Source organism: Gymnoscopelus braueri (genome assembly GCF_963280865.1).
Source record: "Gymnoscopelus braueri genome assembly, chromosome: 17".
NCBI classification, from domain to species: Eukaryota; Metazoa; Chordata; class Actinopteri; order Myctophiformes; family Myctophidae; genus Gymnoscopelus; species Gymnoscopelus braueri.
Genome location: NC_137617.1, coordinates 36,690,458 through 36,762,089, shown reverse-complemented (window position 1 = coordinate 36,762,089; position 71,632 = coordinate 36,690,458). Strand labels below are relative to the sequence as shown.

General features: G+C 40.5%; 5 protein-coding genes across 6 annotated transcripts; 4 read left to right on the top strand and 1 right to left on the bottom strand.

The window, feature by feature from the left end:
- Positions 1-16,251: 16,251 nt before the first annotated feature.
- fbxl15 (F-box and leucine-rich repeat protein 15) lies at positions 16,252-23,310 on the bottom strand. The gene is made up of 5 exons (XM_080454364.1): positions 23,171-23,310; positions 19,969-20,128; positions 18,843-19,345; positions 18,069-18,271; positions 16,252-17,937 (listed from the first exon to the last, which is right to left on the bottom strand). Exons 1-4 carry the CDS (start codon positions 23,197-23,199, stop codon positions 18,082-18,084), a joined length of 882 nt encoding a protein of 293 aa, XP_080310490.1. The 5' UTR covers positions 23,200-23,310; the 3' UTR covers positions 16,252-17,937; positions 18,069-18,081.
- Positions 23,311-24,564: 1,254 nt separating this feature from the next.
- On the top strand, positions 24,565-26,032 carry gpx9 (glutathione peroxidase 9; the record flags this gene model as incomplete). The annotated part of the gene is made up of 5 exons (XM_080454970.1): positions 24,565-24,696; positions 24,832-24,925; positions 25,504-25,634; positions 25,755-25,885; positions 25,975-26,032. 5 exons carry the CDS (start codon positions 24,565-24,567, stop codon positions 26,030-26,032), a joined length of 546 nt encoding a protein of 181 aa, XP_080311096.1.
- Positions 26,033-27,270: 1,238 nt separating this feature from the next.
- On the top strand, positions 27,271-31,489 carry ndufb8 (NADH:ubiquinone oxidoreductase subunit B8). Its single transcript, XM_080454365.1, has 5 exons — positions 27,271-27,398; positions 27,991-28,117; positions 29,228-29,327; positions 30,107-30,262; positions 31,327-31,489. The coding sequence occupies exons 1-5, from the start codon at positions 27,305-27,307 to the stop codon at positions 31,420-31,422; spliced, it is 573 nt and encodes a 190-aa protein (XP_080310491.1). The 5' UTR covers positions 27,271-27,304; the 3' UTR covers positions 31,423-31,489.
- A 1,297-nt stretch (positions 31,490-32,786) lies between these two features.
- On the top strand, positions 32,787-56,835 carry sec31b (SEC31 homolog B, COPII coat complex component). 2 transcript variants are annotated; one of them, XM_080455995.1, is made up of 27 exons: positions 32,787-32,885; positions 34,387-34,497; positions 35,019-35,142; positions 35,730-35,922; positions 36,205-36,300; positions 38,437-38,577; positions 39,418-39,560; positions 39,675-39,774; positions 39,873-40,034; positions 40,258-40,410; positions 40,842-41,075; positions 41,784-41,858; positions 41,990-42,082; positions 42,343-42,460; positions 43,188-43,366; positions 44,138-44,264; positions 44,480-44,625; positions 45,334-45,507; positions 47,239-47,391; positions 48,651-48,843; positions 49,537-49,947; positions 50,535-50,573; positions 51,473-51,531; positions 53,572-53,700; positions 54,524-54,643; positions 54,971-55,042; positions 55,607-56,835. In XM_080455995.1, exons 2-27 carry the CDS (start codon positions 34,419-34,421, stop codon positions 55,784-55,786), a joined length of 3,693 nt encoding a protein of 1,230 aa, XP_080312121.1. In that variant the 5' UTR covers positions 32,787-32,885; positions 34,387-34,418; the 3' UTR covers positions 55,787-56,835. The 2 variants fall into 2 exon arrangements, with proteins under 2 accessions (XP_080312121.1, XP_080312122.1); XM_080455996.1 differs by lacking the exon at positions 50,535-50,573.
- Positions 56,836-66,189: 9,354 nt separating this feature from the next.
- LOC308105115 (nucleolar and spindle-associated protein 1-like) lies at positions 66,190-69,895 on the top strand (the record flags this gene model as incomplete). The annotated part of the gene is made up of 10 exons (XM_080455747.1): positions 66,190-66,255; positions 66,718-66,786; positions 67,395-67,572; positions 67,871-67,960; positions 68,085-68,176; positions 68,351-68,499; positions 68,773-68,858; positions 69,291-69,404; positions 69,493-69,598; positions 69,763-69,895. The coding sequence occupies 10 exons, from the start codon at positions 66,190-66,192 to the stop codon at positions 69,893-69,895; spliced, it is 1,083 nt and encodes a 360-aa protein (XP_080311873.1).
- Between the last annotated feature and the right edge of the window lie 1,737 nt (positions 69,896-71,632).

Genomic DNA, 71,632 nt, shown 5'->3' with positions numbered 1-71,632 from the left:
TCTGGTGTACAATACATGTAAGACTGGTTTATTCTTAAGTTGCGTGCCAGTGTCGCGCACCTGAAATAGCAGATCTACAAGCTCACACAACGCGTGGCAGCGTGACATGTTGTGAACTTGTAGATACTGTAGGTGTGCGACACTGGTGCACAACTAAGTAAAAATCAGGCATTATCCCATTAAGACCGGAAAGCATCTGCGTCATTTTAGATTTAAGCGTTGGCTATTCAAAAATAGCAGATATACAAGCAGCACTGCGAGCTTTTACATTTGCTATTTTTGAAAAAAGAAATTGAAATCTTGAAAGTGTGAGAACTACTGATTTAGAAGGCATTTGTAGAGACGGCCACAAGTCTTAATGAGTTCACCCATTCAATCCGGGAATGCATCTGTGTCATTTTAGATTTCTTTGAGCTTGTATATCTACTATTTTTGAATAGCCATAGCGTGACACAGAGTGCCGCGCTATGAGCTTGTAGATCTGCAAAAAAATTTTGTGCAAATCTTTGAATATACATGTTTTTTTTTTAAGTGAATTTTTTTTACTCCAATATTTGCTACTGGGGGTCCCTGGAACAAAATATTTTGAGATGGGGGTCCGCGGACAAATACATATCATTTTGGGGGTCCTTGACATGGAAAGAAGTTGGAGCACCACTGATATAGCAACCAAACAACAACAATGACATGTATTTGGCCACAGACCCCCCCCCCCCTATCTCAAAATATTTAGTTCCAGGGACCCCCCAGAAGCAAAGATTTGAGTTAAAATGTTTGCTTTAAAAGAATAGATATTCAAATATTTGCAAACATTTTAAAGATTTTTCTAAAATAGCAGATCTACAAGCTCATAGCTGCCGCACTAAGAGCTTGTATATCTGCTATTTTTGAACAGCCAAAGAAGTCTTAAAATGACACAGATGCGTTCCCGGATTGAATGAGTTATAGGGGGGGGGGGGGGCACCCCAACGGCTCCGGCCCCTTAGAGAATAGAAGGGGCCATATGGCATCCATCTCTAGAGCTGCCAGGATCCGCTGGAGGCTGCTGCCTCATCCCGGACTATGAGAAAGGATCGGTGGGTGCCAAGCGGCCTTGGTCCCCAGTGGACATTAGTGGGCCGTGGCAGATAAGGACCTAGCCATCATAGACCAGTGGTTTTCAAAGTGTGGGGGGACCCGCAGAAAGCAGCGGAAAATGAAAGAATAACTAAATTAATGAATAAATAACGAAATAAATATCTAAATAAAAATATATTATTACATTTTTTGTATTTGCTTTTTTTTATTTGTTTATTAGGATATCCATTAGTTGATACATACCATCAGCTACCCTTCCTGTTGGTCCACACATATTGGAGTTAAAAATGTTCACTTTAAAAAAACATGCATATTCAAAGATTTGCACATAATTGTCAACATTTTTCAAAAATAGCAGATCTACAAGCTCACAGTGCAGCACTCGGTGCCGCGCTATGAGCTTGTATATCTGCTATTTTTGAATAGCCAAAGAAATCTAAAATGACACAATGTAATATGTTGAAAGATACGCAGTACATTTCAATTCAAATTAAATTCATAAGATTATTGTGGTCATGTCATTATTGTCAGACATTGTCCAAAAAAAGCAGATCTGCAAGATCTTTTGCTATTTTCATCATTTTTGTGGGGCCATTTTGCAACAGGCGGCCGCAGCCAGAGGCTATGGCTGGCTATTTGGGGTCCTTGGTATAGAAAGGTTTGGAAACCTCTATCCTAGACAGCCAGGTCCATGAGCCGAAAAACTGATAATATTAAGGGTCTTTCTTTCTCCCCTCCACCCGATGCCACCTCACTACTCCATAATACTGTATACCACTGTTCCCCCAAAACCCTTATTGTCTTTGCTGTGATTTTATTTTATTTTTTAGTGCAATAAACAATGTATCATTCATTATTGTAAATTAACCAACTAAACTCCATTTTATACTTTAATATAAAGTAGTATAAAGTATACTTTAAAAAAGTATGTCAAAAAACAAATCTAGAAGCATCGCGACATGTGAGGTGGTTGTACATCGGCTATTTTTACATTTTAATATAATATATATATTTGTTTATATACATATTCTATTTGAAAGATTTTGCCTATAATGACCAAAATAGGGACGAAAGTGGTTGAAAGTGGTTAAAGGGATATTTCACTTTCAAAAAAACTTTTGGTGATTTTATCGTCTACTCAGGCTTTTGTGAGCCCCCAGATAGTTTTTAAGTTGCTTGATTCAGTATTTAGATATTAGATATTAATTTGATCAGACACGCCCCCTTCCTATACAAACCCATTGTAACTTCAAACTCCATTTTAAACATGTAAGATTCATCAAAAACACCCGTCCTTGGTTCTGGTGACTCATACCGACCCCCTAATACGCGAGGGGGCCGTGTTTTTTCAATTACTTTTTTCATTTATTTTAAATATTTTTTTGGGAAAATGAAAAAAATAAAATACAATAAAAAAATTAAATAAGAAAAATGAAATAAAATCTCTGAAAAACACGGCCCCCTCACGCATTAGGAGAGCAGGGTGAGTCACCAGAACCAAGGACGGGTGTTTTTGATGAATCTAACATGGTTAAAATGGAGTTTGAAGTTACAATGGGTTTGTATAGGAAGGGGGCGTGTCTGATAAAATGAATATCAAATATCTAAATACTGAATCGAGCAACTTAAAAACTATCTGGGGGGCTCACAAAGGCTTGAGTAGATGATAAAATCACCAAAAGTTTTTTTGAAAGTGAAATATCCCTTTAATGCACCGACTAATTTTATTTCAAACTTTTGTTCAGAGGCTTCTCTCTTCGTAAAATAGCCTACTTTCATAACAAGGCATTACTTTATTCCAAGAGGGAGAGACACTACAGAAAGGAGGTCAGAGAGAGTGGATGATAAGCGACTTGAGACCCGTTTCTACCTCAGGACAATTGCAATCCTATCATTATGCATGCAAACTGGTTGTGGAAACCAGGGTATATACACCCTTTGTTTAGAAGGCTCCACACGAAACATCAACCTGCAGCAGTAAAGGTACGTGGCAAGTGATTTGATGGGTTTCGGTGTCAGGTTTGGAGTTAAAAGTTTAGACTGGTGATATTTTGGGCTTTAATGCCAAGTGGGAAATGGGATGTTTTTGTAAAAGGACATTTGGGAGATTTAACCATCTATCTCTTCTAGATTAATTATCATCTTCACTGCAGAATGTATTAGGGCTTGCTTGGTGATATGGATGAAATGAAATATCACAATATTTTTTACCAAATACATCGATATCGATATTGTGACAATAACATCATATTGTCATCATTTATTATATATACTGTATAATGTATATTATACAGTATACATATATTTTCTTCAAAAATTGCAAGAATAGCCGATCTACAAGCTCACAACATGTCGCATCACGACGTGTTGTGAGCTTGTAGATTGGCTATTTTCACTATTGTTGAACATTCTCAAAACATTTTGAAAGCATAAAAGATGGCTTAAGTAATTAAAACCAGGAGAAGACAACATATGCCATGTCACGATATTATAATATGCAAAATCCCAGACAACATAAAGACATACTGCCCGGCCCTAATATTTATCAAGAATAGTTTTCAGCAGCTGAAAGTTCCAACGAGGGACATCACTAGGTACATTCAGTAGTTATCTTTATTCTCACCAAACAAGACCAGAAAGGTGGCTCAATACACAATACAATACAATAAAATGTTATTGTCTTTTCAAACACTAGTAGCCAAAGAAGTCAACAATAAAGGTCCACACCGGCGAATATGCGAATTTACGCAAAATTCGGACTCGTTCCGAATAATTAAAAGCCGCTTTTTCGCTTCGCGAAACTGATGTGGACGCTTGCATTGACTTTATAAGGTTTTAAAAAAAAACGTATTTATTCGCATGAAGAATTCGCCCCGGTGTGTAAGGACCTTAACACTGCACACAATTTACAGTGAGGCTATTTCCTCTCACACATAATTAGTGTAAGAAGCAGAGGCCAATAAAATACATATTTTAACCACATGAACCCTATAGCGTCCCTGTTCTGGGTTGAACATTGGGTGAAAATAGCTAATCTACAAGCTCGCAACACACAGAGCATGTGAGCTTGTATTGTGGATCGGATATTTTTGGCAAAGAGATTTGGTGAAGACTAGAGGGAAGAAAGGCGGGGACCAAGTATAGACCCTTTGGGGACTCTAAGTATAGGGTTTAAGTGGTTAATGTACAGTATATTTCTGTACACAGCAGGGGGTTGAATGCTCGTTGATGTGTGGGTTGAAAATCTAATGGGGTCTGAAACTGTATACTTTAATATCTGAACCACTGGAATATAATGAGGTGCTTGATGATGAGTGGCAATGCAAATAACAAGGGCTGCATTATGCTGCTGTATAACCTTCTAAAAACACTGTGAAACTGATATACTGAGTAAAGGACAATGAATTCAAAACGTAAGGTCATCTGATACCATCTGAATAAGTCATAAAACCAAATAAGAATCCTTAGAAAATATCAGGAGAATTATGCAATTCACAAGGTTGTGACAGCAAGATAAGTCTACCCCCCCCCCCCCCCCCATCTTGTAAAAAAAAAGAGGGAAAAAGAAGATGAAGATATAAAATAATAATACTCAGCCGCAAGCTGAACAAAGTCTCTACTTCGGGTGTGACCATGCAATTGATGCTACTGTGCTTCCATGAGTGGTTATCAGTGTTGCCAGGTCTGTTTATTATAAGCGACTTTGGGCTTCTGTAAAGTCTCTTTGGGCTTGCTTCCACATTTTTTGATTACTGTCTAAACCAGTGGTTCTCGAACAATTTAAGGACCCCCAAATTAATGTGTATTTGTCCACGGAGCCCTATCTGAAATTATAATTTGTACCAAATTTGTGTTGTTAAAATGTTTAAAAAATATTAAAAATGTTGCTATTTTCAAATAGCTGACGTACGTATAGGTTTGAAGTGCTCATGTGGCCTATAGTCGTGCTCATGTGGCCTATAGACTGGGTTTGTGCTAGATTATCCCCGCCCAACACAGTAAAAAAAAAAGTTTTATGGGTCCTTTTTACACTTTCATAGTTTGCCACTTACTATACAGTATACCGTATATACTGAGTTGACGGTGATCCCACAGGGGGTTAAACTTGGTCCTCTCTTATTTCCCTCTACACTAAATCTCATTGCCTCACAATGCGCTGCGTTATGAGCTTGTAGACTGGCTATTTCTAGTCTCGCGGTCTAGAGCATGGAAGCTCTGAAAATGATCGGAGGATAAAGCAGACTCCCCGCTTCCGTTTCGTCTTTACAGTCACGCAAATGTGTCCTAATATATAATATATATATATATATATATAATATAAGATATTTTAAAATACATTTTCGTGAACGGAAATGACGTACAGATGACAGCTTCCGTTCTCGGATTTCGGGAGGTGTAGTTCCAGACTATGTTTGATTGATTGATTGAATTACTATTAGTCAGACAATCTAAACATCACAAGGTACAGCCAGGCTAAAAGGACGACACAAAAAAGTCCTGGGGACTGAGCATTCTGAGATTGTGGAATAGTTGTCTGGCTACGTGAGACTAGGCTATTTCTGGTGAATGTTTGCCTATTTTCGCCGAATGTTCGCCTATTATGGCATGGCCCAGAATAGGGACGCTAGTGATGAGCGGGTCAGGATTTCAGTCAGGATTTCAGAGGCAATTATGCGGGCTGCGGGTGAGCGGCCACACGCAAAAAAAAAATATATATATATTTTGAACAACATGCTTGTTTATTTAGCCCATGACAATGTTGTGCTACTGTAGACATTTAAAGCGACTTTGGGTACTTAAAAGAGCGCTATATAAATCTGAGCTATTATGAATGTGATTATCTTTTTTTTCCCACCGCAGGTCGCGGGACGGGTTGAGCCATAGATTTATATATGGGTTCGCGGGGCGGGTTGAGGCGGGTTGGGTTCTGTGGCTGGGCGAGGCGGGTTGGGTTCTGTGGCTGGGCGGGGCGGGGCGGGTCATGAAAAAACCTGACCCGCACATCACTAGACGCCAGGGTTCATAATGGTTAAACTAAAGACCTCTACACACTGTACGATATTTGACCCGATTTCACTATCGGGGATATTTTTGGTGTTCGCCGACAAAACCACCGATCTCAGTTAAGATCGGGCATCCCTCGGCGAGGTGTTGATCGCGCAGTGTGTAAGGTACTCCGAGAAGAAACACCCCGATAAAGTACGGTCGGCGAGGGGTTCCCGATAACTTTTAGATTTCAAACTTGTTGGATAATTGGGGCTATCGGGCCCGATCTAGTGCACGCTACAGCCAATGAGAGCACATTACAGCCACGCACCGTGGCTAGTCCTCCCGCATAGAACCGCAATATTACCGTCCAGACAGTCCAGTCCTGTATTAGTTAAACATGATATGATGAGCCTTTCACGTTTTCGTGAGACGTTTGGAATAAAAACAAATGTATGTATTGGGTCGGGATCACATCGTGGTGAAATATCTTGCAATCAGTGAACCCCTGTCGCCGACCAATCAATCGTGCGAGATTCACAACGATATATTTAGCCCGATTTCAAGAGAGAAACTCGTGCTATGTGAAATGCTTAACGATCTGTTCACTCACCGACCATTTCAAATATCATACAGTGTGTAGGTCTTAATACTCTGGGTTTTACTATGTAGCCACCTGAAAACTTTTCCAGACGACCAAAGAGGGGAATTTAGGCACATAGGATGGGTCACAACCTCCCTCCTCTGCTCAACAGAGGCTGGTAGGCTAATGAAGAAACAACAAATTGGGCCCGCGCTAATTTGGAGTGGCATTTCCTGGCCCCTCTTGGCCCATAGAGATGTGTTTCATTTTCGCTTATCAGTGCTTCAGTCATGCAGCTTTCCGCATGGACGCCTCTGTCTCCCCCTTTCTTCACTGTGCTAATGGAAACTTCGTTAATGTCATTAATCTACAGGCTGAGACATGTACTAAACACATATTTGGATGTTTGTCCACCCTTTCATGCGAAATAATACTAAGAGCTTTCTTCATGTTAGGGGTTTTACACACTTTCAGGCCTGGCATTACAATTTAGGGCATGTGATAGGCTAACATTTTCCCAATTTTGTATTTTTTTTCAAAAATAGCCAAACACGCGTTACGTCCTACCGGGGAAACCCCCCCCCCCCCCCTTGAGCATGAGCTCAATTCGGGGCTCTCCCCAGGCTGGCAGAGGGAGAGTAGCGCCCAGGATTACAAGCTTAGGCATTGGCACTGGGTGAAAAATAGGGTAACAAATCGTGGGATAAAAATTATAAAAAATTTAAAAAATGAAATAGCCAAACTAGCAGATCTACAAATTCACAACACGTTGTGATGCGTTCTTATCTTGTAAATTGGCTATTTTCGCTATTTGTTGTACAACAATGTACATACTTGAAATGGTTAAACAGACTAACGTAAAAGACACTGTACTCAACAAATGAACCATGCCTATAATAGGCCTATAAAAGCCTATAATAATGCATGCAAGTAGCCTACCTTATTTCAAGGTCCAATCCTGGATTTGTATTTTAACCATTTCAACCAGGGAGTGAGTTACCAAAATAAATACAGACTGGCATCTTTTCCATGGCTGGATACACTCTCATTATACCACTACTGAAATTCTTTACTGGTCTGACAAAAGCAGGGAACTCTTGCCTTAACACAGGAACTGATGATAGTGCCACACACTGTAGGCTACTACTTTTTATAACAAAACCTACAAACATTCAAAGTCAAATTACCATTTTTACAATGATGGGAACTGTTTACTGCTGTGCTGGTGGCACATGAGTGACAATGGTTGCATCTGGATCTTGTTTGTATTCAGAGAAAGTCTGTTGCATTATTTCTTGCTACCAGAAGGGGAGACAAATCAACATTTCCCAGATTTCAGATTTAACCTGCAAATTTGCCGTTTTACAATTTAGCCATTACATTTGACAAAGAGACAGTTTTATAGTGACTTGAATATTTTTTGGTGCTGCAGTTGTAATTTGAAAAAAATAAAAAAATATCTTTTGTGACTTATTATGTTTAGTAAAAGCTAAACAAGGGAAAGCAGAAATATTTGTATTATGCGTTAATTCATTCTATAAAAAGATATATATATATATAGGTCAAAATGCCAAATAATAAAGGAAATCAATGTAGCCACAAACAATACAGAGTGTAAATGTAGACAACCAAGGGAAGATCTTTCAGTGTCCGCTCAACATAACAAGATGTGATCTGTGATTACAGCTGAACTCTGATCTCTACTTGCTGGAGGACAAAAGTTCAACTCGTACATACTCACAATTTAGCAGGTCAGATTACTTGTATTGAGGGCAAAATGCTGCTGTCAGGATGAATCCTCATCATTTTCATTGTTTACTCATTCTCCTAAAGTTATTATGTTTATATTGCTGGGAAATTGAGCATGCCTGTGGCTGACATCCTTTGCCCCCATCATGGGTGCTCAAAGGAGGGAGAGGCCATTATAACCATGCTGGGCATGTCGTAATGAGCGAACATAGCAGATCTACAACATTGTGTCGTAATGCAACGTGATCTTGTAGATCGGCTATAAAGATATCTGCTGTAGAGGGGGAAAAGGAGGGGACTAAAGTAAAGACCCCCGGGGTAGCCCCAGTCAATGAGGTATATAGGGTTTAAGTGGTAAACCACATGGACTCTGGTGTCTCTATTTTGGGTTATATATTGGGTTATGGGTCATTATAGATAATATAAAAGCGAACTAAAGAAAATGGCTCACATTTTTTCAAGATTTTTAAAAAATAGTTCAAAAGTTGTATAAAATGGAGCATAAGTTAAGGTCAGTCAGAGGTGGAAAAAGTACTCACATTTCTTACTTAAGTAAAAGTATCAATACTGCAATGTAGAAATACTCTGTTACTCTGTTAAGTAAAAGTTTGAAATTAAAATTTGACTTGAGTAAAAGTACAAAAGTATTGGCATCAAAATGTACTTAAAGTACCAAAAGTAGAAAGTACTCATGCAGAATGTCCCATTTCACAAGTTTTCAAATGTATAAAAATCTTTTGAAAATAGCAGATCGGCTATTTTCAAATGGCCGAAATGTATATAGGGCTGAAGTGGGTAATGTATGTTTTGTAATAATAATAAAAAACCTACAAAGCAACTAGTAACTAAAGTTTTAAAATAATTGTAGCGCAGTAAAAGTATAATATTTGCCTCTGAGATGTAGTTGAGTAGAAGTAAAAGTACAGAAAATTGAAAATACTCACGTAAAGTAAAAAATACCTCAAAATTGTACTTAAGTACAGTACTTGAGTAAATGCACTGAGGTCAGTGCATAAGGTGTGCAATGGAAAGAGCTTTAAAAGTTGATACTGTGCGTATTATATTGTGTTTCCTTCACACAGTGGATTGTGGTCCAGTGCACAGACAGACAGCATCTTGCTGCTGTTCCCCCTAAGAGGCAGCTATAATGTGCTTTTTGCAAAAACACTATCACGCTAATGTCAACTGCCACTCCACTGCACACAGTCAAATCCTCTGTGTTAATTTATCTCTGAGAGTGTACAAATAGGACCAAATGGACCCGTGAGGGTCCAGGATTATACCGTGCAGAACCGACAACGGAGCTACAGTAACAGTCAGGCAAAATGTTAAATTGCTGGATCAGCAAAAGTAGTCTATAGGAGACTTATAGAATTTAGACCTACAGTATAATAAAAGTATACCAAATATACGAAATATTTGACATGTCACACAAAATCTAGGGCAAATATTAGCCTATAATAAATAAATCAACGACAACAATATAGTTTTGCTGACCTTCACGGTAACATATGGGGCTCTTTCTAAGAGAGAGCTGGGACAATGCATTCACCATTCAAGCAGTGAATAGCTCTTGTCTGTCACACTTGTCATAAAACTCCATTCACTGCAAAGGAAAGAAGAAAAAGCTCCTAATGAAGAGAGATGGGCATGCATTTTTTTGTGGCCCGCTCGCAAGCGGGGCCAAATGCCAGCAGGCTAAGCCCAGAGCTGGCTATGTCCATGTGTTGGCTGTCCAGTCTAGGGCTAGGAACGGAGTAATTAGCGAGGTGCTTATGGGTCCGATATCCTAAGAAAGCTTCAAATGTCAACTTAATTGGGTATTCAGAAGATGCCTTGTGTGACAGGGTTGAGATGAATTTATACTTTTGTCACACGATGGTGTCGCTCGCTGAAAAATAACAGATTTTTCAGCCACCGTGTCACATTGCATCATACCTCGAGAATCTCGCCTTGGCCAAGCACAAAACGGCTTTGTGCTTGGCCTGAATCCACACAAAACGTCAGACACTTCTAGTTAGGACAACATGGGATCTTTCACAAGTGCAAAAACAAAAAGAGGGAAAAAAAACTGTTCACCTTCAAATATCTTTCTAAACACAGAACCCTCACAGTTTAGTTCAACTCAATTCTAAACATAAATGTTTATTCATGCAGATTACAAAATCCAACATTATTTCTTGCTTGGTTGATCGACATTTGATGGCCATGCTCACAAAGCCACCCTAATGTTGTCATTAGTTATGCTTCTGTGGTGGCCAAAAGACTGATCCTTAAGTCCCTGAATCCACTAAGGTTGTATATGAATGGTTGGAGGAGATAAAGTACATCAAATAAATGAGAAAAAGGAATCTCTGGTTCACTGATGAACACGGTAGAAAAGGTCCGTTAATTAAAAATATGAAAATTAACTAAAATCTCTCACACCATTTGGCCCAACCGTGGCCCTGTTGAATTAATTCAAATTGTAAGAAAAAGGCCTATTTTGTTTTCATTTTAAGCATGAACTGGTTTTGTTCCTAAAGTTGAGAAGAGACATAAAGATCACTTGATTTCAGGTCTTTTCAAGACTTGGAAGTGTTATTTTTTTGTTAGTTTCATAAGCAGTGTCACAAAGTATTCAAATAACATACGCACGATCTGTAATTGCATCCAAATAGGCAACACCAATTTGGGAAATTAACCAGAGTCATTAAAGAATCTTTATTCTAGTTTAAAGGAATAGTTCACCCAAGAAATGACTTATTTTAGATCAATTGCACACCCCATGAAGCATTGAAATCATGACGATTTTTTTTGTTTTTGTCGCATTCCTAAGCCAATAATTTGATTACCAGCGTAAAGATGCTAATGTATCCGGTAGGAGACTCAAAGGAGTCTCTTTGAGTCTCTTTGAGGTAGGAGATTCAAAGGAGTCTCTTTGAGTCTCCTACCGGAAATACACCCGGTCATCAAATTATTGGATCATGAATCCGTAAAAAACTTAAAAATCTCCATGAATTCAAGGCTTCATGGGCTGTGTAATTGATAGAAAATAAGTAATTTTTTGGGTGAACTATTTCTTTAATGGCAAAATGTACAGATACATTTTTATCACTGTTTATCTCAAATGTACAGTATCAATCCACATTTAGACAAGCCAGATGAATGTATTACTTTTGATTCTTACGTCATTCCCTCCCATAACCATGAAGAGTAAGTACATTAGAACCAAGTAACGGCCTTTCCTCAACACAGCCCACAAAGATGTGAGGATCACAATAGATTTTATTTTAGCTGTTTGCTATGAGGAGCAGCCACTGCCACACACATGAATGAAACTCACCAGCCTCTGAAAAACACCATTAAGTTACTGTGTGTGTTGGAAAGCCTTCTCGAAGCAGCCAGCCGCCGAGATTTATTTCTTTGCATTTCGTCTAGCCTAGTTTTTACTAAGTATATTATATGATGCCAGGGGGCAAAAAACTGCATAGTGAATAAAAAAAACGGAGCAACTTCATCGTGCCTTAGCATAAAATGATCAGTTACTATCGATCCATAATTTGGACAAGTGCCACATTATTGACAGGAAGACAAAATATGTTAGGCCAGCTATGTTTCAGAAATCCCCCCCACACACTCAATCACTGGAACAGAAATTGCTCCATAGTATATAATAACACAGCCATGTTTCTTTCCCCCCTCTAGATCAATGCTAATTGAGGTCCTAGATGATGGATGTGGTCTAAAATGTTTTTAACCCCTCGACTGCCGAGCAACACATCAAAAGGGGGAGGCTACTGTACAGTTGAGTTTACACTATGACTGCTTATAACCCATTCAATCCGGGAACGCATCTGTGTGTCATTTTAAGATTTCAAAATAGCAGATCTACAAGCTCATAGCGCGGCAAAATCGTGAAAATTGGTGCAAATCTTTGAATACATATATTTTTTTAAATAACATTTTTAACTCAAATCTTTGCTTCTGGGGGGTCCCTGGAACAACATATTTTGAAATGGGGGTCCGCGACCAAATACATATCATTTTGGGGGTCCTTCACATGAAAAAGTTTGAGAACCACTGATTATAGCAAAATAAGTTTAAAAAAAAAACTGTTAGGATTTAGAAGACATTTGTAGAATCCCCCAGAAGCAATGATTTGAGTTACAAATGTTCGCTTTAAAAAAAAAGTATATACTGTATATATTCAAAGATTTGCGCGGCACACAGATGCTTTCCCGGTCCGGTCTTAATGGGTTAAGTTCTGTTGTCCAAACGGAATCAGTCAGCTATTCGCTGTCTGATTGGTATAGTATGAGTGGGTTGAAAATGGGTTGAAAATGGGTTGCAGCATTTGTTGCTGCTATTTTACAATTGGTACTAAAGGTTTATTTTTCCTTATCTATCTTGAACTTATAAAATAAACTTTTGTATTATTTTTCTGTGACAAAACCACTATCTCCATGGCACAGGCACTAAGTTCAATATAGGGGAGATGGGAATGTCAAGCAACAGGGTAAAATGAGCCACCCCATGTTTCAAGGACTCCTAAAACAATATGCAATACCAATAGGCTTATTTTGACTTTACAACAACCATGTGATGGTTTGGGTCATACAGTGTACATACTGTGCATAGTGAATTAACTAGAGACGAATATGGGATTTTTGTCATGTGAAGTGATTCAATTGAGCTCCTGATATACCGGTAATGATTTGCCTGAGGGCAAGTAGATCACTGGTTCTCAACCTTTTCAGGCTGTGACGACCCAAAATAATCATATTTGAACCGGGGACCCCCCTCAAAATAATCATATTTGAACTGGGGACCCCCCCACCCTGACAAGCACTTGAAATGATAGGAGTTGAGGCATTGAATTTAGTTTGGTTCCACTGTCCACAGATAAATATTGTGAAAATAGACAAGCTCACAACGCCTCGCAACGCAACTAAAATGACAATAAGGCCAATGTCTGACCAGTTTTATAGTATAGTTTGTTGATTACTTTTGATGCAGTAATGGTATTTTTTCATTTCATTTTTTGTAAAAAAAAAAAAAAAAAGAGTATTAAAAGTCGTTACATTGTCACTTTACTGTCATCTGGGGACACCCCAAAAATCATGTGGGGACCCCCCTGGGTCACAAGCTGAGAACCACTGAAGTAGATAAGATGGTATCTATCACACATCTGGTAGTGTTTACGCTACAACTTGAGGTTATAGAGCAGATGTGATATTACTTTGGTCTGTCCTGTTGTGTATCATTACTGGTTCAGATTGTGGCTAAGCCTATGGGGTGAGTCACTGCTTTTGAGGCAAATTGAGTCTTTACTAAATCAATGAGAAAATATATGATCATGCACCACTTGGCTTGTCTTATTTAATACATATCATTTGATGAGCTTTCTTGCAGGATCAATTTACCCCACACTGGGGGCAACTAAGTTGTGCCAAAGAACACTTTTGTGTTGTTTTCATTAATGTATTGAAAGTTATATTGTTCTGAGCTGGCTGTGATAATACGAAATGTGTCTCATCTTCTGCCATTCTCCTGAGTCCTGAGTGGCACATTTTCAAAGTTTGAATAAAAATCTACAGAGTGCATGTCTGTACTCTTCTATGCAACAACTTACTTACCTAATGATAACATCATTTTTCACTGGACTAAAAGGTGGTAATAATCAGCACTGCCGACAGGATGCCAGTCAATCCCACAAGTCTGTATAGTGCATTGGTTCTTAAAGTGGGGTCTGGGGACCCCCAGGGGTCCTTGGGGGGGTTCCAGAGGTCCCCAGAAAAGTAGTTAACATAGTGGTTTAACATAGTTAAAGTGTCAAGGACCCCAAAATTGATATGTATATGTACACATAGTTTAACATAGTCTAGTAAAGTTAAACCACATAGTTAAACCACCTCATCCATTTATATGTTGGCTATTGAAAAATAGCAGATCTACAAGCTCACAGCGCGTCACTTCATGCAGCGCTGCGAGCCATTCTGCTATTTTTGAAAATATTTGAAAAATATCAAAAAAATGCTGTGAATTAATAATTCTAAATAAATTTTAAAAAAACTTACATCTTCTCTTCTGGGGGTCCCTGGCACAAAATATTTTCAGATGGGGGTCCTCGGCCAAATACATACATTTGGGGGTCCTTAACATGAAAAAGATTGAGAACCAGTGATTAGAGTGCACCTTCAGCAGGTGGTTCTGGTCAACACAGATAGCATGGATAAATCATAACTTAACCCACCAAAATGTGGAAAACACACAGTGACCATTCATATAACACTGCCAAAAGGTGACAGCAGGTCCTCCGACTATAACAAGTATTTTCTAAATCATTCTCAAACTTGCTCATGTCAAGGACCCCTAAATTCATGTATATTTGGCCACGGACCCCCCCCCCCCCCATCTGAAAATATTTTGTGCAAAGAACCCCCCCATACAATTTGTGGTATTAAAAACCCTTGATATGTTTTAACTAATTTAGCTTGAGACCACCTGGAAGTGGAACCCATGCACTCAAAAGACCCGTGGAGGTCCCCACTTTGAGAACCCCTGCATTAGACCTAGCTGTAGTATACAACCCTCGTAGACGTATTTATGATTCTGACGTTGTAGATTGAAAACGTCAGAATCATAAATACGTCTACGAGGGTTGTATACTACAGCTACATTAGACCATTGACAATAACTCTGTGTACACTCTCAGCCCCATAAGGGTCCATTTGGTTCCCATTTCCTACTATCAGTCATTTAGCTGGGGACCCCCTGGGGGTCCCTGGAGGCCCTGGACCCCACTTTGAGAAGCACTATTCTAAATACAAAGTCGAGCATGACTAAGCTCTGGTTTGTTATTTCATTGTTGAACACCTACATCTTATTCTTCTTTTACATTTTGTTTTAAATGTTTTGGAAGTCTAGTAGTAGTACAGATATCATGTCCTTAGTTTTAAATCGTATAAAGTGTTAATAAGTCAGTACAATGGACCTGAAAGACAACATTTGAAGTTTAAAAGTATCGTTTAACGCTCGTTATCCTGACACGTGGACGCCACCTGCTGTTCAATTAACGTCATGAAAACAGTAACCAAATGGTTACTCCGTCTAAATCCGTTTCCTAGTTCAGAGTGCGGAAAGGAAGCCTCAACAATGTATATATCATTTAATTATTCAAACGATAAACAGTTAACATATGTTTCTTCCAGGTTAAAGGCTTCTGTGTAGCGTTTGTTTACCTGTTCTCCTGTTGGCGCCCATTCAGCTGAGGGGAAATGATATTTTGGGCGGTCCAGGAAACTTTAACTACATTTAATTTATTTCGTTTTTTCACCTTTAAGTCCGGTTCTTTTCTTCTTAACAGGCTCATTCGCCGAAAGCATTCGCCTTTAATTAAAGCAGGTGATTTGCATCTCCCTTTAGTTATTTCCCTCTGGCTTTTAGCCTGAGTGGCTTCAGCCAAACGTCCACATCAGAAGTTAATTCCAACCAGGCTGATTCGCCACACTGGGAGACAGTGGTGTAAAGTAACTAAATACATGTACTCAAATACTGTACTAAGTACACTTTTGAGGTATTTTTACTTTAATGGAGTATATTTGCCTTTTCATTCAGGCAAATATTGTACTTTTTACTCCACTACAATTATTAGAAAACTTTAGTCACTAGTTACTTCGTAGGTTTTGAATATTACAAAACATAAATGAATCACTTCAGCCCTATATATACTTTGGTCATTTGAAAATAGCAGATCTACAAGCTCACGCATCACGATGCGATGCATCGTGAGCTTGTAAATCAGCTATTTCCGAAAAGATTAGAAAACTTGTGAAATGGGACATTCTGCATAATGAGTACTTTTACTTTTGGTACTTTAAGTACATTTTTTTATGTCAATAATTCTGTACTTTTACTCAAGTAAAAAAAAGATTTTAACTTGTAACAGAGTATTTCCACACTGTACTGTGGTATTGATACTTTTACTCAAGTAAGAAATGTGAGTACACTACTTTTACCACCACTGCTGGAAGAACAGGACATCATAGGCCCGACATTTCAGGCTAGTATTCTAATGCATATATTTATACATACAGACAGACAGACAGCAAGGTGTTATAAAAAGCAGTGAATTACAGTGCAATATATTCATGTTTTAAACAAGTTCAAAATGTCTGTTCATGTTTTACAACAATATCACTGACTGCATGTAAATAAATTATGTAAATTCATGGGATTGATATTCTGACATTGAAGGCCACTTACCACAACCTGTAATTTTCATATCTCCGACACCATTAAGTAATGTTAAACAGTATTGCCAAATATGTGACATGAGTTACGATCAAAAGATAAAATCATAAAACAAAACAGAATTATATTACGGTTATTAATAACAATGACTTAAGCTAGCGCATGCATGCAAAATAAAATGTTTAATTAAACTCAAACATTTTAAAATGTTTCTGAATGAAACAAACTTAATGGTTTCTTACATTAAAAACAGCTTTGCAATATACACAAAGCAAAACATAACTTTGTTTAAAAGTAAAATAACATTGTATTTTGGTTAGATTTGCTATTCTTCAAAGCCAAAGGTGACGACAATGATTGACGTATTAAAAAAAAAAAAGGCTATAATATAAGTAGGACAGTGGTTCCCAAATTATTTTGGGTGGTCCCCAGATGATTAGCTTAATGTGCAACATTGTTTTCTCACTCAAAAGTAAACAAACCAACATACAGTATAAGTGTATACAGGGTAGACAGCACATTTCTAAAGTTACACATTTAATGACTTTTAAGACCTTTTTAGTACCAAATTGGCCAAATTGTCAAATATTACGTAAGAAAGAGGCAAACATTGTGAAAATAGCCGATCTACAAGCTCACAATGCCTCGCAGTGCACAATATTCACAATATTTATCCGTGGAACCGAGTCAAACTAAATGTAATGGCTACAATTCCAAGTGCTTTTCAGGGTGGGGGGTCCCCATTTCAAATATGATTTGAGGGGTCGTGGCCTGAAAAGTTTGGGAAACCTTGATCTAGGACATTGGACTTATTCCTAAGTACAAGTACAAATTCTTCAATTTTTTATAACTTCATATATCTGTGGTTAATATACCAGTGGTTCTCAAAGTGGGGTCCGGGGACCCCCAAGGGTCCTTGAGAGAAATCAATGAATATAGCATCAAAATCAGTTTAACAACTTTACCCTATTTTATACTTCAGCTATTTTGGAAAATTGTGGGGAAATTGAAAAAGAAATAATAATTAAATCATATTTTTAATTTCTTTTTTTCTTTTTTCTTTTAACAACACAAATCTTCTCTTATGGGGTCCCTGGTGCCAAATCTTTTCAGATGGCGGACCGTGGCCAAATACATTTTAATTTGGGGGTCCTTGACATGAAAATGTTTGAAAACCACTGACAACAGCAATAAATATGGTAGTTTATTTCCTACACACTGTACACATCAGCTTGCTTTTGCATTGTTTTATATATATATATATGAGATACCGTTGAACCAGTCCATTTGCTTTTTGAAGGCAAAATCTGCAAACAAGGAAGGAAATATTGATTAATAAATACTCACAGTACTACTTCCAATACACTTAATCAAGAGTTCTGATCTTTGCATGTCAGCACTGAGAGTGTCAACATCTGCTAATGTGTCTGTGAGCTACCTGTTTTCGGTTGTTAGATCTGGAGATTAATAAAGGGGGCGAACCCCACCACGTCCTGTAGAAGCACCAACGCCCTCTGCAAAGGTGGCTCGACATCAATCTCTACGTTCCGTTTCCGTAGGGGATCTAGACTCGACTCGGTCACATTGTGGCAGTGATTCACCTTCAGGGACTGCAGCTTTGGGCAGTACTCAGCGACGGTCCTGTAAATACAGCATGCAGAGGATTGATATACTGTAGGCAGGTCAGGGTCTGCAAAGAAAAACCATCACAGATGTGGTTGGGGCGGCTGATGCCGAAGGGTGCAGCAACGGTGGCACAAAATGCGTCTTCAGCCTCATTTACACAGTACTTACCGTAGTTGCGTGACATAGCAGTTATACAAGCTCACAACGTGTCGCAGTGTGACACGTTGCGAGATTGTAGATCTACTATCTTATTCTATGAAGATTTTTTTGTTTTGCATGATCAATTTACCCCACACTGGGTGCAAGTTTTGCCAAAGGAACACTTTGTTCAGTGATCAGTAATTTGTGAACTACATTATATTGCAAGGGTGGCACAAAGTTTGGTTCTACTGATTTATTCTTTATTAATTAAGTCGCGCACCGAAAATAGCTGACCTACAACAAGCTCACTTGTAGATTGACTATTTTCGGTGCACAACACCTGCATGCGACCAAGTATCACTCAGGCTTCTCTGCAGTGGATGGCTCTCTGGACCACAGAATAAATCTACCGTCCTATCATGTAATAACATCAACAAAGTGGTACCTGATGGACTGGTTCCTAACCCGCAGGCAACCCGTCAGGTCCAGCTGCTCCAGGCCCCTGCAGTTCTTGGCCACCTCCTCCACAGACTCGTCAGTGACATTGGCATTGACTGCCACAGACAGAGACCTCAACTTGAGACACTTCTTGGCCAGGTAGCAGATGGCCTCGTCCTTCAGCTGGCGGCAGGCGGTGAGGTCGATAGACTGCAGCCCCCCGCAGTGGTCGGCCAGGCTGCGCAGCGACAGGCTGTCCACCCACTCGCAGTGCGCCAGGCCCAGGTGCTGGAGGTGCGCGCAGCTCAAGGACACCGCCACCAGGGAGTGGCGGGCGAGTCTAACGCATCCCTTCATGTCCACTCTCAGCAGGTGCTGGTTCTGGCCAATCACTGGCAGCAGCTCCTTGTCCGTCACCCAATCTGAGCAGTTGTGAAGTGACAGGTTTTGGAGAACTTTGTTGTCCTTCAGCATAGAGGAAAACGCCTCCTTGGGAATGCAGGACCCAATCTATAAATGTAATTAAAGAGGGGGAGAGCGTTTTCAATAAATAACCAAACTAACCATGCTATCAATGTTTGAGAACAGGGGTCTTCGACAGGGGGTCCGAACCCCTTGGGGGTCCTCAGAGTTACTACAGGGGGGCCGCCAAATCTTTGTGTGATAGGATTTCTTTTTTTTACACTAACCACTTGAACCCTAGCATCCAAATTCTGAGGAGAACTTTAGCCAAAAATAGCAGATCTGCAAGCTCACAGCGGGCGTTGTGAGCTTGTAGATCGGCTATTTTTGGCAAAGAGTATAGGTGTGTAGAGGGAAAAAAGAGCAGACCAAGTAAAAAAAAAAGTTTAATCTGAAACCCAATTTTATAACAATATAGAGGGGGTCCCTGCTTCATCTCTCTCTCAGCTAGGGGGTCCTTGGCTTGAAAAACATTGAAGACCCCCGGTTTAAGTGGTTAAACGTCTGAAAAATACACATTAACATGAATCCAACGTACACCGACTACAGTGCTGTAAAACAATGAAATCTATGAAAAGGTTTAATATGAAACACAATTTTATACAATAAACTCCTGCACTAGAATATTTTCTCCATCCCTCATCATCATCATCATCATCAACACCACCTACCTGTGATAGATCAAAGGTCCGACAGTTGGCCATGTACACCTGGATGAGGGCATGGAAATGCTTGCTTACTCTCTGGAGCCTGACTAGCTCTCGCAGTGGCAAATGACATAGAATATGTGGAACTAATACATCCTCCCAGGGCAGATCCAAAAGATGACAACTGAAAAAAAAGAGGGGTGAAAAATGCAGTCAGTTTATTCAGCATCAGCAACATCACCAGCTGCTACCCAGTGGTGTAAAAAGTAACTATAAGTACATTTACTCAAGTACTGTACTTTAAGGGACATTTCGCCGATTTTGCATCAAACCCCTATTTTTATCTAGGTCTAGGACCCATAAACATGATCCTAGTGTGTTTTTTGTGTTTTATCTGTATTTTTAGATTTGTATCCATATCCTCAGAGACTATAGCCAGATTCCATTCCCCAAAGTTCGGTCACTCGCTCACTCTCCTCGCTTCCTCCACTCGCGCCTAAGCCCCGCCCCTGCGAGGAGCCGAGGATTATTTGTGAGGACGAGTGGTCGAGTGGTTGCCGTCAAAGGATCGGACTGCACTGGGTCCGTCATTTCAAAGCGACAGAAAATTCCGCGATCACTTATGACGTCTCAAACAGCTGGACCAGAGCCGTGGATGAAAATATACATGCATAGAATAATATGCAGGTATAGAATAATACATAATATAAGAATAGACAATTCATCAATGTGGATGGCCACATTGTTATCTTTATAGTTAACATTTTGTGCAAAGCCATTTATTCCTGAAATAGTGAACGAAGCGCCAGGATGATTAAACATTTATGAATTAAATCCTGACCCGTCCCTCTTTTTGCTCGTACAGTCCCCAGACCCCCCCACCCCCCGCAGCAGTCCCGCACGGCACTGCTGCTTATAACAGCCACCGTATATTACAGAGTATGTCTGACTCTGAATTACATCATTCATGCAGGGTGGCCATACGTCCTCTTTTACCCGGACATATATTCTTTTGGGGGGCTGTCTGGGGGGGGGTTTATAAAATCCTTCAAATGTCCGGGGGTTTGAGAGTTTGGGTGATATCCTCCCCACTTCTGGGACGAAGAAAAAAGAAAAAAAACTCAGACGATTTTGTGATTTTGCTTGATATTGTTTGATAGCGAAATAAATCATGACTGATAGACATGAAAGAAGACCCTTCACAGCAAATACAGAATTTTAAAATGTAAGAATCGGTTCAGAATTGAATGAGTACGGCTATAGTTAAATAGCGTAAAGTGTCCTCTTTTTGGGGAATTCAGAATATAGTCACCCTATATTCAGTCTATATATAAATACAATACATTATTTTAAACATAATCTTTGTCACAGTAATTTATAGTAGTCCATGCACTGCATTGAGATGAGGCATGCACGGAGAGAAATGAACTATCAGCTTTTGAGACAGTATAAGTGTGCACAATATATTACAATGTATATAATTGTATTATACTTTATATCATACAAAGCAATAAAGCCAGTGGCTTGTTGCGTCTTTTCAGTTAATTTACACTGTGTGTGGGTGTGTGTGTGTGTGTGTGTGTGTGTGTGTGTGTGTGTGTGTGTGTGTGTGTGTGTGTGTGTGAGATGGGCAACGAGTGATCGGCGGGGGCGAGGGGGGGGCAGCCGGTGTTTTCGGGGCATGGTTTCGGGTTTCAAGCGTTGTTTGTGTGGCCACATGTGGAGGAGGACCATGAATACGTCACGGGAGAAGGGAAAAAACAAAAAAAACGTCTACACGTGATGCGGAAGTCTGCCGCGGAGGAGCTGTTGAGAGTGGTCGAGCCTACACTTGATGTACACTCGCTAAATGCGGAAGTAGAGAGCCGACTCGGCTCCTCCACTCGACTCCACTCGCCTCCTCCAAGAAGCAACTAAGTAATTGGAATTTAGCACATCCGGTTTGGAGTCGGAGTGACCGAGTGGGAGTGAGCGAGTGGCCGAGATTTTCGGGTTTGGAATCTGGCTTTAGAGTCATTTGACTCATAGTCTCTTTATCTCACCTTATTTCCTGACTACAATGTGGACCACACCCCCATGCAGCCTCCCCTCCCCACAAGGAAGGGCAGTGCCCCAAACTATTATGGTCATTGTTGTAGTAATGCAGCAGTCCAGTCAACCCCCAGTCAAACACACAGACTTCTATATTTTTCTGGCCATAGGGTGCAAATTTCAAATTTTGCTACTGTTATCTACTACAAATATTATTAACATTGAGTGACTGTAAGTTCTTCCAGGGGTGAAATGCTCCTTTAAGTAAATTTTTTAGGTATTTTTTACTTTACTGGAGTATTTCCAATTTTCAGTACTTTTACTTCTACTCTACTTTTGTAGATTTTGAATATTATTACAAAAGACACATTAACCATTTCAACACTACTGTATATACATTTCGGCCATTTGAAAATAGCCAATCTACAAGCTCACAGAGATCTGCTATTTTCAAAAGATGTTTTATACATTTTAAACTTGTGAAATGGGACATTCTGCATAATGAGTATTTTCTACTTTTGGTACTTTAATTACCTTGTACTTTTACTCAAGTAAATTTTGGTTACCCGGACTTCTACTTGTCACAGAGTGTTTCTACATTGCATTATTGATAGTTTTACTTAAGTATAAAATGTGAATACTTTTTTTCCACCACTGCTGCCACTGCCAATTCTAGCGTTGTTATCAGCTGATTGCTGCTCGTAGTCGTGGTAACAGGATAGGTGGGCACTGTAGGGACATCTGGGCACCTCGGTGTAAAATTGGCTATTTTGTCCAAAATGTGAAACAATATAATATTAGAAAAATGGCTAAGTAATGTAAAGTATACATGATTAGAACATGCTTAAACATTCGACAATTAAGGTCTAATATTTCTACAATTGCTACAAAACCTGTATATCCACTCATTTTGGAGCATAAACAAAAAGCTGAAGGATAAAATTAAGTCTGATAATGATGTACTGTGCATGTTCACATCATGTATACTTTACATTACTTAGGACCATTTTTCAAATATTTTATTTTTTAACATTTTGGACAAAATAGCCAATTTTACATGGAGGTGCCCAGATGTCCCCAAGTGCCCACCTATCCAGTATCTGTTGTCGTAAGCTAACATTAGCCTGCTAGCTACGTAACGTAGCTGGTTTTGTGATTATAAAGAAATCGTCAGCATGCGTTATAATGCACCTACTTTAACACCCCGGCTTCTTCGTCTTCCATTATGACTCAGCAATCGTATAATATGTTAAAGATAAACTGTTACTCTTCATATAGTACAGAAGACAATGGAGTGATGGAGCCTCAGGGAAATTTGCTACCGTTAGCTGTAGACTTGTTTACACACTTCCGGGTTCATTCCTTGGTTCATTGGTTCATTCCCAGTGGTGGAAAGTAACTAAGTACATGTACTTAAGTACAGTACTTAAGAATACTGGAGAATTTTGAATTGTCAATACTTTTACTTCTACTCCACTACACCTCAGAGGAAAATATTTATAGGAAAACTTTATTGTTACTTGTTTTTATTATTATATTTGTTATATTTTTATTATTCGCCCTTGGATCAAGACTATCAGATGTATTTTATCGATTTTGACATCTATCATAGATACGAAAGTAAAAGTCAGACTCTATGATATGTGTCTTGATCCAAGGCTAGATTATTATTACAAAAATACACTAACCACTTCAGCAGCAATATATATTCGGCCATTTGAAAATAGCAGATCTACAAGCTCATGTCGTGGTGTGATGCATTGTGAGCTTGTAGATCTGCTATTTTCAAAATATTTTTGTATACATTTTTAACTTGTGAAATGGGACATTCTGCACAATTAGTACTTTTACTTTATCTTTAAGTATACAGAGTTTAGGCTATCTATATTGCAGTAGCCTATTGATACTTTTACTTAAGTAAAACATGTGAGTACTTCTTCCATCACTGTTCATTGCACTGATTCCACTGATCTATAATTAGTTTATTATAGGCTAGTATCAGTGGTCGTTTGTTAGAACTGCTCTCAGAGACAACCTTTCAAACGCAACTTTGAATACAAAGTGTTGTGCAATCATTCAATTATTGTTTAAACTTTTCCTATGTGCCCTCATTTCATACTTTAAAATAATAAATAAATAAAATTTAGATTTAGATTATGGAATGTACATTTTGGGAAATGCATCGCATCCACCATCACTAAGAATTTGACATTAATAACATCATCTTTGGTTTAAAGCTGGTCATAAAAGCCTATGAAGTGCATTCTATCAAAGTAGGCTACTATTCTGAATTTAAATGCCCTGATTCTCTGTAGCCTTGGGTACCAAGTTGATGTTAGTAGTTGTCAGTTGAATGAATATTATGTAAAAGCATGCCAGGAAATGAGTAGGTTCTGCAGGCCGATGCATGTTGAACAAATGACCATGCTGTCAATTCACCTCTAGGTATACGGAACAATGGAATCAGTCATGCTGAACAGCTGCTGACTGCAGAGTTATGTTTCACTGAATGCAGTGAGCCAACAGGATGGCATTGTGAATACCCACTTTTGACAGACTACACGCTGTATTTCAAGCTCAAGAACAAGTATGGCGGATAAATCAATCTATGATTTCTGTGCCGAGGAGCTGGATGGACAATCTGTTCCATTAAGTAACTACAGGGGCAAGGTGCTTCTGATTCTGAACCTTGCCACCTTTTGAGGATCAACAATTGAGGAGGTAATATTTTTGGAAGACCACTGATGACTCACAGTCACATCACATCATCAGAATTGATAAAACATTCAGCTAATTGCGTCTCTTTTGTAAAGATGTCTGAAGTATTGTGTTATTATTCACTTTTTCTTTTCTCAGTACCACAGAATGAATGCACTCATGGAAATGTATGGTGACCTCAACTTTACCGTGCTAGGATTCTCCTGTAACCAGTTTGGTCTTCAGGCACCTGGTACGAATGCACCTAATGACAGACTTCGAGGATTATACGGAAATGATTTAATTAAAATTATTATTATTATCTGTTACGGTACCATCATACCTAGTTCTCTAATGGTTTAACCACTTGAGTCCTCTGAGGACATTCTGCGAAAATAGCAGATCTACAAGCTCACAACGCATCGCAACACAAGGCCTTTTGAGCTTATATATCGGCTATTTTCAGTAAAGAGGTTTGATGTAGAGTGAAATACTAGTGGACCTATAGTAGTATTATACAACCCTGGGGGTCCCCGGTCAACTAGGGTTTAGTTAACTGGATAGCCCATCAACACGACACTTCAGGTCTAATTTCATGTGTGAGGCCAAGTTGGACTCCAGGGCAAATTGGATTGGTTGTAGAGGTGTAAGGCAACTTTAATCTATGTGGCTTTATTTCTCTTCACTTCTTTTTTATGTTGGAAAATATTTCCTAAACAAAGCTTTATTAAATAGTCGGTGTATGTCCACAGCTCTTTTTCCATGTTTTATTGTAGCCACAAAAATCAAACAATCAAAAGCTGTAAATTAACTCTATCTCTTCTCCTTTAGAGGTAAATCATGAAACTCTCAATGTTCTGAAGCATGTGAGACCTGGCGGAGGATTCGAACCAAAGTTCCCTGTCTTTGGCAAGGTCGAAGTGAACGGATTAAATGAAGAACCACTTTTCGCCTATCTCAAGGTAGTGTATTTTGCATCCAACTTAGCTTTATTTTTCCTTATTGGTGAATATCATATTCTTTTGTAAAAGTACAATCTAATATAATGTTACCAAGATACTGTTATTTCTATTCTCCATCAGGAAGCTTTGCCATTTGTGAACCCTGTTATTGGAGATACAAAGAGATTCTTTTGGTCACCCATCAAAGTCAATGACATTCGGTGGAACTTTGAAAAGTTCTTGATTACAGCAGATGGTGTGCCCTATAGACGGTTAGTCATGCACTAGATGTTCTCCAGTGTTTCTTCTGAATTTTGAATTATAAAACTACAGCCCTTACATAATTCTTTTTTTGTTTCAGGTATGAACTTCACTGTCCCTGTGAGAAATTGGAAAGAGATATTGCAGAACTTCTCTAAATGCAGTTGTCCCATTGATTCTTCACTTAAACTTTGAGTCTTAAAGTGTCCTTTAGTGTCAGTGACAGTGGCAGTGTGACGATCCCCCAGTAAATGCAGACTTGCACCTGAGTTGGATCTGATGAGAAGTGGAACAGGACTCAGAGGTTCAGTGCATTCACTCTGAGGCCAGCTTCCCTTCAGCCACTGGAAACAGTTTTAGTGTCTTCTCAATGAGAGACTGTTATTCTGAAATAAAATGTGAAGAGTTTATTTTGTTTGGCTTCTTTATTTATTGTGAGCAAATCATGTAGGCTACATCAATATTAGAGTGGCAATGCATTTACATGATTCAAGCTATGATGTGCACATGATCCAATGGTTGCTGGTGCCAGACAAAATGAGTAACAGTGAAGAAAGGAATAAAGTCTGCACAGAATCAGGTACACAACGTGTCGGCCCTACAACCTGGCCCTACAACCTACAACCAGGTTTATTTTATTGACTTTATTCCTTTCTTCTGTTAAGGCCTGTCAACTCTGAGTACCTCTGTACATCCCATTGATAACGCCTTTCAATGAAATGGAAAGTTTTTCAGGACATTAGGAAACGCTTTGCTATGCTTTTGTGATTGTCTGTTACTTTCAGTTACTTTATCCCTTTCTTTGTTGACAGCAGTCAAACAATTGACAAATTGGCCTAATTGTCCACAGATACTTATCATGACTAACTACTGCAGTGGTTCTCAAAGTGGGGTCCGGGGAGGACCCCCAAGGGTCCTTGAAGGGGTAGATCTGCTATTTGAGAAATATTTTTGAAATATCTTGGAAAATTATGACACATTGTAAGTAATCCCTTTTTAAATTAATTTTTACTCAAATGATCTGTTATGGGGCCCCTGGTACAACATCTATTCAGATGGGGCTCCGCGGCCAAACACTTCAATTTGGGGTCCTTGACATGAAAAAGTTTGAGAACCACTGAACTACTGCATTGGCTTGTGTCAAAACTGGGCCTGGGTCATTGCTGAAAACGTTAGTGAATCCCTGCACCACCACAGTAAGTACAGTACACCAATGTTAGTTACAGTTAAGTCGTGTGTGTGGACACAGTGGTGGCACCAATGCCCATAGACCGTACAAATGAATGGGGTGGCACCTAACTCTATGGGTGGCACTAATGCGCTAATAGTTTATGAAAGGTCAAATGTCCCTTTTGGCGACCCATAGCTCACATCCTGCGCATGCGTAGTCTTATTTCTGGCAGAGACAGTCGGGGACGGGGACAGTAAACATGGCTGGTGTTGTTGGCTTCCAGCGATGGGTTCGAGCCCTCACCAAAGGGAGAGGAGCTGGGGTTCCAGCCCTGCTGTCGGCAAGCAGAGCAGGCAAGTACACTCTCTAATGTTTTTAATGAAGCCATAGAAACAGTGTGTTTGAGCATAGTTTCAGACATCAAGGCTTTTTCGTGTCAGAGTAGCTATAACCTTGACAAGCTAACGCTAGCGTATTCTCCCACAGCGGCCACCGTAGCGTCTATGATGATGATCACTGTGTTCCACTAACTTATTGAGTATATGTTCCCATCTGTTTGACTTGATAAAATAACATTTATGTTGATATTCTTTATAAGGAATAACCCCTTGAGATGCAGCATCTCGTGTTCGAGGAGGGGGGTCCTAAAGACAGCAGTACAATATACTGTACACACACAATACAAAACATTTAACAAAAAACAGAAATGCAAAATATCAACCAGACCAAAGCTCAAGACAACACAAAATCAGGGTATTATACTCTAAGCAAGCACAAAAAGATGGATCATTTGTTTAGAGTCAAATGTCATTGTCAGTGTCGATGTCAAGAGTTGGCATACAGTCGATTAAATTTAAAGGTATATTTAGTCAGTTATTATGATGAGATATAGCTTATTATTAGTTATTATTTCCATTCACACATGTTTCATTATTCACGTGTCAGCCTCGGGACCTTCGAAGGACATTCTTCCTGGCCCATACCCCAAGACACCTGAAGAGCATGCTGCTGCAGCCAAGAAATACAACATGAGAGTTGAGGACTATGAGCCTCATCCTGACAACGGCGAGGGGTGAGATAGATTCATCTTGCTCCATAGTTCACTGAATCAGTGGTTCTCAACCTGTGGGAGATCCCCAAGTGATTTTGGGGGGTCCCCAGATAATTTGCTTAACGTGTACATATAGTGTACACTGTACAGGGTGTCTGCACATTTTTAGGACTTTAAAGACCTTTTTAATGCCACAAAAATGAAACCTAGGGGAAAAATCAGGGTGGGGGGTTCCCAGTTCAAATATGATTATTTTGGGGGGTCGTGGCTTGAAAAGGTTGAGAACCACTGCAGTGCGCTAAAAGAAACAACGTTTCCTGACAGAAGGAAAGGATGTGCATCGGGGTTGATCATCTGCACTGCTATCAATCTGGGATTTACCTTATTGAATTAGTTATTGTTAAGGATTTGCTTGCCTTTTGCACACTAAAATGTTAGGGTTAGTGAAAATGTGACTACATTTGAATGTGTTTAACAATGTTTTAAACACACAGCCTTGTACATTACATTACAGACAGGTGCATAAATGTGTTCATGTACCTGTCTAATTCAATGTACAATGCTATTATGACTTTGTAATTTTCCATCAGCGATTTAATATAGTCAACTCTATTCTAAATTTAGAAAAATATTATTATTTAGTTTCAAAAACAAGAGGGGGCTATTATTGAGCCCTTAGGAATCTAGACCTCTAGACCTACTGCACATATAAACAGAGCTGCTTGTGCTACCTTTTAAACACATTTTAAATCTGAGGCTTTTTTTGGGTATACTATTTAGATAGTTTTGAGAAAATGTGCTGCTAATTGTCCCAAAGTGACTGCAAAAGATTGCTGCTATTTGTTTCAAAAAGCTTTATACCCTGTACATATAACGACGCAATGTGACAGCTCTGTTTAACACAATGCTGTACCCCCTCCAACTGAATACTTTACTTTCCCCATTTTCTTAAACTGTTTTTATTATATTTTGATACTTGCTATGGCAATTTAAACATATCTTTTCTTATGCCAATAAAGCTCCTTTGAAATGAATTGAATCCAGGCTCTAACCTGGGTGTGCATTCATCATGTTGCTGAGCAGTGAGTGTGACGGTTTACTGACTTAACTTTCTTTTCTTTTTTTTTGCAGCTTTGGTGATTATCCAAAACTCCCAGATAGATCTCAGCACGAGAGAGACCCCTGGTATACATGGGACCATCCTGATCTGAGGAGGAACTGGGGAGAGCCAGTAAGTTAATGAGATACTGTATGAAATGCAGGGAATTTTGTTTTATATATTTATATGTGTTCAACGAGCCAAAAATTGTTCAACTAAGAGTTTCTGAGTGACAAGTGTTCCATTTAAAAAGTGCACACAAAAAAAGCTTGAATGCCATTCGGTGGCTTTCTATAGATGTGATTTTAGTGATTTGGTGTAGACGGGAAAAGTATAGACCCCTGGCGGACCCCGGTTAACAACGCTCTATGTTCCCATAGTAATCATTGCTATATAGAGAGTGTCTGCAGTAACAGGGGTCTCCTTGTCTGAAATAAACTGAAAATAGACTTTCAGGTCAGGATTTCAGCCCATTTTCATCCGATCAGGAGAGAGACTGAGAGAGAGCAAAGTGAAATTGGATGTGATGAAATTACAAAATCAGCTGAAATATTTTGAATTGGAACACTATTATAACATTGAAGCCATCCACTTGAAAATGTATTTTCTGTTTATTAAAGAGCTGGGGAGATGGGGAGACCCCTGTTACTGAACTCTTTAGTACTAATACTATTAGTGTTAGAAGTGATTTCATGCTTTAATCAAAACATATCACTTACAGCACCTTTCTAAATAGTATTTTATATAATTCCAAGGTACCTCACACACCCCTTTGTATGGGGTCATGTATTGTAATTTTTTTTAATGCAATCTTGTGAGGGCACAGACTATACTCGGCCATAAACACTGTTTGAATATATTTAGTTTCCTCTTAACAATTGTTGCTTTGTTTTTTTCACATCCTCTTGTAGATGCACTGGCATTTTGACATGTTCATCAGAAACCGAGTGGACACCTCTCCCAGCCCTGTTCCTTGGCACACAATGGTCAAAACTCTGGGCGGCTTCATTGGCTTCATGTTGTTTATGTTCTACCTCGGGGAACAATTCCCAGCATACCAAGCTGTTGTAAGTACAGGAAAACGTAGTGTTTATTTGTTGTCTCGTTCATGATCGATTTACAGCTTTTCACCCGAGGTGTCGGGACATTGAACAGGTTATTGTAACTAAAGCCTGAGTTATACTTGGCTGCACGCTAGTGTTACACACCAAAAAATTGCAGATCTACAAGCTCACAACGCGTCACAGTGTGACACGTTGTGAGCTTGTAGATCTGCTATTTTCTGTGCGCACAACAAAGTATACGTAAATCAGGCATAACAAGTGAAAGCGGGTCCGCAGTTTGAGATACAAGAGAGATGCAATTCTTTGAGATTTTATGAAACCATCTATCTTTCATCCATCTCTCTCCTTTGTAAACTGCCCTCAAAACACACCTCTTCAGACTTGGTCTCCCCACCTAATCCTTTTCCCATAGTCTTTTCACCTTTTATTATTTTTAATTAACTGTTTTTATTCTTCTTTTGTAGCCCCTATTTCTTTTATTCATTTCTTTGCTTCAATAAATTTATATTTTGTTTTTTAAATCGACTTTGAGTACACAGATAAGTTGGCTGTATTATTATTATTGTCTGTACTTTTGCCCCTGGTCTGAAAATGTCTGTACATGTAGGATAGTGTAAATGTATCCCACAGGCCTTGGGTCTGTTATAGAAGATACAAATACCATGTGTTTTTGTGTCACTTTGGGCTGAAAGCCAAATCCAGTATTGAAAATGTACTAGGTTATTTCATTCAGAGAGAAACATGGCTGATTTGACTGCAGGACCCAGGAGAACAGATGAATAGATATTTGCTGATAAGCTGGCTCTTTATTTCCTTTACATTGCAGTCTGTAAAGTCTGTATCTGACTAAATTAATATGTAGGCAACTGACAGTCGTAACATTGTAAAAGTTGCAAGCTTGTTTTATCAAGCTAATAATCTGTGTTAATGCTGTGAAGTAAATTCCATAAGTTTAAGATAAAATTCAAACTGTACCTTATTATCCATTGTCATGGAAACTTGTTTTGCAACCAGCGGCGGAACATAATTATATGTATACAAATATTCAATGTTTTGTTTTGTTCTAGGGACCGAAGCAGTACCCATACAATAACCTGTATCTGGAGAGAGGGGGAGACGCTGACAAACAGCCGGAGGAAGAAGTCAAAAATTATGAAATATAATGTCTAAACTGTCACGCTACTTGTGTAAATATATTTCTGTCTCTAATAAAGACTATGTTAAAAGTTATGTTCATTTATTTTGGATATATCTATTTGTGTGTGTGTGTGTGTGTGTGTGTGTGTGTGTGTGTGTTTCCATTTCGCACTTAACCCATTAAAACCGGGAAAGCATTTGTGACATTTAGGCTCTAGCGTTGGCTATTCAAAAATAGCAGATGTACAAGCTCACAGCGTGCCACACTGCGAGCTTGTACATCTGCTATTTCTGAACATTTTTGAAAAATCTTGAAAGGGAAAACTACTGATTTAGAACTAAGGCATTTGTAGAATCGGCCTCAGGTCTTAATGGGTTAAGTTGCTCGGGATAAGAGTGTCTGCTAAATGCCTACATTGTTTTCAAGTATTGCTTATTTTGTTATAAATTATTATTATACTTTATGCTGGACCCTGTAGTGTAGGCCAGTGGTTTTCAAGGTTGGTGTCAATGGGCATACCGAATGAGTTTAGTTTTGTGATGTCTCACTCAGGGTATTTCATTCATAGATTCATACAGATACAGTGCAGTGGTCCTCATGAACTGAAGCATAGAACAGTGGTTCTCAAAGTGGGGTCCATGGACCTTCAGGGTTCCTTGAGGGGGTTCCAAAATGGTTCCTTACAGGTCTGTCACTCTGGAGTGTACAAATCCATTTCCAAATTCCATTAGTACACTCTCAGAGTCATGGGGGTCCTTGAAATTAAAATGTTTGAGAACCACCACTGGCATAGAACAGAAGATAAGTAATGAGTAAAGTCTACTCGGGTCAAAAGAGGACATGCGCATTGTGACCCTCGTCGGCCACTGTAGTGATGTGTCAACACAGCACACTAGTTGCTCGGGACTCTCTCTTTTCCCGGTGTTTCGACCAGGTGGGCGCGGTTTTGAGGTTAGGTTTAGGCATAGTTCCTGTGAGGTTAAGTTTAGGGTTAGTTAGGGCTAGGTTTAGGCATAGTTTTTGTGAGGTTAGGTTTAGGTTTAGACATAGTTTTTGTGAGGTTATGTTTAGGTTTAGGCATAGTTTTTGTGAGGTTAGGTTTAGGTTTAGGCATAGTTTTTTGTGAGGTTTAGGTTTAGGTTTAGGCACAGTTCCTGTGAGGTTAAGTTAGGTTTAGGCATAGTTTTAGTGAGGCTAAGTTTAGGCTTAGGGTAAGGGTTAGGTTTAGGCATAGCTTTAGTGAGGTTAAGGTGGGGTTTCGGCGTAATTGTAGTGAGGTTAAGGTTAGGTTTATTTAGCCATAGTTGAGGTTATTAAGGTTAGGATTAGGGATAGGCATATAACCACGCCCACCTGGGCAAAACACCAAAGAAGGAGGGAGTCCCACCAGTGCTCAGGTTGTCGCTGGTTGAAGCAGCAGCAGCAGCTAGCAGCAGTGGATTGATTTCATGGGCTTGACTTATTGGGACTTCAAATAACGACTCTGACGTGAGTGCTATTATTACATTCAAATGACTGTCTGTCGGTGGTATAAAAAAACAATACAGATAAATAGTGGCTAAATATGTGGCTAAGTTTTATCAACAAGGCCAACTAGGTGGGTCTAGCTAGCTAACGGCGGCTAGTAGCTTCAGGCTCTGACTTGACTAATACCAATAAGGAACATGAGCTTAGCAAATAATCACTACACGTCTCTTTAAAGTGTTTGCATGGGGTTCAAAGTGTCAAATGATTCCTTTTTAAATCAGTGGTTCTCAAACATTGTCCATGTCAGGGACTCTCAGCAGCTAGGGAGTGACCCCCAAAAATGTATTTGGACCCCAATCTGATAAGGTTTTGTGACAGGGTGGAGTTCCATAAGGGAATTTGTGTTGTCAACCTCTAAATTGTTAAGGATTTTTTCCCCCAAAAAATGTTTTGAAAATAGGCAGCAGATCTACAAGCTCACCACAACGCGTCGCAAGTAGTGTGGTTGAGTTGAGTCAGAGAAGAGACACGTACCACCCATAGAGTTACCCTGTGATCATCAGCTTATTGCTCAAGCCAAAGCAGGGTGTGATAGTGAACATTATAGTGCAGAGTCTGCAGACGTGTTACCGTTATGTTGTTATTGATGTCTCGACCGTGTGTCTAACGCATATAGAGGTCTAACGCCACATATACTAGTTGCGTACCGGTGTTGTGCTCAGTAAATAGTAGATCTACAAGTTTGTAGATCTGCTATTTACAACATGCAACACCAGTGCAACTAGTACTATGAATCAGGCTTAACTGGTTATTAGACGCGTATCCTCTGCAAAGGATTAAACATGAAATGCTATTAGTTTAACCAGAACGTTTTCATATTGTCAAGGAGCTGCAAATTGATGTGTTTTGCCTCGATTGCATCCCGATTTGAAAAGATGTCAGCAGGGAAACTGGTCTGTCAAGATGTGTCAACATGTTTTCGTAAATAGCAGATCTAAAGAAATATAAAATAGAGGTTTAAGTGTTTAAAATGCTCCTCATTTTGCTGCAAGAATTCCAGGGGGTCCCTTGAACCCACTTTGACAACCAGTGAGGTAAATATCTAATGTAACAGAGTAATATACTCTGCATCAGTAGGGAACCATGCAGTCAGTCGTACTATAATTTCTTTATATTGTAGAACTTAATCTTCAGGTTTATTTGTCACATCACAAGTTTACAGGTGTAAAAGAGTGGGTCAAATTATTTTAAATGATTGATTGAATACTTAATTAGCAGTCTGCAAAAAAAAAGCACAGGAAAATACAGTTCAATACAAGGTCTGCTAAGAGGATTTTAAACCCAAGAAAGCCTATGCCTTGTTTCCATTGGGGTCCTTTATACTCAATTCATCGAATTGCCATCTCCCAATGTTTTTCTGGTAACATCTGGTAACATCTGGTAACAAAGAAACGGGGGGGATAATCATATAACAATCAAAATTATAACAATCAAAATCATATAATGTTGATTGTCTGTCCAGGACCTTTACAAACATAACAGCGGTGCAGGAAGATGAGACTGAAGGAGATCCAGAGGACCGCCCACCAGGCCTGGAGTCCTGCAAGCCACCATCCCATCTACCTGGCATTAGGTAAGGTAGCTGCAACAACTGCAGTGTAATGAATGAACTCTGGGAAGTAGGCCTGTCACAATTATTACACAACGTCTAATCGCAATTATTTGAGATAATCACAATTATTCATAATCGTTTCCATGTTGAAAAATGTCATACATTGAAAAAAGCTGAAATAGCTGATCTACAAGCTTACAACGCGTCACTTCGTGACCCGTTGTAAGCTTGTAGATGAGCTATTTCTGCTACTTTTACGTTTTTTTTAAAGTGTAAAATTATTAAAATATGTCATGTGGAACTTTTGATTACGAAGCCTAAAAGGATTTTTTAAAATTCATATGTTCCATTGTTCAATACCAAAAACACAATTAAATCGTGGCAATTAATCCTCAACTTAAATGTTGTAATCGTGACAGCCCTTTCATTGATGTATGAAATGTGCAAGTAAGATGTTTTTTTTTTTGTAAAGAATTTGAACGTTGCAGAGTGTATAGGTTTTCAGTCGTACCTGTTTTTGTTTTGTGTCAATGATGCAACAGGCACGTCGGCTCACCAGCTCGATGCCTCCTTCAACACCACCGCTGCACTGGAGATATTTGAGGTGGATTTTGCGGACCCCTCCCTGGACATGAAGCTCAAAGGGTCATTAACGATGTCAAACAGGTGAGGAGGTTCTAGAGTTCATGCATTAACACTCTGTTTTTGTTCATCCACGTCAGTAAATGAGGGATTTGAAGTTTTGAATTTAGTAGTTTATTTAAACTTTTGCTACAAATAAATATTATTATTAATTTATTAATGGATGTATTAATTAATGTATTTATTTATTAATTAATGTATTTATTTTCTAAACATAAAAAAAACACATTTTGTCTGGCAAAATTTGTCACATTTCTGGCATAGACGATGTACTCCAAAAATAGATTATCTTCTCCAGTGGCCGGTAGACCAGAGAAGCTTATCTGCCCCACAACTAAAGATTTATCAGCATTTGTCTCGTTAAGGAGAGAAAACGCCTGGTGTTTTTGGATGTATTCAGATGGACTTGAGGCGTGGTTACATTTAGTAAACGCCAAGAAAGCCTCAATGACGCTTACGTCAAGTTAAATCGAAGGTGCTGTTTTTGAAGCGTTTGCTCGCTCTCTTTCTCTCTCTGTTACCGTTACACACTCCGATTTCAAAGCTGAGCTCTTGAACTTGGAAGTAAATACATCTGCTCACCATGTCATAACATTTCTGTATTCCAATAGGTTGCACAGTATCATATGGGTCAATTTTGGATTGGGAGCAGACGATTCTGAAGGAAGACTGGTTGGTGGCAGTGAGAACGGCATATTAACGGTATATAACCCAGAAGCCATCATATCTGGAGGAGACGCAATCGTGGGACAGTCTGACAAGCACACAGGTCCCATCAGAGCACTTGACTTCAACCCCTTTAAGGTAATCGATGCCATCAGAGTGAAGCCATCCCATAGCACACTGTTTGTCAACCAGTGGCATAATTATAGGTGGTCCATTGGAGAAAAAAAAGGCAACAACAGTATGTACAAGTCTGGCTTTCAGATCATTGATGTTAAATATTAATAGTTTTTTAATAAACAACTTGAGTAGATTTTTTCGAAATATGCTAGTGGTCTAGAACTCAGAAAAAGTTGAGAACCAGACACAGACAGTGCCTTAGTTCACTATTCCACGTTTCTGATCCATTTGAATCTCTTTCAGAGCAATCTCCTTGCATCAGGGGCCAACGATTCAGAAATATACATCTGGGATCTCAACAATTTTAACAACCCGATGACCCCTGGAACAAAGACACAGGTAACTGGATAAGTAACACTTCATATGTTTCATACATTTAAAGTATTAACCATCGATTATTTTCTTACCGATTATTCTATTGGTTACTTTTAGATTATTTGAATAAACCTGAAGTGCGTTTTCTTTATATATATATATATATATATATATATATATATTTAAATCAATGTGAAACATTTCTAGTACATTTTTTGTTTTTGTAGATAAAATTGGTCTGATTAATCACTTGACACCTATTTTATACTCGTTGTACAATGATGTAATGGAAAAATAGCACATCAAAAAGCTCAATTGTGAGCTTGTAGATCTGCTATTTTCTGCATTTCTTTCACGTTTTTGTCCGTAATGACAGTAATGAATTTTTACCAAAATTGATGCATTTTTTAAATAACCAATTACATGGACTAGTTCGATGATCTGTTGCACCCATACACATGTTCTATGAAGTGAATGTTTAGGGGGGCTTGTGAGGTTACAGTATGTTTGATGAAATGTTGACCCACATTGGCTCTTGAAGTCCAAGCTGAAAGCAGAAAGCACAATGCCACAGCAGAAGTTGAGTTGAACTGTGGTCTCCCTGTTCCCTTACCTTTTTTTGTAGCCGGGTGAGGTAAGAATGAAAGTTACCGTTCGGTGTGTGCGGTGTGTTCTGTTTAATTAACCCATTAAGACCTGAGGCTGATTCTACAAATGCCCTCTAAATCAGTGGTTCTCACACTTTCAATATTTTTCAAAGAATGTTAAAAAATAGCAGATGTACAAGCTCGCAGCGCGGCACGAAGTGACGCGCTGTGAGCTTGTATATGCTATTTTTGAATAGCCAACGCAAAAATCGAAAATGACACTGATGCTTCCCTGGTTTTAATGGGTTAATTTCCGTGTGGTTGTGGGAACAATAATAATAATAATTATACCTTTTCAGGTGGACAATTCCATCTTTTTTTCATTAAAAAATCTAAACAATAAACTGCAAATTATTAATGTAATTCTTTGCAGGAACGTTGTGTAAAGAATGTAAAAAAAAAAGTCTGATTTCAGTGTGTGGCTTCTTTTGATGTAGATGTATTGATTCGTGTGTGTGTGTGTGTGTGTGTGTGTGTGTATTGCTGCATGTAATGCTTAAAATGTAATCAGAATGGCAATAGGAAATACATTTTTAATTAAATACAAGGGATTATTGCACGTATTTAGATTTCCTCTGTGTGTGTGTGTCTCATCCCAGTGCGTCATCAGCGTCGGCTGTTTGGGGTTGAATCTTGAGTGATCAATATTAACACTGATAGCATGGCATGTGAACTGTGATTACATCATTTGACTATCAGATGACTGTTGCTGGCAGTCGGTGGTGGACAAAGTATATACTCAAGTAAATACTCAAGTATTCAAAAGCACAAATTACGGGCGTACATTCTCTTTAGAACATTTCCAAAAAAGTGTTATTTTTTAATTATAAATCTGAACATTTCTAAAATGGTGATCTACAGGTAGGCTATTGCCACTATATTTAAAATTTGGAGAAAAAAAAGTAATACACAGTTGCAGTGGTGTAAAGTAACCTAACCCTGTAAAAGTACATTTACTCAAGTATTTTGAGGTATTTTTTACTTTACTCGAGTATTTCAAATTTTCAGTACTATTACTTCTACTCCACTACATCTCAGAGGCAAATATTATACTTTTACTCCACTACAATTATTTGAAAACTTTAGTTACTTTGTAGATTTTGATTATTATTATTTATGAAACACACGTTCACCACTTCAGCCCTATATACATTTCGGCCATTTGAAAATAGCCGATCCACAAGCTCACAATGCGTCGTGATTGTGAGCTAGATCTAGATCTACTATTTTCAAAAGATTTTTGTACATTTGAAAACTTGTGAAATTGGACATTCTGCATAATGAGTACGTTCTACTTTTGGTACTTTTAAGTACATTTTGATACCAGTACTTTCGTACTTTTACTCAAGTACATTTTAAATTCCGGAATTTTACTTGTAACAGAGTATTTCTACATTACAGTATTGATATTTTTACTTCTGTAAAAAAAAATGGGAGTACTTTTTCCACCACTGCACAGTTGTCTGTCTGTCTGTGTGTTTGTGAAAGTGACGGCATCCTCCTTGCATTGCAGCCTGCTGAGGATATCAGTGTCGTGTCGTGGAACAGGCAGGTCCAGCACATCCTGGCCTCCGCCGACCCCAGTGGCAAGGCAGTGGTCTGGGACCTGAGAAAGAACGAACCCATCATCAAGATCAGTGACCACAGCAACAGGGTGGGTGGATGGATTCAAATGAGCAACACAGCAACATCTTTTGTAACTCCAAATGGGTCCATTTTGGTTCCATTTGTATACTCTCAGAGAGTTAAAGCACAACTATGTTACTTTTTAACAACTATATAGCATATTATCTCCCACAAAATGTATAAAGTTACATGTTTAAGCAATGACAGTCATCCTTCCATACATTTATAGACTCAGGGGGTACGAGTTGAGCCCCGACTAGAGAGCACATAAATCAGCGCCTATGGCAATGATTACTTCGGAATATAGAGCCTTATAAACATATCAATTACATCACCTTTAACCCATTAAGACCTGGAACTGTGTCATTTTTAGATTTGAGCTAAAAAGCATTATTTTACACTTTGAGCTATTCAAAAATAGCAGATATACAAGCTCATAGCGCGGCACCGAGTGCCGCGCTTAGCGCGCTACGAGCTTGTAGATCTGCTATTTTTGAAAAATCGTGAAAATGTGTGCAAATCTTTGAATATCTATTTTTTTAAAGCGAACATTTTTAACTAAAATCTTTGCTTCTGGGGGTCCCTGGAACAATATATTTTGATGGGGGTCCGCGGCGAAATACATATCATTTTGGGGGTCCTTGACATGAAAAAGATTGAGCACCGCTGATATAGAACCAAACGTTTTTCAGAAAACTGTTGAGATTTAGGAGACCTGTAGAATTCAGGGACTTCAGGTCTCAATGGGTTAAATTAGCACTCAGGATTTTACAGTGAAGACTTGATCACTTCCATACCAATGACATTCCACCCTAAAAGCAAATCTGTATATTTGTGTGTGTCTCAATGATTTTAATGCGTTTTCCAGATGCACTGTTCAGGGATGCTGTGGCACCCTGACGTGGCCACACAGTTGGTGTTGGCCTCTGAAGACGACCGTCTGCCGGTGATGCAGATGTGGGATCTGCGCTTTGCCACATCCCCCCTCAAAGTCTTTGAGAACCACACAAGGTAAAGGATATATCACTATTTCCCTATTTCACGATGAACATAATCTTTTGGGCTATTATTGCTGTATTATTTTTGGCTTTTAAGTTAATGTTTTGGGATTAATTGTCACTTCAGGGGAATTCTGTCCATATCCTGGAGCCAAGCAGACTCGGAGCTCCTTCTCAGTAGCGCTAAAGACAACCGCATCCTCTGCTGGAATCCCAACACTGGAGAAGTATGGCCCTGCTTCTTGATTAATTTGCACAATTTATTGTTATAATAGAATAGCTCGCCGCCAATGTCGTTAACGTATCGCGCGTCTCTTCATTCCAGGTCATTTATGAGCTGCCTACGATCAACCAGTGGTGTTTCGACGTTCAGTGGTGTCCCAGGAACCCTGCACTGCTGTCCGCAGCTTCGTTTGACGGGAGGATCAGTGTCTACTCTGTGATGGGAGGGAGCTTGGAGGCTCAGCAGCAAAGCACTGTAGATAAGGTATAGGCTCTCATGTCTTACTTTAGGTCAAATTTACAACTAAAAATAAATAAATAGCGAAAATAGCTGATCTACAAGCTCACGACGTGTTGTGAGCTTGTAGATCGGCTATTTGTCGTACAACGATGTATATCGTGTAAAGCGTAAGTGGTTAAGAAAACCCTCTAACTTGTACTTACTTCCTTGCGCTAAACCTTAGCATTGCTTTTTTTTTATACCACAGATATCCTCCTCATTTGACTCAATGGACCCCTTTGGGACGGGACAAGCACTCCCTCCCCTTCAAGTTCCTCAGCCCACAGGGCAGACCACCATCGTTCCCCCTCTGAAAAAGCCACCCAAGTGGGTCCGCAGGCCAGTGGGGGCTTCATTTGCTGTGAGTTTGACAACACTGAAAACCTACTGTATTCAGATCTATTGTGGAAAAGTTCATTTTCTTCCGTAATATGATTCAAAAAGTGAAACTTTCATATATTCTAGATTCATTGCGCATAAAGTGAAATATATATTTAAAAAAAAGTTTTAATCTTTAATTTTAGAGTACAAAGTGCTCAAAAATTATGTTTAAGGACTTTTAACATCAATCTGTAATTTCTCCAACTGGTTGGCTCTATGGCTACCAAAACATAATAATTCTACATATTGTGCTAATAGTTTATGAAACGCAGTGCTAGTGTGTGTAGGGGTGGGGGCTCCTTTCAACTTCAAGCCGTTTCTCTAATCGCATATTGGGTCTTGGCCCAACAACATTTTTTCAGTCGTGAATGTTCATTTTTGCTTTAAACCATGTGGTTTCTTCCGTGTCAGTTCGGTGGGAAGCTGGTCACGTTTGAGAACCCCAAGCCGGCGCCGGCGCAGAGCCCGCCGTCCATCGTCCCCAGACAGGTGTTCGTCAGCCAGGTGACCACGGAGACCCAGTTCCTCCAGCGCTCCCTGGAGCTGCAGACGGCGCTGGAGTCGGGCTCCTTCGCCAACTACTGCCAGGGGAAGATCCAAAATGCACAGACGGAGGCCGATCAGGACATATGGAAGTTCCTTCTGGTAAGCTTCACAGCGTTGATGTATGTATGTATGTATGTATGTATGTATGTATGTATGTATGTATGTATATACGTGCCCCTCTGGTTAACAACTTAAACCCTATTTACTTAGTTGACCAGGGGACCCCAGTGGTCTATGCTTGGCGCCCCTCCTTTCTTCCCGTCTGCACCAAATGTCATCGCCGAAAATAGCTGATTTACAAGCCCACAATGTTCGCATGTTTTCGCCACCTATTCTATGACATGCCCAGAATAGGGACAGATCCCATAATTAGGGATGTATGGCAGAGATTTTAATTTATCGTGAAATTGTCCGGCTAAATCAGCTAGGGATGCAAGGGGTTTGAAGTGGCATTTTAAGTTTTAAGCATAATTATTGCGATAATATCGCAATTATTTTTGCCACAATAATCGTAACGTGTCATTTTCATCTCATATCCCATCCCTACCCATAATCACTGTGTCTTTGATTCAGCTTTGTCACTTGGTTTAGTAGTGTATGTTTGCTTCCTTTTATGTTTTGTTGAATTAGGTTAAGACTTCATAATCAGCTGATTGTTATCTCACCTCCACAATTTTGTCATTTTCCTACTTTATAGCGTATGAACGTATTACAAGCTCATTATAAATCCTCTGTCCATCAATTGGTGTGTAGAACGTATTTGTCTTTGTAAACTGTCTCCGTAAAGTTGCCTCTTAACTTTTACAGGTCAACTTTGAAGATGAAGCCCGAGTTAAATTCCTCAGACTTTTGGGTTTCAGCAAAGATGAATTGGACAGAAAGGTACACTGTCATTTGTTTTACATGTATGTAACATTTTTAACCAGGTATTGGATGTCTGGTGCAATGTTTTCTCTGTATTGTGAGCACTTAGAACCTATGAACTTAGTCTTAACTGGATTATTTTCATCTAGATTTCAAAATGCCTGGGGAAGAATTTGCAGCCCAACGGACATGGAGTGGATGCTAAAGATTTGGCTGAAAAGATGCAGCTGCTTTCCACAGAGGTTAGGAGTCCTTAAAAAATGTTTAAGAAATTGTCTAAATTGTGGTATCTAAAAGGGAATTGAGGGTCCGTACTCTACTCTCAAATATAGCTATAATATCTTTTCCGTCTTTTAATTAAACATTCAGGGGACGGATACAAATAAAAACAGACCCCCTAGCCTAGGCCTTCATGAGTGTCACTCAACTTTTTGAGGCCATCATTTAGTTTTTGTTTAAATCAAGTTGCCGTTGTCCTTGTGTCATTTACCTGTACTTGCAGAGGTCTGACGAGGCCAGCGCTGCAGGTGACATCAGGACATCTGGCTCCGCCTCACCGCTGGACTTCTTCAGTAACGTCCCAAAGGAGAGTCCCAACTTTCAGATCCCCGTCTCATCTGGTAAACTTAAAAAGTTCCCAAGTATTTCCATATTTTAACCCATTAAGACCTGGAACGCATCTGTGTCACTTTAGATTTCTTTGGCTATTCAAAAATAGCAGATATACAAGCTCATAGCGCGGCACCGAGTGCCACGCTACGAGCTTGTAGATCTGCTATTTTAGAAAAAAAAGATTTTCTTTCTTTTTTTTAGGATTTAGAAAACATTTTTAAGAATCGCCTCAGGTCTTAATGGGTTAATCTCTCTGTTGGATATCTGCAAGTCATACCTGTGTTCCTTCTTTTTATTTTTTCAGAGTAGCCAATTATTTTTACCAACCCTTTTCTCCTCAATTTGGTTATTATTATGCCAATTAATTCCTCCTCACACACATTTCTGTGTCGTCACTGCCGTTGCATCCTACTGACTCACCTGCCAGTGAGGAGCCCTCACCGGGAGGACGTAGGGCCTTCGTCCTACTCCTCCCGCCCAACACTCCTCGGTGACAGGTGCCGCCCCAGCTCGTTGGAATACATGCAGTGACGAATATCACCCTCCCCGCCCGGCTTCCCGGGGAATTGTGTTCGCATAGACGCCCGACAAAGCCGTATGCACCACCGGTGGATTCGAACCCACAACCTCCGTGGTGGTGGTGGGCAGGGACTTCACCACTGCGCCACCACCCGAGCGCCCGTATTCCTTCTTTGGCTGAACGCTCATGTGCTTTTTGTCCCCTTGTTGTTGAAGATACCGATGGCCTGATCAGCCAGGCTCTGCTGGTGGGCAACTTTGAGGGAGCCGTGGACCTGTGTCTGAACGACCGGCGATACGCCGAGGCCATCCTGTTGTCTATCAGCGGGGGGGAGGAGCTTCTGCAGAAGACCCAGCAGAGATACCTGGACGAGCAGCGCAACAGCATCTCTATGGTGAGACTTCACGTCATTGTTTTTTAGTAAGAGTTGTTCTGAAACCCATACCAGTATCGGAAAAGCTGCTGATACCTCTTAAAATGCTGGTATCGGTATTGGCGATATGATGTCTCATTTACAGGCAATATTTTGAATTTGAATCAATTATAAATGGAATTTTGATTTATTCCTAGATCAGTGGTTCTAACAATCTTTTAATTTCAAGGAGGTTATGGGTATCGGTATCGGGAAGGAAAAAATGGCATCGGTACATCTCTAACTCTTTTTTTAGAGCGCGACTGATGCCAGATCTTTGGAACCAATTTTCCGATGTTTTGACTGATATTTATTAATTTTATTAAAGTTCTGTATTTGAGAAAATTTAGACCAAAGAATACTGGATGAGGAGAATATTGGATGAGGCTTATCTTTTTACAGACATAGCAAAGTCTGCTACTGCAGTTCACACTTGTATTAAGTTCCCTCTCCCAGAACGATTCTAGTAAAGAGCAATGTTCAAACAGGCAAATACAGGATAAATTATCAATGTGTTTTTATTCATAACACTTATATATTTAAAAAAATTGACACATCGGCTGCATAATTGTCTAATCAGATGTCGTAAAGAAAGTCAAATAATAATGGCCAATATCTCAGGCTCTCAGCCAAACTGATGTATTGGTCGGCTTCTGATCCTTTTTTAGTTATAACCACACTAGATTCATCATGCACGTCCAGCCTTCCTATCGGGTATTGTACGTCAAATTCTATTCTATCCGGTCTCCGCAGCTCATCTCGTCGGTGGTGACGCAGAACTGGAAAGACATTGTGCAGAGTTGTGAGTTGGACAGCTGGAAGGAGGCCCTTGCAGCTCTCCTGACCTACGCTCACCCAGAAGAGTTTGCATACCTGTGTGGTGAGTTGTTCAGGAGGAGCTCAGAGCATGAATCACACAGCGACTCGTCTCGCCTCAAGGCGAAGTTGCACCAATTACTTCCAGAGGGGTTTGTAATTACCTGCCCTCTTAACATGTCTACATCTGTCCCCAACCTCCTCATTCTCTCTCAACCCCCCAATTCTCTCCTGTCTTTTGTCCTTCCTGTCATCCTCTCCCTCTGCCCCCCCCGGTAGACACTCTGGGAGCGCGTTTGGAGGGTGAGGGAGCAGAGAAGCGATGCCTGCAGGCATGTCTCTGTTACATCTGCTCTGGGAACGTGGAGAAGCTGGTGGAATGCTGGGCTCTGCAGAAGGACTGCTCCAGCCCCCTCGGTCTAGAGGTATTGTTGTTTACGCCTTCCAAAGACTCGGGTTGTAAACATCCCCAAAGCTGTAGTATAAAATAGGGGCCGTCCCGGCCGTGTGCCTTGGTCTCTTTTCATTCCAAAAATCACTGATGTGTTTTCGCACACTTTAGTAAACTCCTTGAAAGGGGGGGGGGTGGTCCCCAGATGACAGTAAAGTGACAATTTAATTACTTTTAAGACCTTTTTAATACCTTAAGATAAAATAAATGAAAAAAGACCATTACTGCATCAAAAGTAATCAAGAAACTATACTATAAAAACTGGTCAAACATTGCCAAATTGTCAAATAACATAAGAGTCAAAACATTTTAAAATAGCCGGTCTACAAGCTCACAACACCTCACGCTGCGAGGCATTGTGAGCTTCTAGATCAGCTATTTTTTCACAATATTTATCTATTGGAGAACTGAGTCAAACTAAATGTAATGCCTCAACTCCTACAATTCCAAGTGCTTGTCAGGGTGGGAATATGATTATTTAGGGCGGTCCCCAGTTCAAATATGATTTATTTTGGTGGGTTCCCCAATTCAAATATGATTATTTTGGGGGGTCGCTGCCTGAAAAGGTTGAGAACCACTGACATAAAGTGATACACTGTGTGTGTGTGTGTGTGTGTGTGTGTGTGTGTGTGTGTGTGTGTGTGTGTGTGTGTGTGTGTGTGTGTGTGTGTGTGTTCGGCAGGATCTAGTGGAGAAGGTGATGGTCCTGCGCAAGTCGATCGAGCGCCTCCGCAACGTTGAGGTGTCGGTACAGAGCAACGTCTTGGCAGAGAAACTGACTTGTTATGCCGGTATACTGGCTGCAGAGGGGAGCCTGTCCACTGCCATGGCCTACCTGCCTGAGAACTCTGACCAGGTAAGAGAGACCTGAGCCAGCACACCTTGTTCAAAAGACCCTGATTTTCTTCATACGTTTTCTTTCACGATCAAACGCTTTTTTTCTCTTTTTTATTAGATCGTAATGTGTGTGCATATAATTAGGGATGGCATGGGTAATCAACTTGTAGATACTATGGGTACAATATATTTTAGCAGCTGTTAAAAAAATGTGGAAGAGCACAGGCATTATTTATTTTTAGCGGAAGTGTCAAACTGCTTGAAATTTGGGTTTTTTTTTTGGCTTTGTCTGAGACGGAATAGTAAAATTTCCCCGTCAAATTCCCTTATATGAATTGTGTAGTTACAACTTTAATCCATGGGGTGGCACTGTTTCCATGTTGTAGGATGCCTAGTTCCCAGTATGGCAACCATGTCTTCCAAACTAACCCAATGTACTTTACACTTCGTGAAAAAGAAGAGAATGTCATGTCCAAACTCTGAGCTTGTAGATCTGTTATTGTAGTCATGCAACACCGGCATGCAACTAAGTATAAATCTGTCTTAAGAAAAGGAAGCTGAGCTGGCCGTTCCACCGACTGGATAGCCATGCATTAAAATATAGTTTTTGTGAACTGCATCCTGACTCTTGATAGTCCTATTGATTTATGGGGCCTTGCATTCAGTCTATATGTAATCTAGTGTGTGTGTGCTATTGTCAGACACACAGGCACAATTTTCCATATCGGATGAAGTTTCTTTTTTTTCTTTGTCCCAGTGTCACATTAAATATGGCTCAGTGTGAGCAGGTGTAACTGTAGAGCTACTGCTTCCACCCTGCTGTACATTGTATAACACCTGTGGAACACTCTGCAGCTCAGTTATCAAATGTAATGTCCAAAACAACGGCATACTTCCAGATATCTTTGCTGTCGGGCAGAAGCCTCTTATCTCCATATTTTACTTTTTGTATTTTTTTCGTTGATTAACGCCCTACTTGATCATACTACAGCGTCACACAAAGGCATCGAAAGTAGCAGATCCGCACGCTCGGGTTTTGAGCTTGTAGATCTGCTGCTTTTGCTATTTTTGAATTTGAATCCTGAAAAGAAACACGTTTTGGGGTTTCCACCCGACAGACGATATACTGCAGAAACTGTTTATCCGCTGTTTGAATGAAACTGCAGGGAACATTGATTGTGTGACATAATGCTAATCTTTCTATTTTTGCCAGACCCAAGGGGTCGGGCTTACATGAGGCTTTGTACCTGTTTCGTCCATACATGGGCATGGTCACACACGTCGTGCTTTGCACGACGTGTGTGACCATGCCATAAAAGCCATAAAAGTCTGTCCCCCTTTCGTCTATACATGGGCATAGACACAGGCTGACACGTCATGTGAAGTCTGGGTCTGGCAGAACCAGGTCTCCTGGTCTTGTTTATGGACATTACCGCAGGATTTACATATTCATAATCAGAATAATCCGAGAGTGCGCTCAATTTATTTGTAGTTTTTGTGAGAAGAGAGAGGATAGACATAGGGTAGAGTAGGAAGAGGTAAGAAGGGGAAAAATTATTGAATGGATTGGTGACGGTATAAATATATACATACATATATATTAAAAAAATAATTTCAGTGTTCGATCCATATCTGTTTCTTTAGTTTAGTTTTGTACGTGTTAGATATCTGTAAATTCCCATCCCTAGAGCTACAATTACAACTACATTTGAGGCATTTAGTGCATACTGTGTATTTCTCCTGTCTCCAGCCAGGGATCATGATGCTGAAAGACAGGCTGTTCCATGCTCAGGGAGGGGCGGTGGTGGGACAGCGGCCCCCCGTCCCCTACGACAAAGTGGACTTGACTCCAGCCCAGCCCGCTCCTGCTGCTCAGCCACCTGCACAAAAAGCACAAGTCATGGTATTACATTCTCAGTGACTTTGTGAATCCAGTCTTGAAAATGAATGTAAACTACACAATATTGCAGTGTTCTAATGCCCTGGTTCTCAACGTGGGGGTCCGGGGGATCCTTGAGGGGGTCCTCAGCTAAATTAGTTAATATAGCATCAAAATCTGTTTATATACCCTATATATATATATATATATATATATATATATATATATATATATATATATATATATATATATATATATATATATATATATATATATATATATATATATATATATATATATATATTGGCTATTTGCAAAACATCTTGGAAAAAAATTTAACATTTGGAATATTTTAAAAACATTTTAACAGCAAAAATCTTGTATGGGATCCCTGGCACAATTTTTTTTCAGATGGTGGTCCGTGGCCAAAAAATACATTAACACATCGACCGCCAGAGGTTAATCTCATAATGTACTCACCAGTGCCAAGGTGTTTTTGTTGTTTTTTTGTTTTTTTCATGTCGCCATAGATCTTGTTAAAATCCTTAAGATTGAGCTCTACACGGTCTGTTTACATCCGCGAGATCTCCCTGTATCTCCCAGTGAAGATCGCGTGTCAAACGGGGCATCCATGTTTGAGTTAGAGCGGATTACGTTAAACAGTGAAATGCGAGGAGAAAAAACTACAGGAAGAGAATTGAGTTTCAGTTTCGTCTGTAGAATGGGAGCGGGCGTGATCGTCAAAACCGGATCCCAAATAATTCTATTTCCTGTCATCAAACCGGAAACGGAAGTGGATCAAAAAAATTCCGAAAGTGCACCCGGACCGCGCATGCGCGAAAAGACCGCAGCCCGTAGGGCTACGGTCTCGGCGCTTAACAGTTGGATTTACCGGACCGTAGGACTACGTTCTTGGCGGTTAATGTGTTAAGACCGGGAACGCATCTGGGTCATTTTAGATTTAATTTGCTATTCAAAAATAGCAGATCTACAAGCTCATAGCGTGGCACAGAGTGCCGCGCTATGAGCTTGTAGCTTGTTTTTATCGTGAAAACTGTTGAATATATTATATATAACTCTTTGAATATATATATATTTTTAAAGCGAACATTTGTAACTCAAATCTTTGCTTCTGCGGGGGTTCCTGGAACAAAATATTTTGAGATGGGGGTCCGCGGACACATACATTTTGGGGGGTCCATGACATGAAAACGTTTGAGAACCACTGATGTAGCAACATTAAAGACTTGAAATGATTAAGCCTTGACCCTTGCACCACACAGGGCCAGTACCAGCCTGCTCCTCCCGCCCAGATGGCTCCTGTGGGCCAGCCTCCAATGCCCTCCGTTTTCACTCCACAAGCTGCTCCTGCCAACACGGGGCCTGGCCTGCCTCCTTCCTCCGCTGTCCTCCCCCCTAGTGCACCACGCCCCGGCTTACGGCCTCCCTACCCCCAACATCCCGCTACCGCTCCAGGTCTGCCGTGTTGTCCATTCTAGGGCTGCAACTATCCATTATCTTCTTAACTCATTCCCTGCCTAGAACGTAAAAAACTTAATTATGTCCAATTACCAATTCTGCCAAGAACGTAAAAAACGTAATTTTAATTATTATATATTTTTTTCAAATTTGACCCAAAGACCAAGGAGATATGATTTTTCGAAGATCTAGACTCCTATCCACTTCCTTGTTAACTTCAAACTTAAAAATTCTGTATCTCGGAGTACTTTTTTTTTTTCAATTAAAAATCTCTGGCAGTGGGCAAACGCGGCCAGAAATACTTCAGGCAGTGAATGAGTTAATTATTATTCTGTCAATCTGTCTATTACTTTTTTCCATTCTTCGAGTAATTGAGAACGATGTTTAAAAAATGTATGTTTATCATCGAATTAACGCGAAAAAGGTCGAATAGATTTTTCATAATTGACTAAATCGATTAGTCCAATTAATCACTTAAACCCTTTTTATATTTTGTTGTACAACAGTGTTGCACAAAAATAGACGATCAAAGCAACGCGTTGTGAGCTTGTAGATCAGCTATTTTAGTAAAAAAAAAATATAATCCGTGCTATCAGTTTGATTAACTGTTGTGGCTATTCACTCATGACTGAGTTGAGAGAGTCTTCAGATCAGATGTGACGTTTTGTGTTTCGTCCTCTGTCTCACCAGGCATCATTCAACAGCCGTTCCATCCCCAGCCGCTGGGCGGACCCCCATCCTTCCCTCCGCCAGGTCCCTCTATGCCAGCCTCTAACTTATCAGGACCCCCGCTGCCGTCTCATTCGTGCGCCCCGGGTGGCCTGCCCCCCATGCCCAGCCCCGGGGTGCCGCCGATAGGCTTCATACCCTCCACGTCTTTGCCGTCGGGCCCCATCATGCCTCCGTGCTCCCAGCCCGGAGCCCCTCCGGTCCCCATGTACCCTGGGGGGCCAGCAGCGCACAACCAGGGCCCCCCCGCGCCGCCTTCCATCATGGCGCCCGGTCCGTACACGTCCCTCGGCCCAGCATACCCACAGGGAGGGCCCGGAGCTCCTGCTGCCAATCCCTACCCTGCTCCTGCTGTCCATCCACCTCCCACAGGTAGACCCACACAGCACTGCAGAGCCCACTGCCAGTCACCACCACGCACTATTTACTGTTTAGCACATTGGTTCTCAAAGTGGGGTCCGGGGACCTCCAGGAGTCCTTGGGGGGGGTAGCAGGGTGTCCCCGCTTGAAAATGTGTGCAAATCTTTGAATATATATATTTTTAAAACGAACATTTGTACACACTACTAGTCAACAAATCGCACTTGACAAGGTAAATGGACCTTTAACCGATTTAAAACCGTGAAAGCATCTGTGTCATTTTAGATTTTAGCTAAATATCGTCTCTTTCGGGTGGAAAACTCATATGTCCAAAACTGTTACTTTCAAAATTCAAAAGTAGCAAAAGTAGCAGATCTACAAGCTACAAAACGTGTCGCCTCGCGCCGCGTTTAGAGCTTCTGGATCTGCTACTTTTGATGCTGTTGTGTGACGCTGTAGTATGAACAAGTATGGCATTAATTTACAAAATAAACATGGAGATAAGAGGTTTCTGCCCGACAGGCAACGATATATATAGCAACATAGGTTTGGATAATCAATCACTCCTGTTGAGATGTCCTATTCATTTGACTTTTCAGGACACTTTCCTTGGCTGAGTTCCCACTGTGACGATCAAGGTGACAGGGTTAAGGGCCCGTCCACACCAAGAATGTTAACTATAACGATAACGATAATGATGTGAGCATGCACACTGATGAACGATTACGTTCTGTTGAACGTTGGTGATGTGTTGAACGTGAGTGATCTGTTGAACGTAATCGTTTATCAAATGACTCTGAAAGTTATCCCAACAATATCATCGACCGTTTGTCGTTATGCTTGTTGTCTGGACTCCCAACATCCACATGAGTTTGAACAATTTTGTGGAACTATCTGTTATTAAGTTTTATAGTTGTTCTTGGTGTGGATAGCCATTTAGGGTGGATAATATGACATAAGAGTGTAATTGGTAGTGTTTGCTTTTGCGGCTACATGCTTGAGATTAATGTAATGACTTAAGAATGGATATAATATAAACTAAAGCAACTTGTTGTGCATAATAGGTGAGTCCATGTTTCAGCCCAAATTGGTTTTGGCATTTTCCGCACCCTCTGGTGGCCTCTGGTGCAGACGGTGACATACAGAATATGCATATACACTAGGCTTAGCTCATAACCCAACTAATAATTTTTTTTTTTTATTATATATGAAATATTTAACATTGCAAATATATTTTCAGTTTTGCCAACAACATCCATAGCCGTGACCACAACCACAACCTCTTTTCTTAGATGCCGCTTGGCCATTTGCCGTAATCTTTTTTTGTTTGTTGTTGTTGCGGTGGTACTACTCAAATAACGGCCAGAAATTGTACAACATAAATATAATATGTTTCCCTCCTTTTTAAATGCTTTTGCCATGTAGACTAATCTTGGTTACTTGTTTGATAAAGGCTCATCTTTGACTGCTTGGGTATTTGATTGGATGATCAGATTTATTGATCTGTTGATCTAATACTGTATCCGCTCTGTTTCAGGAGGTCTAGACGGATGGAATGATCCACCAGCGGTACGAGGTGGACCCAGGAAAAAGAAGGTACCTTTTTGTGCTTATTGACCTAGAATAGTCTGGGCCTCACTCTGTCTGTCGAGACGGTTTGAAAGAAGAGGGTCAGATGCAGAACACTAACGCTTAATTTATACTCCATCGTACAGTTGTGTCGCCTGGTGAATATAGCCGATCTACAGGTTATTTTAGACACGCATTGTGAGCTTGTAGATCGGCTATTTTCAAATGGCCGAAATGTATATAGGGCTGAAGTGGTTAATGTATGTTTTGTAATAATAATCAAAATCTACAAAGTAACTAGTAACTGAAGTTTTCAAATAATTGTAGTGGAGTAAAAGTACAATATTTGCCTCTGAGATGTAGAAGTAGAAGTAAAAGTATTGGAAATAGGAAATAGTACAAATACCAAAAATGTTGAGTACATGTACTTATTTACTTTCCACCACTGATGGCTACTAAACGGAAACCAGCCAATCAAGGTCAAATCAATCATTGGGACTAACCGTTTTAGAATTATACTTTTTAGTCCGCAAATATCATGATAACACTTTGAATTCATATTGGCCAGCTCTAGGTTCTCCTATCTGACAAAGGGGGAATGGAGAACCCAGGACGGTGGTAGTAAGTGTGGTGTAATAAATAAACAGAATGTGGCATAAGTGTATAACCTGTGCACTGTTGACGATAACCTGATGAATGGACTTTGCATTAACGAGCATGCCGTTTTTGCATGTTGCCTACTGATTATTTGGTCTTGATATCAGTAACCCCTTTGATATTATTCATATTAACACATTGAATGCCAAAAACGGTCCGGACCGTTTTTGAGGGTCCAAACGAGAAGTGCCGAAAACGGTCCGGACCGTTTTTGACCCAATTCTATTTTTATACATGTGGGCCACGTGGGGCGCTAAAACGAAACTTTGACATCACCCAAGCAGTTTCTGAGAAGAAGAGGCTGGATGTGGCTCCATGTCAAAAATCCTTCCGGTCGGCGTTTTCAATGTTATCTCCTTGATTAAAAGCTTAATATCTCCATTTCTTTTTAATGTGGTGGAAACGAGCCGTTTTCGATCGGCGATCACGCTGCAATGGAGGGTCGCGTTGGAAATATTATTGTTCCAGGCGTTAGTCGGGACCCTCCGCCGTCTCGCACGCACGCTTTGTTTACATGCACTTCCGCGTCAGGGCTTCTCACAGCACGAAATGTATAACGCAAGTGGATGGAAGAAATGCTGGCACTCAACGTATAATATTTTAATAAACCTCTGGCACCCAATGTGTTAACAGGATAATCTGAGAGTGTTTAGTGTAGATGTAATGACTATAAACGAGTAACTGTGATAAGAGTTGCAATATTGGTGTTCAATTTTGTTTTTTAAACGTTTTATGAGATGCTATGAACAAGGTCAATGCTGCAGCATACTTCTTTCTTGCCGAAACAAAGTTTGGCGAGGTCATAGAACAAAATGATGTATTGCTTTTTCAACCAACCGAACATCACCGCAGAATTCATTATCTGAGCATGTTGACCACTAGCATGTTTTCTAAACCAGGGTTTTTCAGAGTGGGTGCCGTGATGCAAGTCCAGGGGTGCTGCAGGATACTTTGATAATATTTGGAATTTATCAATATCACTTCAGTTTAACCACTTAGACCCTCTTATTAATTGCACTGTACTTGCCGTGTTCTTTTTAAATCTACACCAAATATCTTTGCCAACAATAGCCAATCTACAAGCTCACAACGTGTCACAACCCCCTCAGAATAGGGATACTGGGGTTCAAGTGGTTAAACGTCAAGTATAAAGTTATTTTCAATCTGTCATAATGGAAACGGATATTCTCTCGTGACATGCTGTATTTTAGGGGGAAATAATTTTCATGTTTACGTACCGTAATATGACAAAAATATAAGGTGCTGTAAAGTAACAATGTAATTCAGGGGATGCCATGGATGAAAACAACGTTAGTTACAGGGGTGCCCTGAGCCACAATTGGTTTTCAGAACCACGTGTTCTAAACCTCTGCTCCTGCTGGGGTGTTGCTGCCTGTCTTCTGTGTGCAGGTCCCTGAGAACTACACTCCACCCGCGCCCATCACCGCCCCCGTGATGGGATTCCCGGGAGAGGCCCCTCAACCACATGACCACCACGCCCAGGTCCCTCCCGGAGCCCCTCAGGAGCCCAGTGTACAGGTCGGTGTCAACTGTCAAGCCCCCAGGGCCACGGTAGAACAGTGAAGCCCCCAGGGCCACGGTAGAACAGTGAAGCCCCCAGGGCCACGGTAGAACAGTGAAGCCCCCAGGGCCACGGTAGAACAGTGAAGCCCCCAGGGCCACGGTAGAACAGTGAAGCCCCCAGGGCCACGGTAGAACAGTGAAGCCCCCAGGGCCACGGTAGAACAGTGAAGCGGACGTCACCTGGTGGTCAAATCTGAGAATGTTGCTATACTGTAATATCGTCGTTGTCGGGGTAGAAACCTTCTTTCCGTTTTTTCGTAAATTAGCGCCCTATTTGATCATAGGGTCAGCTTCACACGTCACACAAAAGCATCAAAAGTAGCAGATACACAGGCTGCTACTTTTGCTATTTTTGAGTTTGAATCTTGAAAAGTAACGGTTTTGGACCTACACTTTTCCACCCTACACCCTAGTGTCGGGTGGAAGTGGTTAAGTAGCAGTGGGTGATTTGTAGAGTTGTTCTGATACTAAACCAGTATCGGAAAAGCTGCCGATACTGCCTAAAATGCTGTATCGGTATAGGCGAGTATGCCATTCCGACACCATGTAATTTATCACATGATGATATGGCATTTACAGTCATCAATTATTTTGTATTTTGAATGCTTCATGATGTTGCACTACTGTTTTATACTAGGGATAGTTCACTCAAAGGGTCTCCATTGAGTCTCTGCCGGTCTCTGCCGGTCATCAAATCATTAGCTTAGGAATGCGACAAAGTTATGGGGTGTCGGAATCGGTATCTCTAGTGATCTGTGGGTTGAATTTGTTCCCTCAGCTCCTCCAGCAGCTGCCTGCAGAGAGGGTGGAGCAGCGGGAGATCCCTGCCGAACACATGGTGCTCAGAAGTACCTTCGACAGCCTGGTGCAGCGATGCCAGCTAGCAGCAGGAGATCCAGTAAGTCTCTAGAGCTTGTCACACTGGTGTGTTCAATATCTCGTTGCTGTCGGGCCAGAAATCTCCATATTCAAACATTTTGTGTTCTTTTTCTTTTGGGGTAAATTTTACGGCCTACTTGATCATACTACGGCGTCACACAAAAGTATCAAAAGTAGCAGATCTGCTGACTTTTGCCGTTTTTTTTTTTTGTATTTGAATCCTGAAAAGTTACAGTTTTTGGACATAATGAGGTTTACACCCGACAGAGACGATTTGTTTTGATGAAGTTAATTATTAAAGAAGAACAAGTTATTAAAAAGATATTTCTTTTGCATTGCATTGCAGCAAACAAAAAGGAAACTTGATGATGCAGCCAAGCGCCTGGGATTCCTATATGACAAGCTGAGAGAGCAGTCGGTAAGGAGATTATCAACATATTGCTTATTGAATAGTTGATTTCGTCGACTAAAACTATGACGAAAAATGTCTGTTGACTACCTGTTTTCACTCATGAAAACGAAACGAAATAAAAACTAAGCTATGATGACTAAAACTATGACTAAATATACTGACAGCTCCTGACAATTATACTGACAATTTCGTCCACAAATAAAAACGACTCTGGGAGGGACTATAGTGGAGAAGAGATCCAGTAGAACTAAGACGAGTGATCACGTGTGCTCGCGGGTGTCATAGACTGAAAATCACAACGCATCACAACGTGTCGCAGCGCGTTGAGCTTGTTGTAGATCATTGTAGATCTGCTATTTTCAGCATGCAGCTAAGTGCAAATCATTTCGATGCCATCACGGCCCGGCAAATAAAATGTTATGATATTTAGTTGACTAAAACTAGACTAAAAGTAAAACATCACTTTGTATTGAATAAATAATGTCCAGACAACTTGTGAGTTTACTCTAAATTCAGCTACGCTTGTGTACCTATAGTAAATACCATATTATCATATCTTCCCTCTGCTAGCTTTCACAGCATATCCTGGGTGGGCTCCATGAGATCAGTCGCTGTGTGGCCGGCCAGAGCTACCAGCGCGGCTTGGAGATCCACACCCAGGTGGTCAGCAGCAGCAACTTCAGCGAGATCTCCGCCTTCATGCCCATCCTCAAAGTAGTCATGACCATCGCCAACAAGCTGGGCGTCTAAAAGAAAGTGGTGGTTCTCAAACTTTTTTGTGTCAAGGAGGACCCCCAATTTGATATCTATTTGGCCGCGGACCCCCCCCCCATCTGAAAAAGTTTTTTTTTGTTCCAGGGACCTCCAGAAGCAAAGGTTTGAGTTAAAAAAGATTTACAAGTTCATAGCACGGCACGAAGTGACTATGAACTTGTAAATCTTGAAAATGTGTGCAAATATTCTGTAGATCTGCTATTTTTGAATAGCCAAAGTATAAAATATGGTTAAAGTGGTTAAAATGATTGTGACCCCTGGAGGTCCCCGGACCCCACTTTGAGAACCACAGGTCTAAAGCACGATTTATACTTCGTCGCATGACCACGCTGCTCGCCGGAAACGGAACGATCTACAATCCGTTTTCGGCGAGCGGCACCATCGTGAGACGGGAGTAAAAACTTAAGCATAACCCTGCAGGACAAACACAACCAAACTTCAGTGTTATTGATCCTATTGTTGTTATATAAATTATTTATTTCTTTTTGAGCTAATGACGTGCTTTGATAATAATTTACCATTAATATAAAAGATTGAGGTATGTAACCCACTCCTTTTCTAAGGAATCTGCGGCTTGGGTGGTGAGTTTGGTATTTCTGAGAGAGTTGTGAATGTTACTGTGGTAGTGTGTGTACAATGAGGTGAATGTGGTCTGGAAGTTGTGATCCTGTGTAATTGTGAGAGTGGGAAATGTTGGTGTAAAAATAAAAGTGACTAGAACCAAGGCTTTGGTTGTGCAGGTGGCCACGCAATACACTGTATACAAAATAACATATGATGGTCCTCTCACTTTAGCTGTAGTTGTTTCCCCCAGTTTTGGGTTTTTGAAATATAGTACTGCTACTGCCAAAATTGTGTGGGGCTAGCGGCTATATCCAAAGTAAGGTTGAAAAAAACGTGGGAATACATATTTTGGCTGCACTTTATGTCATCTCTGATGGGACTCCTCCAACATCGCTTTGCTGAAGATGAATCATGTCACTGCACAGCAGATTCAGGACATTCACGTTGGTGTAAAAAAACAACTTTTAAATGCATACTGTATGGCTTAAATGTTTTTGTCTATTTAATTGTGCCATTGGGGTTTTTCGGGCCAAAGCACTGCAACAGAATGTAATTCAATGATGATTATCAACGTGATAGATTTTGTTCTTTCAGAATTAGTTCAACCCAATTAACGGAGCTGCTGCCGTGTGGCTTGTGTGATTGTTTTTTCCGTCTGTTAGCTGTGCACTTCTTAAGTGAGCATTTATCCATTGTTAACTGCGGCTTTTTGTTATTCTGACTCAACTGTATGCATTTCTACAAGTATCTGCCTTCCCAATAATAAACTATCCCGGTCTAGCCCACGTACCCCTCTCTGCCGAACCCTTTTGACTCTTCTTGTTTTAGTTTAGGAGATAGGACAATATATACAACTCAAGGTGTGTTGAATTGTTGAGAGTGGTTAAAATTTGAGGAAAAGTAAGCGTGCTATACTGAGTTTTGTGAGTAGTATTCTTTAAGTCGATGGACATAAGCAGGTGAATGTCTGTATAAGCATATGGCAGCAGAAAGGCATTGGAAGTGCCTCAGTGCTCATTTTGGTTGCACAGATATTTATACAATCCATGTTGCTTTATTATTTTCTGTATCTTTTCCAATAAAATTTAATTTAAAAGAACTAAGACTTGTTTCACGAGTTGGACTTTCAATTCATACATTAGTAATGTTAATAGTCAATTTATTGCATGTAGTACTGTGTGTATTGCATTGCAGTATTTGGCAAAGCACAATAGAGAATTTATGCATGTCGCAAGGGTGTCCTGTAGCCCAGGAGCAGCTCTTTGGTCTTGTTGATGTTGAGAGACGGGTAGTTTTCCCAGCACCATTGTGTGAAGTTCACCTCTCCTGTAGGCTGTCTCATCGTTGTCTGCCATCAGGCCTATCACTGTGGTGTCATCAGCGAACCTGATCATTCATGGCCACAGTGGTAGATGAACATACAGGGAGTAGTGTACTCCGAGTAGAGGAGTGTGTTGAGGGTCAAGGGTGGAGGGTAGAGGTTCTAGAGCCCATTCGCAGTGCATGTCGTCGTTCTGACAGAAAGTCAAGAATCCAGGAAAAAAAGAAAATGTACTTTATAAGGGCATGTCACAGATGTGACATGCCCTTACGTATATGGAGAGTGTGACCACTTGAAACCGTGCGATTCTAGGAACGAAGGCCGCATAGCAGCCTGAACATCTAGTAATAAAAAAAATGCGTATTCGATCTAATTCACCCTGTAATGCTCTCATCTTCACTCATTCAATTTACCTGTTAAATGTTGCCACAGGCCGCCAGCCACTGGCTGCTGCAAGGGTCAGTCGGGTCAGATGCCAGGTGTATTTTTAAAGCTACCGTGTGCACACTCTGTACACAACGCACGGTCGGCTGATGTACTGTACCTCTGCAGAAGTATTGACCAACAAATACATACCCTAGAGACGCGGAGATTAGCTCTGATGTCACCCGAATCCACATGTACAGATAAGTGTAATCCACCCGCATCCACCCAATCTACAATTTAGGCACTTAGCAGACGCTCTTATTCAGAGCAGCTTGCAAATGCGAGATCGGAATGAGCAGAGTTAGCATGAACTCAAGTCAGTAAACAAGGTAATAGCCACAGGTAGAGATAACAATGTAGTGCCTCAAAGAAAGTAGGATATCAGGTAAGCAATGAACCTAGCATCTGTCTAAACAACATGCTATCTAAATCAAACAAAAACAAATTAAGGAACAAGTAACAAAAAAACATGAGAACAAGTGACCAATAGTATATCTGCATTGTAAACTAGTAAACTAGAATCTATCGAACAAAGGCGACAAGGGACACACTCACTATGAATTGAGCACAACAATTTAGTTGACCTTGTATCTGAACTGTACTTTCATGTGCTTTTTGTCTGCAAACTTCTAAATAATGTATTCAATCAATCAAAAAGGGGGTGAGGTGGAGTCGGAACAGGAGGGTGTTCAGAGTATGGCGGACAATTGGGAGTGAGTCTGCAGTTCTGGCTGCAGTGGGGAGTTCATTCCACAGTTTGGGAGCCAGGAGTGAGAAGACTCTAGGCCGTGTGGAGTGTTGTTCATGGTGTTCATGGTCTGATTGGCGGAGTGAGCCACACGAAGAACTACAGCATCATATATTTGCTATGCTTACTCAGTGAGATTGGCGAGCCCGTAAACCAATTTTATTTTCTGCCAGTCTTAATCATGTCATGAGGGTACTGCTATTGTACTACTATTAGCTATGTAGACATTCTTCCTCACAAGGACCTTTATGACGTTCTCCGTTTGTTTCATTACAGACATCAGGTGCTCCTTGGGGTCCTTCTTTGGCACGTTACATTTGACACCAGAGAAGCTCTTATTGTGATCATGCAGCGTTTCAATGCTATATTTGACGCCCGAGGCCGAGAGGCCCTGGCACTGATCATGCAGCTTCTCACAGTTGTTCTTCAGGGAGTGAAGGATGAGCTGCTTCTGCGCGTCAGGCAGCAGTTCCATGTCTTCCTGCGCTATCCGTTCTTTAACATAATTGTCGTACTTCTCCTGATGTTTATTGAACTCTTCCTTGCACTGCCGCTGGTACCTGGAGGTCTCTCTACACTCTTTCGTAACGTCGGAATTGTGGTTGGGTTTCATGACGAGGGGGTTGGATATGTAGATGGGCTTACTCTCTAAGAGATTAATGACGTTCTCCAGTTGTTTCATTGCAGACTCCAGGCACTCCTTGCGGTGTTTTTTCCCCATGGTGTCGATGTGAAACGGGAGGCTCTGGTACTGTTGGAGCCGCTCTTCAAAGTTCTTCTGCAGGCTCTCAATAATGGCCCGTTCCTCCACCTCAGACAGCCTCCTCATGGCTTCCCGATTCAACACGCCTTGTACGTAGTTGTCGTAGTCCTTCTGATCTCTCCAGTCGTCATTGCGCTGCAGCAGGTAATCGGGGGTCTCTCCGTAGTCCCTTTTATTGATGTACTTGGGTCCCGAGGGCTCCAGGAGATGCCGTTCTCCCCTCCTCGTGTCCCGCTGTTTCATAGCTTCCGGACTCATGTGTTCATAGCCGTCATGTTCCTGCTGAGCTCTCCAGTCTTCCTTGCGTTGCTTCAGGTACTCGGGGGTCTCTCCATAGTCCTTCTTCCTGCTGTATATGGGGAGAAGTCCCGAGGGCTTAAGGAGGTGTCGGTCCCCCTTCCTTGTGTCTACATAGATAGGCGGCGGTAGCTTCCTCGGTACTGATCTTATATTCTCAATGATATTTGACCTCACAAAATCCTTATCACATTTCATAGGCTTCCTCGGTGGTACTGATGTTATGAAGTCAATGATACTTGACCTACCCATACCTGGGTTATAGAAAGGTTCTTTGTAATGCTTTTGTGTGTACTTCTGCGGGGACAGCACATGGACTTTGTGCTATTGTACTATTCCGATTCTTATTTAACATTTTGTGTCGCATGAGAGGCAAGTCAGCCGTTATAAAGATCATTAGAGATATAACATGACGTCACCAGCAATGCCCAATACCACTGTTCCTCAACCTCAGGTCCGGGACGGGACCCCCCACGTTCCAAAGGGATCCTTGCAGGTCTGTAACTCAGAGAGTGTACAAGCGGAACCCAATGGACCACATATGGGTCCATTGTCCATATTTTGGCAATGGTTTGGGTTACATCTGTGCTTACGTCATGCCCAAGGTATATGCCTCTATATAACCACGTCCAGTACCTGCAAAGATTCATGATCATAGTAGAGAACATCTCTTTTTAAGAGTATACTATATATTCCAAACTCATTTAATTGAGTGTACAAAATAGAAGTCTGTATTGGTATTTTACCTATATACTGAGAGAAAACGATTAAAGCCATTAGGGGTGAACATGGAGGAAGAGTTGAAAGCCCTCCGGGCAGAGAACGCTGCCCTGAAAGAAGAGTTGATCATCGTCAAGGAAGAGTTAAATGCCCTCAAGGAAAAGATGCAGATGCAAGAGAGCCTCCATGAGGACCTGCAGAACCTCATGAATTGGGAGCCGGGTCCAGAATTGACTGAGGAAGGTGATTATTAGACTTACAGTAAGGACAGGATTATAGAACAGCAACACTTTGCAGAACCTTGTGAATTGGGAGCAGGAACTTTCTGAAGAAACTGGAGAGGCAAAATAAGGACAGGGTAATTTAGCAAAGCATGATCTCTTTGACCCAATTTCTTTAACCCTGTCTATTTTTTCTGTTTTCATTTATTTACTAGTGTGCTTGGGAGAGGCCAGTTATTGCCACTATTCTTTATTATCAATTTCTTTCTTAAATTTAATTTATTTTGCATTTTTATTATTTTTCCTCCTAAGAACTTTGGCACGCTCTAACCTTCACCTAAAAGCTACCTTTAGACTTCTCGACAGGTTTCCAAGCCTGAGCTGGGTGGGGGTGGGGGAGGCACTGATAGGGAATTGTTTTGGATATCTTATGTCCTGACTCGTACTGTTCACCCTGACACTGACAGTACTGCAAAGGTTTGGGGGGGACTTAGCTGGAACATTGTTTTTTTGTGCCATTTTTCTTTCTTTTTATTAGACGATAGTAGAGTGTACAGAGACAGGACCAACGAGAGCCCCAGATCGTTGATACACTCCAAGGGCCTTGTTTCAGATTCAAACCAGTGCCAGCTGTCGGAAAGGCTAGGCTTCAATATGGTATGTGCTCTACCAGGTGACACAGGTGCAGTACTACACACACAGATCTTCTGAGTGTAGTACTGTATCTGTGTGTCTGTGTGTCTGACAGTCTCGCAAAGCACTGGCAATCAGCACCAAACCTTGTATGCATGCTGCTAGTAGGCCACTGAAGCATATCAAGCATACTACACATGGTCAGCACGGAATAAGTACTTCATCATGTGCTTCATGAAAACTGTTCAAACATGCCACTTCCAGCTAAGGAATATAGCTAGAGTCAAAGGTTTCCTGTCACGTGCAGATCTAGAAAAGTTAATTCACGCTTGTATTTCCTCTCGTTTAGATCACTGTAACCATCTATTCCGGCCTCTGCAAAAAAGCGATATCCCTTCTTCAATTAGTACAGAACTCAGCTGCCAGACGTTAACCAACTCCAAGAAACAGGACCATATCACCCCCATTTTAGCTGCTCTTCACTGGTTCACTCGTTAATTTCAGAATTGATTTTAAGTTTTACTTATGACCTTCAAAGCTGTGAATGGACAGGCCCCCTGTTATATCTCTGACATGCTGGAACCTTACAAGCCTGTACGCAGCCTCAGATCCTCAGATCCTCAGATAAGGCCCTCCTGGAGACTCCCACACCCCAGCTCATCACAAAGGGTTTTTGCAGTCCGGGCCCCTAAGCTTTGGAACGCCCTACCTGTTGACCTAAGACGTGCAAAATCAGTGTCAAAACTCTTCTGAAAAAGCCCTTTTCTTAAACATTTTCTTGCCACTTTTGTTTAATTGAGTATATCTGTATGGATCTAATTGACATTTTGTGCCTACTGTGTGTTTTATTCACTGATCTTTTGTTGTAGTTTATCTCCAATGCTTATCATGTTGTTCCTTTTATCCTGCTCTGTAAAACAACTTGTGACTATGTCTGGAAATGTGCTTTATAAATAAATTCATTATCATTCATTATCATTTAGGGACACATTAACTATGTGTGTGACACATGGTGCAATCATGTCGGCTGCATCCAAGAACCTTGCAGATATATTTAGTTTAGTTTATTTCAGTCAGTCAATTTGTGGTAACATTACAGTTATAGGTAATAAAATAAAATAAAAAAGTTTATCAAGAAAAGATACCCACATTTCTGACCAAAAAGGTATAGGCTGAAGCATTGCTTATTACGCCTACCCTTTTACAAAACAAAGAAGAATGAAAGTCCAAATGGAGAGAGAAAAAACAAAAAACTAAAATTGACGTATTGTCAAGCCCAGTGGCTTTGTTGGTGATAAAGCATTTGAACATTTTAGTTATGTTGTCAACTGTGACTGGCTTGAAGGAAAAGCTGTTAGGAGTGACACCGAGACAGTTGTAGAAAGCTTGAAGTTCTTTCTGCCCATAGGTAACACGGCCTACAGGCAGACATGCAACAAGTGTCATGGCAATATCATGGCAATAGAGGTGAAAAAGGAAATAAAGTGGTTCGCAATCAGGTTTTTGTTGTACACCCTATTACCATCAATATCTAAAAAGATACAAGGACTCGAAGCTTTAGTTTTGGTAGTACAACCCAGGTTTTTAAGGGTTTTCCATAAGGTTTGAGAGTTATCCTTATTTTCCTTGATTTGCTCAGAGGAATAACTGGACTTGGCCTGATTCACCTGATTGCTTGAAACGTGACAAGATTACTTGTGTGAACCATACGTTTGATCTCTGCTTGATTAGGACTGTTCTGGTTGAAGCTACACAGTATCAATTACGGGGATAAAAAGCTTTTTGAAACAACCCCATGCCTGATTGATGTACTGTAATCAGAATTAAGAACTGGGGACCAGTCTAGCTTTTCAAAGATTTTGGATAAGGTAAAGGAAAAGGAATGCACATATTGATTAGATCAGCTCTGTGTCAAACAGATGCAACAAAGAATGGTTCCTTTGGCTATAGGCACATTTAACCTGGAAAGTGGTCTTAGTGAAGTGATCTTAATATTCTAATATATGGCTCAGATTTGTATGTAATGTTCATAAAACAAGACCAGGAGACCTGGTTCTGCAAGACCCAGACTTCACATGACGTGTCAGCCTGTGTCTATGCCCATGTATGGACGAAAGGGGGACAGACTTTTATGGCTGGGGCCTAAGGACAAAGTGACCAAAACCTGTTTTTTGCCCATGTATGGAGAAAACAGACCAGGAGACCTGGTTCTGCCAGACCCAGAATGAAGTCCTAGTATGTAATAATGATGTCATGAATAGTTCGTGACGAAAGGGGACGAAAGGGGGACAGACTTTTTTGGCTGGGGCCGGGGGACAAAGTGACCATGCCCATGTATGGAGAAAACAGATACAAAGCCTCATGTAAGCCCGACCCCTTGGGTCTGGCAAATATACTACATGAGCTTGTATATCAGCTATTTTTGGCAGAGATTTAGTGTGTAGAGGGAAAAAAAGAGTGTAGGAATAATAATTGCAACTCGGGTTAGTTTTTCTAGTATTGAGGCTATAAGTGGTTAATCGAAAATCTATTACCATACTGCAGGGGTCTTCAATGGGGGGTCCTCAGAGTTACAACAGGGGGTCCGACAAATCTATGAGAGCATTTCTATGAGAACATTTCTCTCTCTCTCTCTCTTTTTTCCTTCACACTAAGCACTTGAACCCCACCGAAAATAGAAAATAGAATTCAAACCCTTGTTAGTGCCAAATCTGGGCTGAACATGATTCGTGGAGCTACCTCTGGTGTTATGATTGTGGACTTCATTTACGTTTTTGAAGTACTTTGACAGGTACATGGGTGTCTTATTGGTGTAGTGAATCTTGTAGACCAGGCCCATTGCAAGTTGCTGTACTCTGTCCTCAACCCTGAGCCATCCGACCCTAGCAAAGTGAGCAGGGGTTAGATGAGTCGTAGATGTAAGGCCAAGAAGTAGCCTTACCAGTTTGTTTTGGGATTTCTGGAGCCTTGTTTTTAAGGCCTTTGTGGTGTTGTGGTACCATGAGGTGCATGCATAGTCGAAGTAACCTTGGATGAGTTCTCCTGTTAGAATCCTCAAAGTATTCTTACTGACCAGAGAGGAGATCCTATACAAAAAAAGTGTTCTTTGGTTGACTTTTTTGATCACTCTTGTTTCCATTTTATCACTGGAAAGATTTGCCTCTAAAATGGAACAGATAGCAGATCTACAAGATGATCAGCGTGTAGATCTGCTATTTACGGTGAAGAAGTTTCGTGTAAAAAAAAAACCAGTACAGTTTAAGTTTACTTACTGGTGGTAGTGGTTAAATGTCTGAATGCAAAACATAAAAAAGTGTGTAAATTAACAATAAAAACATACATTTACACAAGACTGATGATAGTGCTCTTCTCCCTGTGCTGTGACCTTGTCGTGGTGGAGAGGCTTGGGTGCTTCTATGACCCTGAGAGCTATGCTGGGGGGAGCCTTGGGCTCCTGGCAGGTCTAACCATACCAGACAGGTCTTGGGTGAGGAGTGAGACGAAAGGCAGCACACTGGCCCTCCAGGTTGGGGGTTGGGCGGGGCGCTAACAATGCCACCCCGTAAAACAACTTATCGTTACAGAAACTACAATGAACAATCCTATTAACCAACCACAACAACATGCAGGCTAAAACTGACAGGCTTAACAACTTTGCCAGACAGGTCGGACTCAGTATCAACACCTCCAAAACACAAGTGTTGTGTGTCAATACCATCCATACCAGACCCGTCCTGGTTGATGAGGAACCACTTGTGTTTGTGGAAGATTTCACTTATCTGGGCAGCCTCCTCAGTAAGGACAGCGGGGCATCAAAAGACATTAAGGCAAGGCTGGGAAAGGCTCAGGGTGCCTTCTCCCAACTCCGTTCAATCTGGAGATCAAAGCAGTACAGTCTTAAAACCAAGATGCTCCTATACAACAGCAATGTCAAGTCTGTTCTGCTGTATGGTTCCGAGAGCTGGCGAGTGGTCAAAACAGACATGAGGAAAATGGAAGTGTTCCACAACAGATGCCTCTGACGAATATGCCAGATCTTTTGGCCTAATAAAATCTCCAATAATGAACTGTACAAACATAAAAGGAGCCGGAGCATCACCAAGGATATTACACACAGACGCCTGAGATGGCTGGGACATGTGCTGAGGATGGAGCAGGACCACATCACAAAGGTTGCCTTAAAATGGACACCACCAGGCAAAAGAAAACCTGGGAGGCCCAAAACCACCTGGAACAGATGAACCTGTCATGGGGAGAGGCGCAACATGCTGCCAGGGACCGAATGCAATGGAGAGCGCTCATTGAAGCCTTATGTCCCATTGGGGACGAAGAGGAGTAAGTAAGTAAGATGATAGTGCTGTCAAGTCTGAAGTTATCTGAAATCTATGAAAAAGTTTGGGTTTGGGTTAAATTGTCACTTCACTGTCATCTGGGGACCCCCCAAAATCATGTGGGGTACCCCCTGGGGGTCCCGGCCCACAGGTTGAGAACCACTTATAGGCTACTGTATGCCTATTGCTGATTCAATCAGCCACGCTTTTCTACACACCAATCACACCTCATTCCCTCAACAAGGCGGTCCTTTTAAATATGGCTCCCTCCTAAACTTGATCACTTCTTTTTCAACTGCTGCCAGAGAAACAACGTGTTCGTGTTTACGGATAAATACAATCTCATATCGATAACATGACGTATGCAGAGCTGCGAAGTCTTGGGAAAGAAATTGGGATCAAAGCCATCATGAGGGTGAAGGTAACTACAATACAATTGAATTCCCTCAGACATGCTTGAATAGGCCTAATAGGTCCAGTTTTTTTCCTTTTCTTTTTTTCACATGAGTAGCATTATGTCTTGGCTTTGTCCAAGAAGAAGAGGAAAAAATATGTTTTTTGTCTTTTCTGCTCAGCGTGTACTTTTATATTTTTTGTTGTCCTATTTTTCTTTTACTTTATCATCTGTTTTTATAGATTTTTCTGTATTTTGCTTTTAATATGAATAAATTCAAATTGTATGTAATGTAAACGGTGAGGTTCTCGTATAAGCCCCCTATAGGGTTTCTTACCTCACCGGCACTATGTCACCTTTCCCATGGAAAGGACTAGCATATTATGCAACATTCTGTAGTGCAAATCAAATAAATCAAAGCAGTCACTTAATTGTTTGTTGCCAAAGCTATTATAGATTTGTGTTAACCGTTTCACTCATGTCAAAAAGGACGACCAACTGCTTATGGCGATCATACGGCATTGGCATTACCAACAACAACAAGAGGCGCGTGTCCAGGTAGGCTACGTTTCGTCAATATAACGGTTACTCATGATATTTGCTATTACTCATTGCTTAAACATTAATATTTATGTTTATTATGTTAACATTTTCAAAAATAGTAGATCTACAAGCTCACCACATGCTTAAAATGATTGTGACGCTATGTTAATTAATTTTGCTGGGGACCCCCTTCCTATCTGATTGCTTGGTTCCAGGCCTAAAATAATTCATATAAATATTTTCGGAACTATATGGGGACATTTTTAATAATGGGTTTTCTATCTGTGTGTGTGTGTGTGTGTGTGTGTGTGTGTGTGTGTGTGTGTGTGTGTGTGTGTGTGTGTGTGTGTGTGTGTGTGTGTGTGTGTGTGTGTGTGTGTCTGTATATTGCATATAAACAAGGTTCCCATGGTCAAACTGTTTTCCAGGCCTGGAAAAAGTTTGGAATTAATCTAATGTTTTGGAAAATGAGGCACCATATGAGCTATGAGGCATATAGTGCCTCATTATATTGCACCATAATGATTGCTACAGTATAGGCCTGGAAATGGGGTAAAATACTTTGGGAAAGTTACAAAAATGTGTGGTAACCCTGTACAAACCTTTGCATTGCTGTCTTGAAGATGAAGCAAGGTAACAATTTGTCTCTAATTCAAAAGGAAAATAAAGCCGGTGCAGGGACTGCCAAAAGTAAGCTGTACTCATCCAGAGATGGTTCTGGTGCGATTGTCCCCACTGAGATTGACGTAAACTGCAATGAACAACATGATGCACATGAAGTCCCAGCAGGTGGTGTGACAGGTCAGTAATAGTTTGGAAAAGGGGTGCGCTGTAAAAGTGATGGAAAGCTGTACTAGACCATAATCTTTATTTTCTTTTTTCTAACTTTGTATGGAATATCTGCCAGAAAGGCTCCAGGACTCCACACTGGGTTGTGTATTATGTATGACACATGCTGCTTATCATTTGATATACAAACGTACTGCTGCTTGCTTGGTCAAGTTGCCTCTGGAAAGTAGATCCATTATCTCTTTAGAACCTAGTTGGATGTAAAGTAAACTTGGAATATTAAAACATATATATTTTGTGTGCATGCTAGACTATGGCCCAAAAGCGATGAAAGCTGGTAAAATCCCACCCTATGAAGGACTCCTGATTAAGTCGAAGGCCTTGAAGCCGGTTATACCCAGTAAGTATTATCTCATTACAGTTCATTTGGTTTCCTGAAAGTTCCACGAATCTTGTACATTTTTTTTTATATCGTGCACTGTTTTCTTCTTACTACCTCTGTAACTGAATATTGTTTTGTACAGACTTCAACAAAGTGCACGAGGCACAATTTAAAAAGATGGAGTCCATCGATTCCCACGTCCAGAGGAAACAGAAGCATGTGAAAGACCTTAAGGTAATTATGTGAATTATTGAAATTAATATGGAAAAGACTTTTGAATCCAGGAAAAAAAATTGTGAGTAATTCACTCGATTACTAATTGAGCATTCTGTTTTATAACCACTACTAGCTTAGCAGTTCCATACACTTCCAAGGATCATTTGTTTTTTTGCTGTGTATCGTTTATAGAAGCCACCAGCAGGCCCTGCTTCCTTGTTCAGCCCTGCACTGAGCAAGCCAGCTGACGACAAACGCAGACCTGTGCTTAAGAAACCTGCCCAGAAGGAAGATGCTCTGTTCAGGCCATCTGTCTTGTCCACAAGCAGGATCGATTTACGGTGAGATGCTGTTTTACATCTTGTAAAAAAAAAATGATTTGTTTTCCATGGTACTGTCTTGTTTTTTTTGGGGGGGGGGGCAGACCCAATGCTCCACTGCTGGTCTATGTCCAGCAAAAGAAAACATATTTGCCGGCATTGCTTAGGTGTGAATGTAATAAATAACTGAGTGAGGAAAATGTATGGATGATGCACTACATCTTGAGGATGTCCAAAAACTCAACATGCACAACATGTCGTACAATGAAACAACCAAATGTCAACTCGTTGCAGGTTCTCCCAAGCCACACGGGACCATGAACATAAGAGGACCTTGGTGCGGACGCCGGCACGTATGTCACCACATATCTCCTTCTTATGCACCCCAGGAAAACCCTATCATGCCATACTGTCAGAAATACACTACCAATTTAGGGACTCCTACCCCATTAAGACCTGAGGCAGATTCTACAAATGCCTTCTAAATCAGTAGTTGTCAAGTTCGCAGCATGGCATGAATTGACGTGCTGTGAGCTTGTACAGTATATCTCCTATTTTTTAATAGCCGAACGAAAAAATCTAAAGTGACACGCTTTTCCGGTTTTAATGGGTTAAGTTAACTGGTTACGGGAATTTTTTAACAAAAATGCTTGGATCTAACTATGGGTGTAACTCACAAAAGTGTCAGAAAATGTCGCCTAAAGTTATTGCATAGTCATTATTGTACTTCATTGAAACTGCAAGTTGCTGGGAAAAGTAATGGATGCTATGTATTTGTCTCTCATATTTATTTGTTTTTAATTCCAAAGGAGCATTTGTTTTCACGGGCAATGTAAGTGTTTCAAACACCCCTAGAAAGAACAAGAAGCCATCGTTTGACCTGAAAGAAAGTCTGTCTCGTCCCCTCACATACAAGCCCCATAAAGGTAAGTTTGGCATCTTAAAATTCTCTGCTGCTTAAATATGACACTAGTGGTTAAATGTCTGATATTGTTGGTTTAATTGTTCTTATAGGGAAACTGAAGCCATTTGGAGAGAACAGGGAAAATGCAGCAGGAAAGGACTCTCAGATCTCACACTCGGATCAGAAAAAATACAAACGGCACCAGGTCCAAACAAGGTATATTTGACCGAGCTTGGAAAAAGGGTTGTTCGATTTTCATAAGTAAAACATTTTCTAATGAAATTGCTCATATTGGTGCCATGTCTCATAGAATAAGAGAGAATATCATTGTTCAACCACAGCTTGTGTTTAATACATTCACTGTATCCTTATTTTCCAAGGGAGGACAGGACAGCGAAGACCTTCTCGGAGCCAGGAGGGGGCATACAATGTCTTTTCTTAATTGCCAATAGCCTAAGCTGTAATCCTGGGTGCTCTCCCTCTGCCTCTGGGGAGAGCCCCGGTAGGACGTAGCGCGTGTGGAAGGAATACGTTATCCCAACCAGTTCCTTTCCTCTCCATCAGGCGCCCCGGCTGACCAGGGGGAGGCAGCATAGAGACCAGGATTAGGATTACATTTGTAGTATGCTGTATTCACTACTACAAGAGGGACTTTTGTTGTTGCAGTTTCATATGAATGGATTTTGGATAATTATGGTTATTGACTGTTCTTTCATGTGGGGCTACAGTGATGGGGAAGGGGGGGGGGTTTACCAGGCTAACAGTGATGTAGCTCAGGGTTCCTCTTGTAGACCTCAATGGCAAACTCGTCTGTCTGTGCATAATCTTTACAGACGTCAATATAATCACCAAACTCTAGCTGAAATGGGACATCCGTTTTGTCTCCTAACTTCCTAAGTAAATCCAATTGAGTGTCTGCAGAAATAAGAAACGAGAGGCTAAGAATTCATTATTTTGTGTCACATTCACACATGCAGTACTGTTCTGTAGCTCTGGTACGCTTACATGTTATTTGACTGGTGGGTTTAAATTCACATATTTTCCATGTCTACAAAGGATAGGTTTTAGCAAAGAATAACTGCTGCAATTTGAAGTACTTAATGTATGTATTTGTGTTTGAATTTATTGTGTCTTTATATGCATTTATTATAAAATAAATATTTCTTTGCAGTATACCTTGTCAAGCCAGATCTTTGTCCTCTTGTATTTTTCCACGCTGTAAGCAGCTCTGGCTCCCTCTACTGCCATAAAGGGGACAATAAACTCTACCAACAATTTTAGGAAGGAAACTGTCTCCACAAAATAACCACAGTAACTTGTTCCTTGCATCCTCAGCACCAGTGTACCAAAAACTCTTAATTTAGCCAGTTTCTGCTTGAGTCGCTTGTGTGTTCCAGTAACCATTAATGAAAGTGGTGACATTCCTAGTGTGGAGGAAAACAAATAAGGACATTGAAGAAATCAGATTAATGAACACAATATATCAATTATGATTCAGGAAAGTAAATTGGTCAGATTTGACTTTGCACACAAAGAACTTAAAGTTTTACTTTACTGGAGTATTTCCAATTTTCAGTACTTTTACTTGTTCTCAGCTTCATCTCAGAGACAAATATTTTACTTTTACTCCACTACAATTATATGAAAACTTACTTTGTAGATTTGGATTATTTATACAAAACATACATTAGCCACTTCAGCCCTATATACATTTTGGCCATTTGATAATAGCCGATCTACAAGCTCACAATGCATTGCGATGTGAAGCATTGTGAGCTTGTAGATCTGCTATTTTAAAACATATTTTTTAAAATACATTTTAACATTTGAAAACTTGTTAAATGAGTAGCCTACTTTGGCTAGACCGCACTCTCACATTGCATCATGGCACTTTTGTACTTTAAGTATATTTTGATACTAATACTTTTGTACTTTTACTCAAGTACATTTTTAATTCCGGACTTGTAACAAAATACTTCTACATTGTCGGGGCCCCCCCACAGGTTGAGAACCACTTATCTAGGCCAGTGGTTCTCAACCTTTTCAGGCCGCGACCCCCAACACAATCCTATTTGAACTGGGGACCCCCCAACATAATCCTATTTGAACTGAGGACCCCACAAAAGAATCATATTTGAACTGGGGACCCCCCAACATAATCATATTTGAACTGGGGACCCCACAATATAATCACATATGAACTGGGGACCCCCCAACATAATCATATTTGAACTGGGGACCCCCCACCCA

Coding starts and splice junctions, on each gene's coding strand:
- ndufb8 (XM_080454365.1), top strand. CDS start 27,305: ATGGCTGGTGTTGTTGGCTTCCAGCGATGGGTTCGAGCCCTCACCAAA. Junction 27,399..27,990: donor GCTGTCGGCAAGCAGAGCAG/GCAAGTACACTC, acceptor TTCACGTGTCAG/CCTCGGGACCTTCGAAGGAC. Junction 28,118..29,227: donor CATCCTGACAACGGCGAGGG/GTGAGATAGATT, acceptor TTTTTTTTGCAG/CTTTGGTGATTATCCAAAAC.
- sec31b (XM_080455995.1), top strand. CDS start 34,419: ATGAGACTGAAGGAGATCCAGAGGACCGCCCACCAGGCCTGGAGTCCT. Junction 51,532..53,571: donor GTGGACCCAGGAAAAAGAAG/GTACCTTTTTGT, acceptor TTCTGTGTGCAG/GTCCCTGAGAACTACACTCC. Junction 54,644..54,970: donor AGCTAGCAGCAGGAGATCCA/GTAAGTCTCTAG, acceptor ATTGCATTGCAG/CAAACAAAAAGGAAACTTGA.
- fbxl15 (XM_080454364.1), bottom strand. CDS start 23,199: ATGGAAGACGAAGAAGCCGGGGTGTTAAA. Junction 20,129..23,170: donor GAAGAAGCCGGGGTGTTAAA/GTAGGTGCATTA, acceptor CTTTTTTTTCAG/TTGTCATCTTTTGGATCTGC. Junction 19,346..19,968: donor GGACCTTTGATCTATCACAG/GTAGGTGGTGTT, acceptor TTACATTTATAG/ATTGGGTCCTGCATTCCCAA.